Source organism: Nyctibius grandis, chromosome 2 (genome assembly GCF_013368605.1).
Source record: "Nyctibius grandis isolate bNycGra1 chromosome 2, bNycGra1.pri, whole genome shotgun sequence".
Taxonomy (NCBI): Eukaryota; Metazoa; Chordata; class Aves; order Nyctibiiformes; family Nyctibiidae; genus Nyctibius; species Nyctibius grandis.
The window spans coordinates 22,684,893-22,756,981 of NC_090659.1; the positions used below are offsets into that span (position 1 = coordinate 22,684,893).

Genomic DNA, 72,089 nt, shown 5'->3' on the forward strand with positions numbered 1-72,089 from the left:
TTTAAAATATGTTGAAATATTTCCAAAAAGCTGCTAAGTGAAATCTGTTCTTTTGTTACAGCGAATTGCTAGCCACAACTCTGTGTGGAAACAGAAGTTGCTTTCTTTAAAGCCTTGTTCATGTAAGATGGTCCCTACCTTACTCATGAGATGGAGAGAACAGACTGTACACTTTGGTGCCAGCATCTCTTCTTTCCTTCTCAGAGGCAGTGAAACCAGCACAAGACAGATCAGTCGGTTTTCAAGCGCATCCCTTGCATTGCATCACGTTTGACAAGAGTAACTCATGCAGCCTTGGGGTTGAATCCAGCTGTGTGGTTTCACTCCAGGCTGGACTACCCACCAGGTGCCACCTGGATGAAGCCATCGGGCTGGAGCCTCACACTGGCCACAGACATCTATGCTGGGATGTGCCTTGATCCACCAAAATCCATTACCAGGGCATGCTGCTGTGGCCGTGAGGAGCAAGACAATTAAAACCAGGAAAAAGGAGGTGGGGGGAAATGGGAAGATTATTCCCATTGCATTACAACTTTTCTTGTTTAGTGAAAAGGAAATACAATTAGGTGGAACATATTAAACACACCTACACAGATATCTAAACATCTCCCTGGTGCACTTGAATTCCTGCCTGTAGATGAAACAAGCAGGCACCGCTTCCTTAATCAAATTAGAAAACTAAACTTAAAATTAACCCCCTCCAGAGAGATATTTACACCTCCAAACATATTCAGCAAAATGGAATACGAAGCTGAAAGGAAATCACTGAATTATTTATTATGGTTTTCTAATGGTCTAGGCTTACAATTTCAGACAGTAAAACGTACAGTAGAAAATGACTGATTACAGTGTATACCGGAAATTTTGGGGAATTAAAAGAAAGATGTTTTGCATAATAATTGCACACTTCAATTTCTTGTGGAAAATTAAAAAGACATTGCTCCACACTAAAGACGACTATAATTGCAAATAAGGGAGTTTGGGGATGGGGGGAGGGAAAGAGGAAGGATAGGAGGAGAGAAAGAATGATGGCAAAAATTCATCATGAGTTTGTGGAGGTTAACATACCGAATTAGGTGATGCTCCAAAACACAGATGAGGACAAGAGGAACAAAAATCATGTCTCTCCAAAATGTGTCGGACAAAGGGCCAATTTCACTCAAGAAAGTGAAAGGGTGCTTTGGTAAGCACACATATGATCAAGTACCTCCCAGGCAATGGGTTGTTCTCCTTGCAGGTTCATGGGAGTGCTCAACACTGCACATCACAGACCCTGCAAGGCAGAACGTAGACTGGGGATGCTCAAGCAAGCGTGCATCATGCCTGGGAAGCAGGACAAGGCAGCAGCTCTGCTGACATCCCCATGAAGACAGCCTGACATGGGAATCTCATGAGGAGATGAGGACTAGGGGAACCGGGCAGTGTGCTGCCGCTGCAAGGTACTTGTAGTGTGATGAGGGTGGAAGTTGGGGAGCGAGGAACCATTAGTGCTATGTGCAGGGGCACAGGGAGTTTGCATAAGCAACCTGCACTCATGAAACAGAGAATCTGGGGACCAATTACATATTCTGCTGCACACACTGAGGACGGTTTCCCTCCCTTCTACAACAGCAGAGTTTAGATGCAATCTAAGGAGACTCATAAAATCTCTCCTCTGGTCCTCTCTGAGACTTTCACATCAGAAGCAGAAATCAATCTTTATTGTCCACAATACTACTATGTAGGGATTACTTAAATCTTGCAGATGAATTAAGCATTTTCTGAGTGTAATAATGTCTAATATTTCTATATACAAAATGTTTTTTACATATAAATAAACCTAATGCATTTAGACTTACATGTATATAAGCACATGCATATAAGCTCATATGTACTTTTATATATTCCTATTGCATTTATACTATTTCTTGCATTTACACTAATGCATATTTATACATGCTAAACCTTTTATTGCATTTGTTTGTTACATACACTCATTTATTTCATGTTTACATATAACTAAAGATTAAGGCATCATTAAAATAGCTTACTGGCTTCCAAATTCCAAGCAGTGAGGAAATTAGGTTTACACCTTTTTTTTTAAGTTAATAGACGAGACACAAAATCATGCCATTCGTGTGCTGAAATGTAGAACTTGCACCTGAAGGCTTTATTGAAGCCAATATTCCCAAACAGCAGGTAATCACCATGATTTATAGACTGGGAATAGTCCCACACAAGCCTCCTAAGTAATCGGAGGAATTACTCTCCCAGCTTTTTGTTACATGTCCTTTTTCTTGTCGTTGTGTGACATAAGTCTTCACTTACAGAAACCAAAAGCTTTAAGAGTGTCTGTACAAAAAAATGCATAGTGCTAGACTTTGATGGTCTTTTGCAGAAGGTCACTGAGGTGCTGTTAAGGACACCTCATGAGTAGGCAGGCGATTCCTGGATCCCATCGCTTCTGAGGAGACTCCAGGAGAAAAGTTGGGTAATCTTTCTAGGGATTTCTGCAGAATGCAGCTTATCCTGCCCACCCCCCGCCCCCCCCAGACCCACTCACTGACCCGCATATCACTTCCAGACATGGTCAAAAGCTCATGGAGATGATGGCAGACAGGCAACTGACTGACCAGTTCAAGACTACAGTTCACAATGTGTATTCTGGAAAGTTCCTCAAGACTGTCAGGCAAGAAGTAAAAATAAAAATTAAAAAAAAAAATAAGAAAAACTAGTTCATACTCAGCAAAGCAAACACAGTGCTCTGCCCACCTGGAAATCCCCCCAAACAGCCATTGCACACATGCAGAGCATGTCTGCATGTCAGACTTCCCCTTGTTTTTGAAGATGCCAACATCAGCAGGTCTGGACTAGAGGCAATTCACCATCCCTAGAACATCACTTCTTTCTGTTTTTCGTAGTGAGAGTAGACTTGTATCAAGGCAGGAGAAGGAACTGTATGTGGCTGGTACCTTCATGGGGTTTTCAGTCCTACTGCCAAGACAACAAAGCACCAGGTTCCTGTAGGGAGACCTGTCCGATCTGGGAGCTGCCTGCCACCCACGCAACCCTGTCCTACCGAGCTGCCTCTGGCACCCTCTCCCACCCAGGCCCAATGACTGAGGGATGGAAAGACACTCTCCCCAGAGCAAGGCGGATGCACTATTTGCTCCCCTAAAATACAGGAAGAGCAGAGAGCAGTGTTGTGGGGGGAAGCAGAACAGGTGTCTATGGAGAGCTGGGGAAAGGTGTGGGGGGTATATTTCCAGACACATGAGAGCTGTGACATTGATGCATTTTCTATGAGGAAACCCATATACAAATGAGTGACAGTTACATAAAGATAATCTCAATTTAAGGAGTCAGTACAAAACCAAATTACACAGTGGCTGTGCAGTAAGTGCCAACGTAATGGGTGGTTTTCATTTTGGGGTCAGCTGGGAAATTTCAATATTTTTTTCCCCTTTGTTCTAATTCCAGTCATCCAAAAGCATGCCAGCCCAGCCTTCTGACCATAGATTATGTAAGTGACTTTCCTTCTAACTCAACAAAAGCTGTTTCTTAACTATGGGAAAGCGACAGAAGATAGAAGAGACTTCTTCCCCTCTGGACAAAGCACTTTGCTTCCAGAGCTTTCTTGTCTTGGCTAGCAGAGGAGCTAATTCAGCACATAAAGGATAGACTCCCATCAAGCCTGCCTTGCATTTTTCAAAGCTGTTATTCTGAGACGGTGCTTAAAGGAGCAGAGACAATTTACATTCTCTGGGTAAAATACTGGCATTGACCGAACCAAAGTACAGCACTGCTGAGAAGTAAGCACAAGACAGCCATATCAGCTAAGGTAATAAAAAACAGGGTATGTTAACATAAATGCACCCACATCTTTGATTTTGTAACACCATTAAGGAGTACCAGAGAAGTTCAGCTTCTGTGAAAACTGCATAAAAATAGCTATCAGTAGACGAGGGGCCCTTGGCTTGCACAAGAGGTGACATGGCTAGTTCGAGTGAGAGAGCGTGACAGACGGAATGATTGGAAGGAGGCAAACACGGGACCTTCTTTCTTTGTTTCGCACACTGCAAGATGTGGAAAAAAGAGGAAATATGTTTAAAACACACATGCGTGCGCACACACACTTTTTTACAAAGCGCATAGCTACACTGTGGGATTCATTACCATTGGATGTTACGGAAGCCAAAAATATAACTGGAGAGATTAGTCCAATTCATGGAAGAAAAGTCTACCATGAGCTATTAAACACAAAAACACAAACACGGCCTCTGGGCCAGGAAGTCCCTGTGAGGCGACTGCCAGGAGCGGGGAGGATGCGCTGGAGGAAACGTGAGCGTGTGCTTGGCCCCTTCTTGCACCCTGCTCTGGAGTTCTCCTGTCCAAAGAGGGGACAGTCAACTGGCTGGCCTTTTGGCCTCTTGCAATATGGCTTTTCTTCTACAAGGGACCAAATGCTTAGGTCAAAGCCTTCATTCACATGGGAATTTGAGCCATGTTCAACACCCATTGGTCCCCTAAGTGAAAAATTTCTGTAAGCATTTAGGCAATTTCTTTCCATTTCTATAAGTTTTACCAAAAATCTTGTTTTTTTTCTGCATCTGAGGGTAAAGAAATAAGTGGTAAAATCTTCCTAAAGTGAGTACAGCTTTCTTGGGAAGATGGCCAGGGTGGAACACCGGCACCCCCACCTCCACCCACCCACCCTGTGGACATGTCTGATCATCTGACCAGCTCCAATGTTCTGAAATATCCACATACATCCAGAAATACAGGATCTGTGCATGTTCAGTAGCTGTTTGAAGGGATTTCCAGGTGGACTGCTCCCTAAAGTTACAGTACAGCCAGGTCTGTCTCAGCCTGGGAAAAAATAATACTATTTGCCCTTCCACTTTTCTTCCTAACTTAACACTTTCTGTATCTACCTCTTACCATCAAATATTTATAAATATAAATTTTGAAATCTCCAGGAATGTAAATATCTGTAATTACCCAGAAGATTAGGCAACTGAAGCCAAAGTTTTACCATCCTACATGTAATCAATTCCATTCCTGAAGAGACCACGGGAACTGATTTTGTTAGCAGTTTTTATGAAATGCTTCAAATATCATTTGTTAAGTGGAAACAGCCATTGCTTAAAAAGGAAAGAGATATGTGCTTGTTATGTAACTTACTGAATCTCTTTTTCTCTTGTTTTTGCCAAGATCATCTTGATAACGGTGTGAATTGTTTAGGCAAGCTCATGCAGCCTACAGACATATGTACATACAATCTTTAAAAGAACTTTCTGTTCCTTGTTCCCAGGTACACACCATACCATGCTGCATATTTTAAAAACCTGCTATAGCCTGTTAATGGAGTGTGGAAATAACCCTGGAGGATAAGGCACACAGAGTTTATTACATAACTTAAGAAATTTTGGCCAGGAAAAAAATGTTGATCCTATTAAATAGCTTTTAATGAAGTCAAGATTTAGGTGATTTTTATGATAATATCTTCATTTCAGTTGCTGTTTCAGCATGCCAAGTTCTGTATCCCATTAGCCCCTTACCAAAGATCAAACTGTTATTGGTGGGCTTTATTTTTAATTTTTATTTTTTAAAGGACAGGATGGGAGGTTGCTTATGTTGGCTTTTTCTTGGTACTATTATTCCCTCAAAATCTGATTATAAAGGGAATTCCAGTGAAGCCATTAATAAATGAAACAAAAATAAGTAGTTCAGAAAGAAATACTTGGGAATTGTCCTCACTGCAAAACATATAGCCTGAGTGTTGCCTTTCAGTTGAGGCCTACTCAGGTATAAAGGTCTTTACTTGCATTTAGTACCTTTTAAACCAATCTCAGCTCCCCTGCAGGAAGCACAGGCTAAAGCTTTGGCTAGCACACAGTTTCAATTGTTAACAGGACAATTTTCACAACTTTGTTCTTTCTGGGTACAACTAGTCATTAATGACTTCCCCCAGCTACCCCATGTGCTGAGATAATACCTCTGTAAGAATTCATAAAATGAGTCAAATCCCTGCAGAGACCCTCAAGATAAACCCCTCAGCAATCTTAGCGCAATATATGCTTGAGTGCAGGACCAGCATGTACCCAGCTGCCCATATTTTATTTCATGAAGGGGCTGCTTTTATCCGCACTAAAGTAACTTGGGAGGGAAAAACATCAAACCAAACCAAACTTTAGTTAATTACACAGAATTTAAATCAGCAATGAAGGTGTACCCTTTTCTTTGACAGCAAACTGGAAATGCCCTTAAGCCATGTCGTGGGTCGGAGCACAAAAAGGTTGCATTTTTGTCCTGGAGGGATTTTGTTGCTTCATAGCAGAAGTTCTTCACTATTTTGTGTCTCAGTTTGAAGAAGCACACTGTTTTCTGCTGCAATTGACTTTGAGGAAGTGATAAAATGGAAATGTTAAATGAATTGCATTGAAAGCCTTGATTTTCTATTGAAAATAGTTCTCTGTATACTGCAGCTGAAAACTCATTATATTTATGTGTCATCTAAATGTCTTCACCCTTTTTACAGTATTTGATGAGGTATTACTTCAGTTGTGATGTTTATGCTATTTACTGAGCATGCTTGTTTATTACAAAAATGAAACCATGTCTCAAATTCATGGAGACAAGTGGAGGAAATTCCCCTCTTCCTACAAATGCATCCACCCTAAATCGTGTACAATATGGATTGTATTTTTCTATAGGTAATCTGCTATATATTCCACCCACTTCATGTGAATTAAAGTTTTTCATTTTATGCTGGAGTCCCTGTCACTGGGATGGGATCCATAGTAGAGCTAATAAATGAGTACTGAGACAGATCTCCCAGTCCCTTTCCCCACAGTCTTTCATCTGAAGTGAATTTCCATGGGCCACATTAGCATGATCCATGAAGGCTTCTTGAAGTGAAAGGCTGAACTACTCTATGCTTTAAGTTTTTGACCTGTAAATTAACCAGCTGGTTAATCCTCACTTTGTGAGGAGCAAAAACCCATAACCCCTAGTGATGTTCCATACAACTAAAGAAAGTACATGGAGATATATATTCCATAGACCTCCTGACATGGACAAACACCAGTGTTCAAAAAGAGCTGTAATGAATGATGTAATAAACACAGTTGAGACTAGGTAAGATCAATTACATGCTCAACAGTAAAACTAAAGTCACAGAAGGTTGCAAGAGCTTTAGGTAAATGTCATGGGGCAGGGTGCCAAAATCTGTGAGTTTTTTAGCTGAAGAAACTCTAAGCTACATTAGCATCGAGGAAAAAATACATTAAAAGAGACAGACCTACACTCTACAGGAGCTGTTATATTACTATTCTGTATGAAGTACAGTGCAAAGACATATTTGCTTGTAGTTGCAAGTTTCACTTCTGATTTTACTTATAATGGCAAACAACTCCATCAAAGTCACTGGAATCACCTATGTGCAAATACTCATCTCTCTGAGTCTAAAGTTGGGTAAGATTTGACTTAAAGATAATCTTTTAAAGATGGCTTTTAAAACTCATCCTTTCCCATGACAGTTGAGATTTAACATGTGATAGTTACCTCCAGGCCTCAAAGTGTTAAGTTTCTAGTGTGAGACTAGCTATATTCAGAATGAAACTTCCTTCACCCATCATCACACCAAGTTTATCAGGATATTGCTGCAACAACAACAACAAAGCCTCATGTGTTTTAATGTATAAAAAGAAACACTTCCTGACTAACAAGCTCTGTCCATTGTGTTTCAGGTCTAATTTTTGAGTCAAACCAAGTACGGAGACATGCAATAGGCACAACTGCATTCAATGAAGGGAACAATGGATAATGACAGGCTCTGACAATGGGCTCTGCCAAACCTTGCTGCCACGGGTTCCTTATCACCCCCATCTGTCTGGCCCACCCTTCTGCTGGAGATGGCCACCCCACAACAGAGGTGCCAGAAGCCACATGTGTGTGTCTCAGTAGCTTGCCTGCTCCAGTTCACAGCCTGTAACTGCGAATGGGCTTGTTTCCCAGGAAAGCGAGGTTATACGAAGGCTGCGAAGCAGAGCATGATCTCACATTCCCTTCTTCTGGCACCATTTTGGGAGCAGTAACCTCCATCAGAGGGGTAGGAACAAAACACTAGAAGAGGCAAGAACCTCTTAAACCACCATAGCTGTTTTCTCAGGGAGCATGCGTCAGTCTTTAATATAGCCTTCGCGACGTGTCATTACACTTCGTTTTCACCCTAGTCCTGCTGAAAACCAGTAAAAACTTTGCAACTGACTCCAGAGGGAGCAGAAGTCGGGTCTTTGCTGTGGACCACAAAAGAAAGGATGCTAAAACTATTGAGTTCATGCTGTTTTCCTGCCTTCTTTCCCACAGCTAAACAGAAGCACCCTTCGTGCTTGCTTGTTATCCTAAACTGAGCAGCAGTGACCATAGGAGCTTAAGCAAGTGAGCTTAAAAAGCTTTTGAATGTCTGGTGAGTGCTCACTTCAGCGCAAACAGCAGCCAGCTGGTTCTGGGCTCTCCTAATCTGGTATTTGCAGTGCACCTCTCTGCCAGATGACATTTTAGGCCTTGGATGGTTTCACTCTGTTTGCTTGGTTTGGTTTCAAGTTTACATACAAACAGCCACTACATGAGACGCCAACAAACTTTGACTCAATTCCTCATCAGAAAACAATTTTGTACTCCCACACCAATCCCACAAATGCTTCTGACTCTCTAATAAATCAGCATTAAAAATGTACTCCCTGTCAAGAGTTAGGGCTAAGATACAGTCAGTGCTGGAGGACCCCTTCTGAAATGAGAGGGTACTGAAGGAACCTGAACCACCACTTCTTAAATTAAGTGCCCACTGTTGCTGCTGTCTTCTCTTGGGACATCACCTTTTAGTCGCCTTATGGGGCAGGTGAAACCTCAATGACATGCTACCATGAAACACCTGCCATTCTGCCTTTTCCAACCCCACAAATTAATTCTTACACTAAAGGACGAGTCAGAGACCTGTGAGCATTACCACACACTTGATTGGTACAAATGTAATTACAGCTGAGGTAGAGATGATCTAAAAATAAAGCTGTTATTTAAAACTACAGCAGATTTCGTACGAGGAAATAACTGGTCCTGAGCGCCAGGGACCAGTTCAGGCAGCTGATTGTTTTCAGACCCTGGTTAGCTATGATGGAGGGCTTGCTGTAGGGGCACAGGAAGGAGGTCCAGGTTCATGTCCCAGCAACATCAGGGAGACAGACATGTTCCTTAGCTTCTTTGCCTCAGTTTCCCATCTAGACACACCACAGTGCTGTCTTACACTCATGACTTGAGAGTGTTTACACAGCCGTGTAAAGGCAGATGTGAGCTTGCTCTGCTGGGTCTCAGCCCTGCCCGCAATCTGCGCAGTCGTATCACTGTGGCATCAGCTGGGGGGCTGGGACTTTCCTTTTGCTTCATTATTACAACTTTTCTGGGCAGGGTCTATTTCTCCTCATATCTTTATGCGGCATGTAGGACATGGGGACAAAAATTTCCATTGGGACTCTCCAGGTGACAATACCCCGCAAAAACAATGTGTGGCCAAACAGGCCCAACAGGATGACCCTGTAGGGAGGTATCACCAGGCTGAAGCACAGCGTGTAAATCCACCCGGCGCAGCCAGCGATGGGCTGGCTGCAGCAGAGCTCCCACACCACGGATGCTGCGCGACGCTGCCTGACGTAGGTAGAGGGTAGGAGGGATGGGCCCTCCTCCACACCGATGAGTTACTCCAGCTGAACAGAAAAAAACGCAATCTGCCTTTCAGAGCTTGTCTGCAAGACAACGCTAAGGGAAGTTAAGGCACTGAGCTCAAGATGAAGTGTGTTGAAGCTCCTGGAGAGCAAGGTATCTTAGAGGCTTCCTTGAGGACTACATGAATCCAGCTAGCAAAGACACTGTGTGTTGTGCAAGGCAACCTGCTCATTTTGACTAAAATAGGTTTTAGTCCTCCCACCCCCATCCCTGCCTGAGGAACAGGTCCACCAGGAGATGCGACTAGGGATAATTTCAGATGGGGAAAGCAGTGATGAGCTCCATTGGGCACAGCTGCAGACAGGAGAAGGTGTGCATCCATAGCCCAGGCTTCAGCTAGGGATTTAGGATTCTCATTTCCCCCACAGAAATTTCAACTTCTCACATCAGCTTGAGCCAATCTGATTCTGATAAGTGTATTTAGCTCTGGTTTTGTCTGGCTTTGTCCAAGCAGCTCTAGCTCCAGCTTGAGAAAGCCAGTCTCTCCTCCTATCCCTTTGAATTTTCTTGCTGCAAAGAAGCAACCCAGGCAAAACCAGCAGCCGGACTGGGAAGGGAGGAGTGGGGGACTGGAACTGGCCTCTCCCGTGATGCACAGAAATCATCTGAATCATTTTCATAACCTGACTGGTTTATCTGGGGGGAGGGGGAACACTGATTTTTCCAAAACCTAGTGCTTACTTCAGCAGCACATATTCCTGATTGGGAACTGAGTCTGTGATTCTCAGAAATACTGGGAATATCAAGTCTTTGCCCCCTCAGACCCCCAATTCCCTGTTAGCCCAGAGTAATGGCTGGGAGGCTCGCTCTGTCCCTGGAGGGGCAGCACTGAGGCAGAAGTGGAGAGATGGGGCAGGAGATTAGCTGCTAAATACCCTGTATTTCTCCATGAGGAGTAGGGAGATGGAGGGATTCAGAGAATGCCACCGACAACAAACACCAGGAGGTTTCCAGGCTGTCTTTACACATATAACAGACAAACAAACAAGAAAGGTGTTCAGACGTTCCCTCTATGTTTTACAGAGCACTTTAACGCCAACACTAATAATTCCCAAAGGCTGTCAGAGGGGGCGAAAAAAAGCACTAGTTTTGTCTATGATCTAAACATCAAGCTGAAGATCAGACTACATCTGTGCACCTCAATAGCTAAAGTCTTTCCGGCCCAGGAAGCTGAAGAGCTCACCCTGTCCAGATGTTTCCACATGATGCTATCAGCCGCTCACAGAGATAGCCCTTTGAGAAGATGTCAGAATACTCGGTAAAGTTTAGAGGCAGCAGAATCGCACCCCCCTCCACCAGGCAGCGTTCCCAGCCCTGGCCTGGGAAGCACTCATACCAGCAGTTTAACACCTTGGGTTAGAAAACAAAGAAGAATAACAGTTTAAATTGAAACCAAAGGAAGCTAGGCAGAAAACAATTATCGAAACTGGAATTTGGCCAGGACTGCCTGGGTGAATAGTCCTACTCTCGCGCTCACACATAAAAAATGCCATGAGATAGTTATGAATGATGAGTGGTGAAGACCTCAATTTTCCAATCCATCCAAAAGGCTGCAGAGTCCTACTAGGGCTTCGATGGGACAGTTTCATTAATGGTTGAGTGAAAGAGTGTCAACTACTTAATCACCAAACTGCTTCCTGCAGCACTCACAGTCTCTGTGATGAAATCTCGCCAATTATTGATTAGTCCCAGCCCTGTTGAGCATACAAGATCAGATAAGGTCACAGCCTGAAATGATTCACTGGTAACCTGGAAAAAAAGCTTCATACAAGTAGCAGCATTCATCAGCTACACTACTTAATGGAAAATATGCATTTTAGAGGGAAAGAGAAAACACTGCCAGAATTACTGTTCTAAATCCAGTTACACATCTAAGCATGAATGAACACTTACACACAGTTTTAAAATTGTTTCCATTTCCATGAAAAAGAAAAAAAACATACTAAAATCTCTATCTCGGCTCGTATGGAACAGATGAAAGATGTGTTCCATTAATGCCGTAGCACTAAAAGAAGGTCTCCAAAGATTGCTCAGATTCTTACATAGTCTTTAACAAATTAATTTATCATGAGTACGTGTAGTAAATTTCATCAGATCTCCCAGGTGTTTATATAAGAAATCTTTCTTTCAAAAGCATCAGATACTACTCACACTGACTCATCCATCTACCCATCTTTTTTTCATTTGTGCGTTGCCTTCTTCCATATTACAAACAAAAAAGAACGGTGACTTTGATTAGAAAATTACTACTTAAACTTTTATTTTCCCCAGCACAATATTCACCAGCTATCATAATAAAAAACAATTGTCTCATTGAAAGTTATTTGATGACTGTCAAAACAAGTGAAACACAACAGAAAGTATGATGAACTGCATCAGCCAGCAGTAATGTAACAGCACTTTAGTACAGTACAGCTTGTATGTATCCCAAAGAAGAGATATGCTAAGAATGTTTACAAATATAGAGACGTGAATGCTCAGGCTGGAGTTTATTGGCACATGGAGGAATTCCCCAGGGGTTACAGTTTTCCCATGGCAGATGTCTTTCACTGCATCATTGGGAAAATGGAAAGCTGCAAGAAATGTGAAAGTCTCTCTCGAAACAAGTAATATTCTCCATTACGTATCACTCCCAGTCTACATTGGCCTGTCATCCCCAGAGCTGCACTGTTAATAATGAAGGGGCATTGAAGCAGCTGCGTTGCTCTGCTGGAGTGGTGGGCCCTTCCTAGGTTAAGGATGATTCCTTTAGATCAAGACAAAGAGTCCGTCTTTTGCTGCTGATGCATCCCCTTTGTACTTCTTGAAGAACACAAAGAGTCTATAAAGCTGACTGCTTTGCTACCTGGAAATTCTTCTGCCATACAGGGAACCTTTGCACAGTGCTAAAGACACATGGCATATCTGTGCCATTGTTTTTACAATCCCAAAATAGCCCTGTTTTCTCAGGAGAAGATGTATGGACAAGGGAACCTGTATCTAGGCAACTTCTCAGAGCCTCCTTGAAGGCCACTATTACCCAGCTTTCTTCCAGGAGTTGAATTCCCTCTCTGGGAAAGCTACAGACACATGAATATCATCCTTTCAGTATTGTCCTTTCTGCTGAGGCTCTGTGGAGCTCTGGGGATGAATGTGAATCTCCTTGACTGAGCAGCCCACATCACCTCCCACCACATGGAGCCAGAACCCCAGAGCACACTTTTTAGGTTCAGTGGCAAGGGAAACTGAACTGCTTGTTTTATCTAAGCTTCTTTCCACATTTTGACAGAGAAATCCACATCCTAAGGACCATCTCCATGGCATGCTGGGAGTCTAATGAGTATCAAGGTCTCTCCCTGTGCTGACCTACAAGCTGTCATACGGAACAGCACGCTGTGGACAGCATCATTCTTTGCTTGTCTTCTCAGCAAGTTTAACCCTTGAAAAGGCAAGAGTTTTAACTGAAAGAATATTAACTCTTTCATGCCTTTGTGGGTGTAAGTGATGTCAAAAAATCTCTGAGATAATAGTCTGACCTAAGATATCTTTACCTGAAGGGATGAGCACGTCCTGCCCTAGACCATGCCACATCAGGACTTTTAAAATGGGGCAAAAAAAACTAAGCAATACATTTAGGCTTTGTCCACAGGGCCAGACTTTCAACTGGCATGGACTGGCCAAATTCAGTGAGAATAGGCTGACTCAGCTGTCTTGAGCATAAAACGTAGAAGATGATGAAATCTTGCTTTAATTTTAGACCTGTGCATTTCTGCACATTTTAGAATCCCTGCACCCCCTGAGACCCTATTCCCATTTGCGCTGAAATGATTTATTTCCACAAACTTGGACTTGCTTCCTCCTTGTCTTTCATTTTGAGAAAGGCGGTCCTCTCCCAGCTTAGCTACCAAGCTCCGGGGTGTACCTGCAAACCCCTGCCCCATCCCAAAGAGAACGTCCTGCTTGCTTGGGAGCCAGCAGAGGAGCAGAGGGCTTGGCCTCCCTCGCCGGCTCAGAAGACAGCTATTCATGTGCCAATACCTTATATAGGCACATTTCAGCCCCAGCAAGCTGAAATTTCAGTGGACTCCATGAGGTGAAGTTCCTGTGGAAAACACTATGTCTTACAGCCCAGAGGGAGATGCAGCCCAGCAGTATTGTTCTTGTCCCCAGGTCCTACCACTATCGATGGAGAAAGTTGAACCCAGCTTCACGAAGTGAGTCTTTGCTATGGTAATAATTACTAATGGGTGCCAACTTCTCCTTAAAAACAACAGGAGAGCAGCAGAGAGGCACAAGTGAGCAGGGCTTTACAAGAAACGCTGCGCAACAGTGTGAGGAGACAGGTTTCGGAAACACATGACCCCGTAAAAACGGAGGCGAGAGACTCTCCCCTCTCCCTGCCTTCCTGCAGCCCCTGCTTCTGCGGGGAGCTGGGCAAAGCCTTGCTGGGGCTGGGGCAGAGGGGAAACCTGCTGTCACCCTCCCGCACACATTCAGGAGGGGAATTGGGTGGCCACTTTGTGGGGAGCAGGGCCAGGAGAAGGAGGAGATGGAGGGGAGCTGCCCATGGCAGGCGGTGGGCAGGGATGCATCCCGCTGCCCGCTCCAGGAAGGATGCTTCTGCCTGCTGCCGGGCAGCTGTGCGGCCCGAAACTCCCTCCCCCTGGGCCGGCCCTGTGCATGTCACAGCCGCAGCCATAAATGGTGAGCATTACCAGCAAAAGACGTTTCTGTAAGCCATAAAATGAACACATTAACTAGGAAGGAAGTTAAACAATTACTCCCATTGCTTAAGGTATGGGCTGACAACATCAAAAGGACAGATAATTAAAAATACAGTAATGTTTTCCCAAAGTCTCTTCCACTCTTATTTCCTCCTTTGAGCTGCCCAGTTGGTGTTTTATGAAGCATCATTTTATCAACCTCTAAAAACATCTCCAAGCTGGTTAGGAGCTGTTCTCCACATACAGGACACCAAATGACCTTGCAGTCCTGTTTGCTTTAAAAGCACAAAGCCTACTTTGGCAAAGCCCCGGGGCAGGGGGATGGGTTAGGTGTCCTGCTAAGGTCCCACCAATGCTGCTTTGTGCATATGCCCAATGTTAAGCATGCAAAACTTCCACACAAGTAACAGTCTTAGAGTGCTTCATTCAAATGGGACTTGAAAAAAAAACCAGGACATATGAAAAACATAGAAAGTAGTTATCCAAGTTCTGGAAAATGCATCTGCGTTCCCGAGAGCAAAATTTGGCAATACCCTCCTAACTTCTGCAGGGTATATGCACCAAAGTTAAGCTCTTGCAATAAATGATTTAACTAGGCTTTCAATTAAATAATTTAACCAACCTATCTTGTATAATGGTCTCCATTTCCACAAACACACACAGTTTTCAAAAAGGAAAGGAAAATCTGTGTAAAATCAAGACTGTTATACAGCGAGCTCATCTTCCACACTGCGAGGCCGTTGCACATCCCACCCTCTATGTCTGACAATACAGTCAAAAATTCTCCAGCCCAAGTCACAGCCTATCAGCTCAGCTACAGAGAGAAACAAAAAGCTGGAAGCACAAAAGGCGTTAGGCAGCATGTGCTGGGGCAAGCATACTACAGCTACCCGTACTCAATGAGGACCTCCAGGTCACCCCCGAAGCCCCAGCCCATGGAAACCCCCTCCGTCCCTGGGCTGGGACCACAAGAGGAGGGGCTGGGGCCACCACAGCCCTCAGAAGACCCCAGCCCTTTCTCTGAAGGGTGCCCAATTGATACTTGTTGGTATCATGACGCATTTTTTTCAGCAACCGAATTGGGAAAGATGCAGATAGTATCACCCATCATCACCACCTGATGACAGCATTGAGTAAGACACCCAGCTGCTGCCCTGGGAGGCTGGGGGCAGGCTCTCCTCTGCGGGGGGTGGCTTGCTTGGAGACCTTCCCATTTACATCCATCTCTGAGTCACTTGCGTTTCTCCAGGTAGAGGCAGGGTGCTCACATCAGGCTGGAGGGCTGCCCTATCTAGGCCATCTACCTGGAGGCAAAGTGCCGGCAGGCTGGGCTGGGGCTGAGCAAGCCCCTTCGTCAACCCCGGCCAAAGTTGGGGAGGAGGCAGGGGAGGCTGGGTCTGGTTACTCCACGCCAGCTGATCTCCTCCTCTTGATTTCTCCCACACGTGGCGTGCTCGCTCCAGCTGCAGCCTGCGAACGAGCGCGCGGTGACGGGAAGGTGAGTTTGCCGAGTGTGGGCGTTAGATTCCCTCGCGCCTTCCTGAAATAAACAATCAACAGGGAGCTTGCTAAGGGAGGTACGGCAACCGTGGACAGCCTGCCATGCTGCAGCTTGTATGCAGCCGTATGGACAAGCACTGGCGGCAGCGTGCGGAAGAGCAGGGTGTGGAATAAGAACTATTAGTCTCTAAGTGGCACGGTCCCAACCACACAAATTAAGGATTATAAATCAAAATTATGCAAGCCAAGAGAGGGAAATGTTTTAACAGCTTGAAGATTCCTGTGGATGTCCCGAATTTACCGTGCCCTGAAGTAATCCATTGGATTGCCAATCACTTACCAGTTTGTATCACCTCTGAAAATTTGAAAAAAAATGGATTTCATACTTGCACCACCTCACCTAATTCATATTTACAAAATTAAATACCAGGCTGATGTTCTGTCCATCTCTGCCTAGAAGATTAGCAATTATTCCATATTTTCAAGAAGCCATATTACAAATAGTTCTAACTAATTGCTTTAATTATTCAACCCCTGATTTAAATGCGAGTTTTTCTGCATACTGCTGGTGACTTAATTAATTGTAATTATGTATAGGTCACGTTCCAGATATATAATCTTTATAAATGATAGACAGATGAGTAAGGATAGGAATCCAGATCACCAAATACAAATTCAGCCCCCAATTAAAGAACCGTGCACATCCCAAATTTAAATGCTGCATAATAATTATTTCTATAAATAATAGTATCTAGAGAAGGAGCTGATGACAGAGCTGTATCCCAATAATTAGGAATGACTCCAACTTTGTTTACTATTCCCTAGAGATACGTGCCTATGGATTTTGTTTTTAAACGACCAGTTCATCCAAACACCTCAGAGTATGCTATCAAATATTCAAACTGGCTATTCAAATACCTGCTCTTCAGGAGTACCACTGTCTCTCAGAGAAGTCATTACTGGGGCTGAAGCAGTGTGTTGCCCCAGGAGGGGAACCAAAACATTAGCCCACAGCACAATACATTAACAACATTTCTCAGAGCTCTTCTCTTAATTGTTGGGTCACCAAAAGCCATTTCTGGCATGTTTTTAGCTCAGAATAATAAAGTTATATATGCTATATTTTTGAGTGAAACATAGTACATAATTCATTAAGGTGAGTTGAACTGATATTAAAAAAATATTGAGCTAATTCAGATATTTTGCTATTTTTATCATGTTTTTATAAGGAAATAAGTGATCAGGTATGTTTGAGGTGACTGACTGTTTTCCTTTAATAAATTTTGACCCCCTGGCCAACTGCAATCACATTGAGGCAGAAAGTCTCAAATGTATTATGTTCCTATGCCTACTGAAAATGAGCGACTGGGTAGAGGAGAAGGACCTTGTCAGTGTCGCCAGTGAAAGAGAAACCTTGTGAAGCCTGAATTAATCAGGCATCTACCATGGAGAGACATGGGAAAACAGGCTTCATTTAACTATTGCTAGGCTTTAAACCAGTACCCCGCAGAGAAGCAACAGCATGAGACATAATTCTTTAAATGGACATTTCTCTTCCCTTTGAACTGTTGCAATCTTTTCTCTGCCTTTTCCATCTTCAACCCTTCCCCACCCAAGTTGTACTGAAAATGCTGCCGCTAAAGTCATCCTCGTGGTTTGTCACTTCAACACCTTTTTGCCCAAGGCTTTATATCACGTTAGCCACAAGCTTCCAGCCCTTACCAGAGACACAATTCGTGAGACTTCCTACATGCCTGCTTTTGTACCTTCTCACCTGGTCCCACAGCCCCCACTGCACTCCAGATCGGAATGATTTTGCTGCTGCTTCTACCTGAAAAATGAAAAGGAGCTGGTTATCCACCGGGTTTCTTCTGGAGGGCACAAAAAAAAATGTTTTAAATAATGGAATTAGAGAACAAGTTGGTATCCTGTACAAATTAATTCACTTCTCTTTACGAAGTTCTAGCCATTCTTGCACTCCACTGCCACCTTTAAACTAGATGGCAGGTCTTTGGAAAGGGAATGGATTGCTTTGCTTATATAAAACCTGACCCATCTAAGAGCCTTGCAGGGTCCCTGGGAGCAAAAGCAAGCATGAAAATTGAGACCCAGAGGATGAAAACAAACACAGAGCATAATTGGTAATTTGACCTTTGCAGCTTATAAGGAAGATTAGGGTTAGGAGCTTTACAAAGTTTGTTCTTGAATTTACTGTTTACAAAAGTTGTCAAAAAGATAACTGGGAAAGATTTATTTTTGGAAACCCAAAGACAAAAGATGCGCAGGTCCCAAGTTCCACACTGCTAAGAACACATACTTAAATCACTTAAGATCATCACCTGCATGATTACTATCCCAAATAGCAGAAAACTGAACCTATCTCCTATCCCACCACCACTGGGTCTGGAGAGCACTCTCCGTAATGCACATATATGATATACTTATACTGTTCATACTGAAATACTAGAAACATGGGAAACTGGTAAGATTTTGGCAGGGAGCACTGAAATGCAGAAGACTGCCACAGCAAGGAGAAGAGTGTAGAAGGTACTCTGCCACTCTTCCCTCTGGGACTTCTAGTGTGAGGTCCCCATATTACTTACAGACCTGGCACATCAGAAAAAAAAAAATCAAAGGGAGGCATTAATGAATTAATGATCTTTCTGAAACAAAATAAGATATCTGATTCACTCTCTAGGGATGGACAGTTGCCCATTTTCCATGCCTGCTCGCTCATTCCTGGTAAGATGGCAGTGGTCATTTGCCAAATAGGTTCCCAAATGAAACTGCCAACTGAACAGCTACTAGCATTTGAAGTGTCTTCTGGCAATTATGACTTTCAGTCACTGTTGAGCTCATTTGGACAAGAACGAGTCCATTTGGCATCTCCCTGTGAAGCCTGGGAGTCACACAACCCCACCACTGTAGGCTTGGCAACCAATTTAAGGCTGATCTAGGAAGTCTGCTCTTTAGGCAACACTGAAACAGCAACACGAGCCCAAGTCTCCTCTCACATCTCACCAAATATCCCCACAAGAGAGCTGGCTCAGGCAGAGCTTAAGTAGTGACGAGAAATCACCAAGAAGTAAATATTACACTTTACCAAAGCAACAAGTCGTTCTGCGAGCAGGAAAACAAATGATGCCTGGCTCCTGTGACTTGCGTCTTAGGGTGCCTTATCTCATCTCTAATAAGATACAAACTCTTATCTCAAGTCTAGTAAGATGTGAGCTCTGATCAAAGTTTCGTGTTAATAGCATTGATTTCTTGTACAATTCTCTGGAAACAAATACAGTTGAGCCCTCATTTCTGCCTTTTTCTCCATGGGGGCACTAGCTCTGGTGTCTTTTATCTACTGTGCTGCTTCTTATTTCTAAGATGTGCAAGAACTTTATTTCCTTCAGATCATGAGATCCTTCCCAGCTTTGGTTAAAGTTGACCAAAGGGTTCAAAAGTTGTTTGGGTGAAACAGGAAGCCAGAAGAAAAAATGGCTGAGTGACTCCGTGACTCTCATTTCCTTAAGCTAAATCCAAGATAAAACACATCCTTGAAGAGAAAGCATGAACCCGTGTAACAAGTACTTGATAAACAAACATTTTTCTTTAGGGATATCTTCCTTTCAAGGGAAGAGGAGGGTATACATGCAGAGGTGGGAGAAGAAAATATCCTAGAAAAACTAAATTCCTTTAGGTGTTTTCAATATCCTTGAAAACAGCAAAAGGAGTGAAGTGTACTTGTTTAGGAGCTCTTCACCGCTTTCTCAGTAACTACACTCTCCACCGGAGCGTGTAACAAGACAGGATACAGAGACGTAAAGAAAGTGAGGGAAGCTTTTATTGTCAAAATGTCTGATGTAGGAAGCAGATGTATTACTTATGATTTATGGGACATTTTATACACAATCCGCAATGGTTTTTTTCACAATAGGAGACACTGCTACTACATAAATGCTGGCCCTTGCAGGTGAGAGTCCAGCAAGTCCCTTTTGAGAAGCATCTCCAGAGCACTGCCCCAAATGCATTTGGTGTTTGGAAGCTGACAGCAGCAAAAGCTCAACCAGCCTGAGGCAGGGCTGCAAGCTGCAAAACCCCTTGAGAAGGCATAGAGGGTCCAAGTGCAGGGAAAGCGTATTTAAAGATGATTGCTGACCTTAAACCCCAGCATACACTGGGTGTGGGTTCCCAGAAACACCATGTTTCTGTGAGAGCACAGAAGGAATTTTAAGAAGGTGAGATCAAAATCTCTATCTTTTAAAATCTGTTCAGTTTGTTTCCCGCATGGCCAAAGCGCATTCCCCTAAGATAAGAGCTCCGCACAACAGTTAGTTTCTCCTGGGTTTACTTAGGAACATTAACAGCAACACAGGTTCTGCTTAAAGACACACAATTGAAATCAGCAGAGCTTGCCCGAGCGGGACCTGAGAGCATATTGCTTCCAAAGTTCACTTTCCACACGTGGGCAGAGTTAAAGCTGTGATGTGGGTAGCAATCTCTTGGGTGACACCAATAAAAAAGCAAATGAGTGATTGCCATAAAGGTCATAGTAGAATACATATGCTCATTTAAAGACTTTTGGGCAAGCATCAGCTTTCTTTATAAATCAGCCACGTCAAGAAAACTGTTTTTTACTGAGACAAAGGAAAGAGATTGCACTACAGAAAAAAAAGAAATTCTGTGGACAATTTATTTCTCCCTTAATCAAAAGAATTCCAATGCTGGGAAAAGGCACCAGAGCAACAAATGCCTATGGCTGCTTATCCACCCAAGGCCAGAGAGCAATCCACTTCACACCTGTGAGCGAGCAGTGACTCCAGAAATCTCAGTGTTGTCAGCAGGACCGACTCCTCAGCTGTGGAAACACTCATCTGTATGAGGAGAAAAGCACATCTGGCCCACAGAGGGGAAAAAGCTACATGGAGATTTGTGTGGGGAGGAACTGCCTACAGTGTTCTCCCACAAGATGAAGCCTTTGCTTGATGTGTCCAGAGCTCCACCAAAACCCACTGTTTGTAAAAAAGACAATTTAAAATAAAAACATGTTTAAAAAAAAAAAAGCCAGGAGCAAAAAGAATAGAAGGGTTTGATCAATCTCAGCTAGTTTTGGCTTTGTTTTTGTATGTTTTTTATCCAAAATGCAATTCACAAAGTATTTTTGAGACTGATTTTGCTGTTCCTGTGGGAGAAAAAACAATGCCTAAGCTCCAGCAGATTCTCATGAGCTAAGAAAACGATTCCCCCCTTGTTTCATACCAGCCTGGCACAGGCTGGCCCCCTTAGAGGGTTCATCGGCCAGTGTCGACAGAGAGGTGGTGGTTTCAGTACTGTGTGTCATTAAGCGCCTGCAGAGTGCTTGCAGCGTCTGGGCTTCATGCAGGGCCAGACGGCCACAGTCGCACAGGACAGGGACATATGCCCACACGAGTGGCCATGTCACATACTGCAGGAATGTCTGTTTTGCTGGGGACGTGGCTAGCAGGGCAAGGGGACCGCAGTGCCCTGAGTTCCTGCCACTAACAAAGCCGCACAGTGGATGAAGCAAGACTTATGGTTTGGCCCCAGTTTGACACTGGTTCGGGATATCAGTTTCCCTGATACCCTATAATCCAGTTCCCCCAAAAAGATAATTATTTCAAATTCCAAATACAGAATTTGCTTACTAGGGTCAATCAACACAACTAAGCTCACTTTTTGCTCTGTTAATAATATTCTTACAAACAGTATTGTTTTCAAGATTCCTGGTATACGGCATGTGTTCTCCACAAATATTAGCCGTACTCCTGCCCATCCCTTCCATATTTCTACCTCATTTGCTGTTATGACAAAGATATTCTTTAATGAATCTTAATGACTCATCTCAAATGTTGTTTTTTTGCATTCTGATAAGCACTAGACAGGATGACTAACAGACTACATGCAACACCTAGACAACATGAGCAATTCAGTGTTTGTTTAAACCATATTAGATACTGATAACAGACATAGGCATTGCACCTGCTCCATTGTAAAAAAAAAAAAAAAAGGAAAACAAAAGAAAGGAAAAAAAAAAAAAAACCATGACAGATACAGCAACTGCTGCTTATATTTGTATAAAGTGAATTTATCTTGTCAGTGTTCCAGAAAACTTATGTTGTGGCTGTTATAAAGCTTCCCTCTCTTGTAAAAATGACTAATTTGACATTATGCCCTTGGGAAAGTAAAAGCAAAAAGACAGCCAGCTTGGCTAAGTGCTTCACAGAGAAGATGTTTATGAATCAAAGACAGGCAATTTTCCAAGTGTACCAATGTATGCACCAGTGGACACAACGATGTATACATCCACTTATGGCTACAACTGGTATTGCCTTTCTTTTTCCTACTTCTGTGAGATTAGGGTTAAATTCCTTGAGATAGGAAGGCCTGAACAGTCTTCCAACAGAAGAGCAGATCAATAAAATGGGATATAGGTCTTGCATAGATGTTATTTTAGTCAAGGCCACCCATTAGATGATTTTTTGCTCTGGACGCTTCAGGCTGAGATCCTCAACACAGAGTGGGATGAACGATCTTGACTACAGTGGTCTACGCCTGAATTTTTGCTTAGGTCAAGAAAGAGGCCAGCAACTTCTCCCTCATTCTTAGTACTGAAAAATGTGTGTCCTGTAGGTCCCAACTTGTAGCACCTGCCAGGCTCTGAATTAATTTCAAAACATTGTGTAAACAGAGATACTCTTCTTATTCACTGACCACAATGAGACTCACTGCTGCTCTTTATGTAAGGATGTGTATATGCACTAAACATGCAGTAAGAGGGACACACGGATGAAATCATTGTATTTTCTTGCCAGAAAGAAACAAGCGATTAGATATGACTCTGTGCTCGCCTTCTGTGCCACAAGTTCTGCCACCACCCAGCTCTTGACTTGTACTGCTCGCTACACAAACATAAGTCAATAAGAGAAAAAAGCCAACTGGGAATTTGCTCTGGAAGGTAAGGGTTGAGAATGAAGTAGGTTGAGAAAAATAAAGAAGGTAATAGAAAACATAAAAATGAACAAATTCTATTATGCTAGGACTTGGGCACTCACACTCAGGAGTATATGTCAGTACGAAAAAAAATAACCTTAAGTTGTTGTTCAAAAAATGTACCCAGTGCCCACATAGACAGTCCCCACTTACAGAAGCACAAGAGCAGCAGCAACAAGCAAGGCTTCCTAGCAATGGGCTCTCCATTTCTGTGCTGTAAACATTGCTGTCAATATACCTAGGGCTAACGTAAGCTTTTAAATAGTTGTGACAGCTTACCAAGTGCCAGCAATCAACTTTTACAGCCACAGAAGAACGATGCACAACTCCTATGTTTTTTTGGTGATGGGGAAGGAGAAGAGGGGAACTGTACCCATTGCAGGATGAAGTACTGCCCTCACTGGTAAGAGAAGCATGCCACTGCCCACGTAGGCAGGACAGCAAATGTGGTGAAGGGCACATCACAGTGATTAGTGAGCTGAACAGAAGAACTGTAAGCCTGTACACAAGCAAGGTGATTCTTAAATGAAACCAGCAGTACATGAAATGCAGAGAATAAAAGAAAAAGCTCTGTTGCTAAAGGAAGCTCAAGTGTACTTTTTTGAACACAGTCATCCAAAAGCAATTATTAAACTCTGCTGTTTCGGAATATATTTGGCCTTAAAATATTAACATGTGCTTTTTATTTTATGCCTCAGACTGCATGAAATGAATTAAATACACCCAAAATGGTATGAGCAATCTCTTAAGCACTAGCTAGTTTAACGACTAATCTTCGGCTTTACTATGAAAAGTAAAGGCTTAGGCTTTCCAATCATATGAGACATCATCCTACAGTTCATGTGTTAGGCATCTCTCCTGTCCGCTGGCAACATTATCTGAGGCATGCTTGTAACATTTTCACTTAATTAAAAAATCAGAAGCATAAGGACTTCCAATTTTTATACTTTACGGAGCTGGCAGTTTACTTAATTTCCTTCAGTTTCATGAAGGTGAAATGCAGCACTTTATGGGCAAAACGTAACAATTTCTGTTACTGCTCAAACATGCTGACAGAACTTTGACATAGTATTTTTTTCCCCATAGTAATTATTAATGGTGGTTTGCATGTGCTCAGAATAATGACACGCACATGAATAATTTGCTAAACTTTGTGACTCACTGAGATGCCTTCGCAGAAATTATCTTGGTCACACTTAGTGCACCGTGGGCAAGAACTGTGGGGAGGGTTGGTGGTGTTTTATTTTAACAGCCTCTTCCTCACCAAGTGAAGAACACACAGCTGAGTGAAAGGTTGTTTGATACCACCCTTTCCCCAACCCTGTATAAATATTTTGGTTTAGTTGTGTTTGAATGGCAGAGTCAATGAGTTTCATCCTTTGTTTCAATCATAATAGCATCTTTTTTGAAGTTGCTATTTCAAACTGAGATAGCTGGGCCTTTATTTTTCAAAGATGTTATTTCCTGAAACCCTTTACACTGTGATCTTGTAGATGGTTACTACTGGAGCTTCATTGTTAATTGTCTTTTAGGGGCACAACTATACAGCCTTTTCTTTCAAATCCAGGATGACTCTGTTTATTTACATTACTGAATGCAAACAAACAAGGAGGCATCCCCAGTACTGCAGGGATGTGAGGAGGAGGTGCAGGCCTATCAGCCATATCATGCTCCTGAGCACCAACCAGACACCCATGGGGCTCCCCCAGCAAGGGCTGCTCCAGCCCAGCACAGCCACACCGCTCCCCACAGCCGCAGGAGGAGGAGGAGGGACACGTGCGCCCCAAACATACTCCAGCAGAGGAGCTGAGCTAACATGCAGATGAGTGCGCAATGCATACTTTGACAGCACGACAGGGTTTTCACTCCTCTATGCCCTCTCCCGTGGCGCAAGAGAAATTCTGGAGGAGTAAGTCATAGCTGCTCCGGAGCCCTGGCTGCAATGCGGCTCTTCCACATACCTGCCGCCTCGCATTCCCTCTCTATGCTTTAAACCTCTACATTTTTTGGATCTTATTCCCCCTCTGTGTTGGCCCCAATGAGAATATGGTGTGCAGACACTGAGTGAAGCCCTTCCCTGGGATGCCCTGACCATCAGCTGCTGCTCTTCTCCTCCTCCCCATCTTTGCCAATGAAGTCACAAATCAGCATTGCAGCTGCTCAGATCAGAAATTTGGGGTCAAATTATCCCCTCAGACACCCGTCCATTTCTTTCAGGGCAAAATGTCATGTACTTACATACTTAAAAAACATAACCTAACAAGTTCCTTCACCTTAATTGATTACAAGAAGGTCATTCTCCAGAATAATTCTGAGATACCACTGCAGAGAAATGCAATTTAAAAAAACAGAAACAACCCCTGAACACTCACTTGCAGCGTGGGTCCTCTTTAAAACATGAAATTTATGAGCAAGAAGGACTGAAAAAAAGTCTTATCAGTCTGGACTACCACAGAATCCCAGGACAATGTTCTTTAGTCTTTATCCCTTTTCTTTTCTTTTACCTTTCTAGCCACTTTACTCTTGAGTACCACAGCTAGTTCTCCCTCACTCCTGGAGTGGGGCGGGGGGGAAGCAAAGCACCAGTGGGTCCATGCCAAAAAATCTCAGAAGTTTGTAGCACAGTGTTGATACCATGATTATTCTTAAGTTTATACAGAACTGTTCCATTTGTCTGTGACTGACAGTATGTCAATACACACATGCACAAAAGCACAGGTAAGAGCTAAAGCAACTGTGAGGAGGACGAACAATTCCTAAACCAGAACAAAACACACAGGTACGCTACAGAAGCACTTCCAACCAAAACAAAACCTATTTTTTCTTTGACTCTCCAGCGTAAAGATTTTACATTTTGAAAAGGAGCAGTGCAGAGGGATCACACAGTTATAGAGTAACTCGGGCTGGAGAGGAGCGCTGTAGGTCTCTGTGCCAAGATTCTGCTGGGGTTGCTCGGCGCTTTGTCAAGACTGGAGACTCCACAGATTAAGTTTTCACTTGCACTGGAAACATTTCCTTCCAAATATCCAATTGGCATTTCCCCTGCTGCAACTGTGCACCTCTGGAAGAGTCTGGCTCTTTCTTTGCTATAACCTCCCATTAAGTAGTTGAAAACAGCAACGAGATTCCCCATTAGCCTGCTCTTCTGCAAACTAATGAAACCCAGCTCCCTCAGCCCCTGCTCATATATCATGTGCTCCAGCCTACTAGGCATGTACCACTTCTAATGGAACAATAGCATATTTGTATACTAACAATAAGTATTATTTAAGGAAATGAAATAATCTTATGGAAGAAGAATTACTTTAAAAATAAGAAATTTTAATAGAGCAAAATATGGCCAGGTTAACCATTTTGCTCTGGATCCCAGAATATTAGTTTAGCAAGAAATAAATAACTCACAGCCTTTCATCTTACCTTTTTGACAGATGTTTCCCCTATATAAAGGGTGGCATAATTGTTTTTGTCAGCGTTGTAATTAAAATTGCTATGCAGCTGACATACAGATTTTAATGGTTTCCCTTAGGATTATAACAGATGTTGCCTTATTAGATGAGGACACTCCTGAAGTAAGAAATGTCATTGGCATAATCAAGACACTTCTTTCAGTCTCTCAAAGTAGCCTGTCACAATTTGCTTGGTAACATTTGACCCTAAGGAGTGAAATGTATCCCACTTTCCTAAGGAGAAGGTTTTCTGAAGAATTTGGAAGAAATACTAGCGAATGTTACTCCAGGGCAAAAAGTTGCATGGCTCGGCTTTTGCTGTGGCCAGAAATGGCTAGAAAATATAGAAGGAGGGAGCACTGACAACTGCACCACCAACAGCCACAGAAATGATGACTTTTTAATGGCAAAATAATCACAGCTTAGGCACATGGTAAAGGGTCAGTTGAAATCTGGTGAGGAACTGCGAAGCAGCGGTTATTGGGCTCCCATTACAATAAAAGTTACAACCATATGACACAAGTGTTAATTTGAAATTGGAGTTAGTTTAAATAAACCAATGTGTAATAGCAGGCTTAAAAGAACAGCTTTTTAAGTGCAATTTAGGTCCCTGGTGTTCACTGAAAATCTAGAGAAGTTGAGGGTGGAAGCAACAAGAAACGGTGGCTCCAGGTTTTCTCCTTACAGCTCAGTGATTTACCGCTATCAAGGACTGCACCCGTAACCCGTGAGGTGGGTGCTGCAGGACGCAGGCTGCCGTGCAGGTTCCCTGGGCACCCACAGCAGGACGGCTGTCGGACCGACACACCGTGGCTTCTTCTGAAACGGAGCATTCAGCGTGATAGCCGGCACACAGATGGGTCTCAAACCAAGACACTGTCAGGACACCGCTCCAAGGCACAGCCAGGCCAAAGAGCTGGGCAGCACGGATGGATCCCCTCAGCTGGATGCACCCAAAGTGTTTAACACCATATAAAAGAAGTCAGTCGTAGGTAAGGGGGTAAGAGAGTCAGGAAAGTTAGGTGGCTCCAATGGGCGCGGAGCAGAGTAAGAGTAAGAAAAGCAACCCATGCCTCCTCTCTGCCTGTCCACTAAGGCTCTCCAACCCCTCTGGGGTAACACACTTTGACAACATAAATTTAATAGCAAGTTACTTTATATTTTGGTGGCATAGAGCTCCTTGCAACTTTCCAAGGGCTACCAAATTTTTTCAAGGTCTGAGGAGCGCCAGCTCTGGTTTACTGACTGTGGCGCTTGGATCTGCAATTCACAAGACGGAACTGTCGGTACAGCTTTCACATTGCATCTGGTTTATATTAAGAACTCCCCAAAATAATTGTAGAAGATGCAACATGACATAATCGCTGAATTTCCACAGTAGCAAGTGCCACAGTTTATTTATGAAAATAGACTATTTATAAAGATGCTTGGATTTTGTGGGTTAATTCTCCTAATGTTATCTATCTCGAGGGGAGGTATTAATTAAAAATAAGCATGGAAAACGTCCAGCATTAATTATCTCCTGTATAGCAAGATAAAAAAAAAAATCTGTCTCTCCGAATGAGCTAAAATTGCCTTTTTCCCTCCCCACGCCCAGCAGCACCAGGCAGGGAGGAGGTGTCGGGGCCGAGGGAACGGCCGGCCCGTGGGGCAGCCCCCGCGGCCCGAGAGAGACCCGGCCGGTACCGGCGCAGCCAGCACCGCGGCCACCGTCGCTACAGCGGCGGCGACGACAACAACAACAACAACAACAACAACAACAACAACCACCAACAACAACCGGGTCCGCGGCGGCGGGAGGGGCCGGGCTTGCGGGGAGGCGGGCCCCGCCGCCGCCGCCTCCCCCCGCCCGCTGAAGAGCGCCTGCGAGGGCGGGCGGCGCGGCATAGCACGGCACAGCGCGGCTCGGCACAGCGCACCCGGGCCGGCGGTAGGAGCGGCTCGGCCGGCAGCGCCCACGCACCCGCCGCCGAGCACCCGCCTTCCCTCCCTTCGCCCGCCCCCCTTTCTTCTCCTCCTCCGGGACTCTCCGCTGCGATCACTCCGCTGCTGCCGCCGGTGCTGCTGCTGCTGCTGTTGTTGTTGGCTGGCTCGGCCAGATCGAGGATATTTTGGCTCCCGGAGAGGCAGCGGCGCCTTTTTTTTTTCTGGACTCTGTGTGTGTGGTGCCGGTGCCGCCGCCGCCGGGGAGGGACGCGGAGGAGCAGGCGAGCGCTGGGCTCGGGGGCCAGGTGAGGCGGGGGCAGCGGGGAGGGGGGCGGCTCGCCGGCACGCACCGACCCGCTCGGCGCCGCTCCGCCGCCGGGGATGGCGGGAGCCGGGGCCGGGGAGCGGGCAGATCCCGCAGGCCGAGGGGGCGGCGGTGCTTGTCCGGGTGGCGGGGGCGACCCCGCGGGGCTGAGCCCGGCGGCGGCGGGAGGGACGCGTGAAAGCGGCGGTGGATGGGGATGCCTTGGGGAGGCGGCTGCGCGCCCGGGAGGAGAGGGTTAATGGGCAGCGCGCACTCTGGATTTGGTTAGTACTTTAAAGGGACTTAAAAAATGTTGGGCTGTATGATCTCCCCATCTAACTTTTATGTGGGCGAGTGTGTCAGATGTGTGAAAAGTCGTGCCCGCTCTCGGCTATCTCTCCCATCAGTACTTGGGGAGCCCCATGGTTGCACGGGGGATCCGCTCTGCTAAGGCAGGCAGCTGGCTCTTAACCTATTGGCACGAATTTTTTTGTGTCTGAAGAATTTTCAATTTAAAAGCAAAACAACAACCAAACGCCTCCTCCCCCCCCGAAAAAAAAAATCTTAAACCCAAAAAACCCACAACAAAACACTGGTGGAGACACTTTGTGGACTCTGGCATGGTTTAGTTCTCCATGTGGATGATTCCCAGCTGAATCCAGCTGTGGGCAAGCACCTGGCTATTGCTGAAAAGAAGTTGATCAGAATTCAGGTGTATTAGTTAATAAGTGCCTGATCCTGTTGACCCTGTTCTGGTTCACCCACTCAGCTATGCGGGGGTGTTGAAGAAGGTGTCCTGCCAGTTAAACCAATTATAGCTGGCAAGTAGCAGTCATCAGCGTTAGTGGAGGAGTTGGAAGTGAGGCCCAGTCACACACCGTGCCATCTTTTCTGAACTTAAACAGCAGCTTTCTAAGTCTGGCAGAGAGCCAACTTTAACCCTTTGTGTCTTGGAAAACCATATTGCCTATTCGGTTCTGCTTGTCTTGTGATACCTCTGTAAGGGTTTCGCATCTCAGGGCTGGACACTAGTACTGCTGATGGGGAGAAAGCTGATGTATGATGAGCAAAGGCTATAGAAATTCCTAATAGTGTGAGACATTTGGTTGAAAGAAGAAAACTGGAGTGTTACAAAACGTGCTAAAGATTTTCGTGTGTTATGAGACTGGAGCTCTGATGTCTGATTTTTCATAAGCTGTGTAGCACACAGGCAAGGCCACAGAACAAACGAGCAGCCTAGCATAGAGAAACAGTGACTTGGGTTAATGAGCAACGCCATGTAATGAAGACTTCGTATAAACCTTTTGCCTTAGGACCTTAAACGTTTATAAAGAAACAAAACAAAAAAACCCAGGAAGGAGAGAATCCCAGTCTTTTTAGTCAATGGGGAAGTTCCTAACAGGATTCATGTAGAGGCCAGGATTGCACCTGAAAGTGTCAGAAATCTTATTTGTAGTCCTAACTGGGGATCAGATCTAAGTGTACTGAAAATGTGTATAATATTTTCACAAATAGTTTCTGATTGATAAGGCTTACAGCTAGTTATCCTTAGATCCCCGAGCAGATTTCAAAGGCAGAATAAAGGGTGTTAGTAATTGACGTATTCTTTTTAAAAGCCCAACTGAACGCAAGGATAAACAGTTGTTTAAACTGTGGCAAATGTAATGAAAAGACTAGGATGCTTGCTGAGTGAGACTCATGCTGTGTAAAATTCTTTGCTGCTCAATGAGATGTGTAATTTAGATCAAATATTTGTACATGCTATTTGAGGTAAAAACCGTCATTCGGGAGATTGTGCTTTTGGGTAGCATTAATGAAGTGTAAGTTTTCATATTCAGTTGATTTATTTTATTTCAATGGTAAACCCCGTACATCTAATAACAATGAAGTTGAAATGGACCTTTCAGGTTAAGAACTCTTGATTTTTAAGTGATCGACTGTGCAAGAGGATGAAAGGGTTCCTTGTCTTTGGCTGTTGGATGTTTTTATTTTCCTCTTTGCTTATGTGGACGGCTTTTGAATGTGTTGTCATTTTAACAGGCTGGGCTTATTTTGTTAAGCTCCTAATTTGCCAACTTTTTCTGAGTTTAAGATTGTATTTTGGTTTCTCCTTGTGTTAACATGGCTAACGAGAGAACTTGCTTGTAATAAGTGATCACAGTTTTGTGGAAATATTAATAGTGTCCTGTGTGACTATTTGAATACAAATGCACGCTTTCAGACAGTTTCTGTGGAGCAAGAGAATTTAGCCCAATGAGAAGGAAAAGGAAAGGAAAGGAGAAGGAGAAGAAAAAGGAGAAGGAAAATTGTGGAGAGACAACTTGCCGCAGTGTAGCCTGATAAGGTATCTTTCACCGACACCTGAATTACAGCATCATGATAAACCTGAACAATGGCCATAAAACTGGCTTTATTCCTTATGTTTGATCTCTCCCATAGGTCAGTAAAAGGATATGAATCTTATCACTCTTTTCCTTAAGTGATATATAGGAGAACAAGTTACACAGGCCTCACAAAACCCTGTTCCTGGTAATACAGGCAATGTGATATAGCTTTGACTTCAGTAGCATGAAGGTATTGATGGTGGTCCCATTATCAGCTCTTTAAAAAGAGTATTTTACTGCATAAACCCTTCTCAGGGTTAGACCCTCTAAAGCTTTATAAATATGCTAATCCCATGTTTATGAAATACGCACGATAACATGATTTGGAGATGCTTTGCCTAGTAAAGGAAGCAGGTTGCTAATACTGGGTATTGGCTTCAATGATTATTCATCGAAGGGTGAAAGGGGTGAATATTAGTACATGAAGATGTATTACAGTCAGCACTCTGTCCCTTCTCTTCCTTCCTTTGAAAGCCAAAGTCCAAAGTGAATCATGGCATGTAACCAGGAATATAGTAAGCAAAAATAACACCAAATTGAATGTTTCAGATAATGGGTGAAAGTTGGAAAATATCTTAAAGCGATAGATATTTGGTGGACAAAGGACTTCTGCAGGCTTTTCACGAGGCAGTAAAACACTCATGTTGGCTATCAGAAGCTAATCATCCGCATTTGCTCATATCTTAAAACTCTAACTCCGGTGATGCATGTGACAAGTCTTTCAGTTAAAAAGCTGCTTAAGCAAGACAGGAATTGTGCCCTGTGTGGTCGTGATGTGAGCAACGAGAAGGAAAGCTTTCCCTGTATCTCATTCAGAGACCTGTTCTGTAGTCTGTACTGAAGCAGTGAGGTGCGTCTGTTAACATGCTTGCTTCCTTGGTAGCAACGTTTTTCATGTGACCCCTCTCGTTTTTCAGATGAGTGATTTTGGGATCAGAAACATGGATCAAGTAGCTCCTGTATCTAACATGTACAGAGGAATGCTCAAGGTGAGTACTCTTGAGCTGTCACCTTCTAAACCCAAATGCTAGTGCATTCATTGTGTTCTTATTAATGCTAGCACAGGGATTGTATAACCATGCCAAGGTGAACACGGATATTCACGTTTTAATTGCTTGCTTGTAACCTGTAATCTTCTAGAGTATTCCCACTGAGTTCAGTAGAGATGTGAAAAACAGAAGTGAAATAGGAAGATGTAAATCTTGCACTCCCAACCCTCTCGCCCAAGGAGGCTCCCTCCCTCCATCCCCCAAATCCTAAGAATTTGAAAATAAGAGGTAGGCAAGAACTGAGCTCAAATTCGATGGAGTTGGTGGAACGTTTGCCTAAATAAAGGTTACAGGATTGGCAGTAGGGGTGGTCTTTACATCTTTAACTTGATGAGGCTGGCAGAGGGATGTTCTGATATGACTGGTTAGGTCTGATTCATTCAAGAGCATTGCGTGAAAAAAAAAAGCAGGTTATTCACTTACTACAAGCAACTACATGAAATGGAAGTCCAATACATTGTAAGAAAACAAAGGTAGTTATTAAATGTATTTTATCTTTAGATAGACTGTGTCTGTTATCTAGTTTTGAAAGGAACTTGCAAACTGAGGACAAATGAGAAGCAGACTGTAAAGACTCAGTCTTTAAGGGCTTCCGTCCTCCCCGTTCATGCAAGTTGCTTTTTAATTCCAGTATCAATTTTTTACACAGCATTGATTAATGTAAACCAAATAAAGGTTAGGAAAACACTTTCTGCTCTCATTATCTTTGAGGAATGTCTGTGTTTTGAAGAATCAGTAATACAGTGGTATGCTAACTTCTCTGATGTTTTTATGTCCCCTCTTAGCTTTCTCTCCTGCCCACAACAACAACAAAATCCACAAGAGATCCCTCAACTTAACAGCTGTGTGGTCTTTAACACAGTGGTTGTTCTAGGCAGTTATTCAGTGTTCAGTTGTCATACAATTAAGTCAAAATTGAGACCTGTATTCTACTATTTTGTAGCTGTTCACATTTATTTTTATTTTGTTCTATAATAATTACCCTTACATATGTTGAAAAGCCGAATAAAATGTTGCATAACAGATGGGGCAAGCAGAATTTATTCTACATTGAGTTTTTCCCCTTTTACTGCTATTAAATCAAGAACCTGCTTAAACATTAATTTTCTCCTTTTTGAAATACGAAACTAGCACAGTATGGATTTTACTCATTCACATGCCACAGCATTTTTTCCAGTGACTCAGGATAAGGGTCAGCTATTTACACAAAACTCAGGAGTTTCCAGATTGTGTTGAAAGAACTTGCCCTTTCTTTTAGGTACTAGCGATGAGTCAGTGCTTTTATCTAGTAATGTATAAAGAATCTTTTACTACCAGATTTGGCAATTGTTATTAACTTGTTTCACTTGGATGTGAGCCCTTCCATGGGTTCACTTTGGCTCTTTCCTCTAGTTGTGGTGGGTACCTGAACCAACCCTATGCTGTTTGTCCCTGCTGGTCAGTGCTCAGTGGAGATTTGTGAATCCAGTTAACCCCTAGAGGCATGATATTGTTTATTTGAACAGCTTGTTCTTCTGTGGAATGTATGCTTTCATGATGTATGTACTAGGATGCATTGCAGTTTGTTGAAAAATACAACAAAAAAATTATGATTCGTAGTTTCTTTCTAGGGTTAATGTAATTTGGGGAGATTGGGGAGGGGGATGATGCACAGCACATAAAAGGCACCTGGTACAAAAAGACTCCAAGCCACTTGAAACTTTGTGGCAACATAAAAAGGAAACTTAGATAATGTGAGAAAACATTAATACTTACTTGCTATTCCAGAAACATAGTTCAGGTTGCTTTTGCATTACACATGAATACTGCCCTGAAAAATCCTTGCCTTGTCCTCAGCTAAATCCTCTACCTTGCCATAAGCTGGCAGCCCAGTGGATGCGTAAAACAAATAAGCATTGGCAAGTTGCCTTTGTCTCCAGCTCCCTGAACTGCAGGAGCTGCCATGAACATGCTGCAGCTCTCCAGAGCAATGTTCTATCCTCATGTGCTTTTAAAAATCTCAGTGGCAACTTTTATCCATCCATGCCTCTAGATATTACAGATACTGTTTCCTTGTGACTAACAGACAAGTTGCAGAAGTTGTTTTTAAAGTTATTTCCTCCTCTGTTAATGTTCCCTATACCCTCCGAAGACTAATGTGGCTGGGGGGAGCCTAGTAGTAGTACTTTGTATTTCTAGCATACACATGGACACAAGTCAAGTTTGAAAGAAGTTAGGTATTCAAAATATAACAATATTTATTGAATGTTGCCAATATATCAGTAGAATCCACTTTTATCTGGAACATTTTTATTAGTCCTGTTTATCCTTTTCTGTATAATGAAACTAGCAGTGTTTCACTGAGCATTTGAGCACTTGAGAGACTGCAAAATGTAGTGGCTGGCAAATCCAGTGACTCGGAAGTATAAAAGTCACAGCAAAGGAGTAACATCTTCCCTCAAGTCCTGTAAACTGGCTGTATAGTTTCAAGTGATGTGGTTCAGATGCAATTTTTCCTTTAAAAAAAAAAAAAGCTGCATAAATCTAGTGTAGGTCTTGCACTGGCAGTTGTTTTTCCATAATTTACTGGTCCTGCCTCTGCCATCAAGTACTCATGAAACAGATAGTCAATTTAAAGGGCTAAGGAAATAAGAATTTCTTTAAAATATACCTGGAAATACATATGTATATATCTATACACACACATGCATTCTCAATTGTTAAAAGCCTCAATTACAGGAAAACTAAGAATATCCTTACTTGGCCTTACTGTAACCTGCAGAACATGCCACCCACCTATCACTGTGGTCTGAATGTTGGTTGTCTTGTATTCATGTACAAGAAGCTGTGCTGTCATGGTGTTTATATTTCAAAGGCACAAGTTAGCTGATTCAAGATAGTGGTTGTGCATGATCTCCAAATCTAGGAAACCTAACCCAGCCACTTCCTAGCAATGAAGTTGACGGTGCTTTAGCAAAACGCTCACATTGTTTTTTATTTATTCTGTTGCTTTACAGCGTCAACCAGCATTTGACACCTTTGATAGCTCAAACTCTCTCTTTGCTGGATATTTTTTCTCACTAAATGAAGATCAAACCCTTCAAGAAGTGCCAACAGGATTTGATTCTACTTCTTATGGTAACTCTTCACTTTGTTCCTTAGTCCAATCAGAAAGGAATATACTCTTAAAAGTACAATGTGGATTTCCCTAAAAAGAAGTGTTTTAGTACACAAACTATTAGTCCATACATAATTTTATCCATGTGAGTTTCTCTGCTGATAGTTGTTGTTCGCTATACTGAAAAGGAATGGGAACTGGGATTCAGTAGCCTAATAAACTAACAGTCCGTGGAAGAAGACTTAGTATGTATTAAAGCAGAGCTAAGAGAGATTATTTTTTTTTAATTAAAAAAATGTTCATTTAAACTTACATTTTAATTATGGTTGAGATGTTGCAGGTATTCTGCAAGCTCTTTCCTTGACCCTCTGTTGTTAAATCCCAGAACACAAAATCTTTGTTCTCTTTCACTTTTTTCCCCCCCCTTCTAGGGTTTGTTTTACTCCTTACCTTAAAAAACGAGGGTGAGGATGTTTACAGCTTTTTTTTTTTTTTATATGTATAAAGGACAGTACCTACTAAAAGTTCTCTACAAATCCTTGCCTGAAATCCGTGACAAAACAGGGAGTTTTGTCCAAAATGTAGATATTTTACCTGATGCTGCCTTTATCTCCCCTTAGGGAAGGTAAAAAAAAGCCTCACTTGAACCTCTGAAAACCACCAGTCCTTTGTTCCAATGTGATTCTAATCAGTCACCCACTCTGGTCAGCAAAGCAAGTCCTAGCAGATACTGAGGATGGGTGTGGTAAAAACGGAAATTAAGCACGGGCTGGTAATAAGCTCCAGTTGCTGGGCCAAGTGGAGCCTGTAGATAGTCTAGGAAAACGAGAAGCCACACAGCTTCGTGAACTGACTTGAAGTCTGCCAAGGTCATCACCTTTATATACCCTGGCACTGTTATATGCCTCTAACATAATGAAGTTCCTTCAAGTGCAACCTGGGTGTGAATTCTCAGAGGCTCTCAAATATTCAGGGATGCAGTAGTGAGTTGGTTAAGTTGTCCTCAAATTAACCATAGCTTAATGACACCAATCACAAACAAAATATCAGTAAAAGATTTCCTAAGCTGAAACATCTAGGCAGTGTGGTTGGCTTTCTTCAACTTAGAAGTTCTTCTTTCAGAGTAAAATGAGGCATCTTCTAGTGAAAATTGTCCAGTAAGAAAGCCTGAGTGGCAGCCAAATTTGTCCTTAAAATGGCATCTACTTGCAAATTTAAAAATCAGTTAAGGAGATTAGTAATTTATACCAGCATAGGATGATGCTGACTTTGGATTTGGTTGCATTATTTAGGCACTGGGTACTAGCTTGTTACCAGTCACACTTGTTTGGTTCAGACAATAGAATAATCTATTGCACTGTGTACTTGGGTGATTGAGAGATGCATGGGAAGGTCTGAAATACAGCCCATTGGAAAGCAGTGTTGAATAGTGCAAGCTGGTTCTTCACAACCCTACTGTCAGTTACTTGGCTCTCAAACTAAATGAAAACTGTCTGGAGTTACAAGGAAGTCTGAGGTCAAACTATAGGTGACAAAATAGGAATAAGCGGTCTCATGTTTCCTTTAAAAAAAAAAAAAAAAAAAAAAGAGTAATAGTAAAATTTCCCTGCAACAAAGACGCTTTATGTAACTACTAAGAATAAATGAGGATCTATATCCTGGAAAGCTGCAAAGCTTTAATTTAGCATGATGCAATTTTATCAAACCAGTAGCACAGAGATTTTAGTGTTGCTATATTAAGTCTTTGACTTAATATATCAGAAAATGGATCTACACTGTTTGTTTCTTTTTTTAAAATACTTAGTTTCTAGCATCCCATTCTTATTTTTCAAAAGCACAGCAAAAACCTGTCACTCCTTTCACTGGCCTAAAAGTTAGTGTATCTTCTTTTTCCCCTCCACCCCTTTTCTTTCTTGTAGAATCGAACAACTGTGAATTGCCTCTGTTAACCCCGTGCAGTAAGGCTGTGATGAGTCAGGCCTTGAAAGATACTTTCAGTGGTTTCACAAAGGAACAGTGTCGGCTGGGTATCCCAAATAGTAAGTGTTTTCTATTTATAAGCTCTTTTTTTTTAATGCTAAGGAGGACGCTGAATAGCGGCTCTTTCAAAAGAGAAAGAATGATGTCAGTAGGAAATACAAGAATGGATCCTATGGGAGTCTGGCACAGCTTGACTTGGAAATGACTTGGAAAGAGCAGACTTGCTGGTGTTAAAAATGGGTGCATGGAGAGCTCACGCTTTGGTGGCATAAGAGAGAATCAAGTAAGCTGAGAACATCACTGATTACAAGTGAATGCAGAAGGAAAAGAGAGGACTGGTTTTTGTTTTTTCTTTCTTTAAATTCAAGAATAAATTCATTCTGAATTCATTCGGAACCAAGTAACTTGGGTTAACACATTTTTCCATTTGTTGCCTTCTAATGAAGATTATTTGACAAAGGTCAGGAGTTACCTCTGAATGCTGGATGCTTTCTGTATTGCAGATCCCTGGCTGTGGACTGAACAGCAAGTTTGCCAGTGGCTTTCATGGGCTACCAATGAGTTTAGCTTGGCAAACGTGAACTTCCATCAGTTTCTTATGAGTGGCCAAGACTTGTGCAACCTGGGCAAGGAGCGTTTCCTGGAATTGGCACCTGACTATGTGGGTGATATTCTGTGGGAACACCTGGAACAGATGATAAAAGGTAGTTACAGGGCCAGAAAGAGCTTTTGTTTTAGGGCTCTTCTAACAGAAACAGAAATGGGACTCTTTCAACACTTGTTTCACTATGAAGGGCTTTTATTACATATGAAAACTGAAAATGAACTTGAAAACTTGCCTAATAAAAGTATTATCAGAACTATGAATACATCCTTTGAACACAAAGCACAGATGCAGATATCTGTAGAAATCATTCCATGTTCAGGCTGGATATCTATTGCGGTCAGGTTTTATTTGGAATAATGACTGAAATCAATGAGCTTAGGATAAGGCTACTGTAATACCTCACTTAAAAATAAAATTAACCAAGAGTTGGGCAAAATTTGTTCACTTCTTATCACAAGTTTTCAGTTTTGTTCCTTTAATGTAGTGTTTTGAGGTAATTCAGTGAATGAATGTAAAGAAGTTAAAGACACCTAGAGGTGTCTTAGGTGAACAGTGATGGTATTGTTGAAACCCGGCATGCAGTGCCTGTGAGTTCCATTGGGTTTGGAGTGTAACATTCAGTAGTTGCATACGTTAAGGACTTGGACCTTAAAACACACTGCAATTATTGTTGTTTCTAAGTTTTATGTTAAAATTCAATTGTTATGCTGGTTCTCAAGCCTATTGGAAGTTGGTTGGGTTTTTTGGTGTGATTTTTTTTCAAGTGAGAGAGTGCAATGTGGTGTGTTAGTAAAATTTATCTCGATGGCTCCAAAATACTCGAGAGTCAGAAGCATTTCGTGGCATACAGATCAGATCTTTAAAACTATGAAACCAATTTTTCTTTTTTTTGTCTCCTCTCCCCAGACAGCCAAGAGAAAACACAGGATCAGTACGTGGAGAACTCTCATCTCACCTCAGTTCCTCACTGGGTCAATAATAATTCCTTAAGTAAGTATTTTAAGAAATTTGACATTTTAAATCTCTTACATTTGAGCGTGCCACAGATCTCAGCTTTTTAAAAGAAAAAAAAAAAAGGCACCAGAAGGGTTACTGTGCTTAAAGAGAACACTTCAATTGCTACAGCCTTCTTTCCTAGTATTGTTTAACTGTCATCTAATTCATATAGGAAATCTTTTGAAGAGCAAAGGCTTTGAGAAAATCAAATTTCCTTTTGGTTTGCCAAAGCCTACATCTGTGGAGCAGAATGACCATTCCTTCCTCTAGTAAACCAAGTCAAAAACTAGCATCACTGGGGAGCAGCAGGAGTCATGTTCAGGCCTTTTAGAAGACTGTAGAAGTGTAATAGACCTTTGAAAGTGTATGGGATGCAGTGCTAGCTTTCTCAGATTGTTTGATTGGTGTTGTATTTCATTCTACCACAGTCAACCTCCAGCTCAACCTTATTACATCACTTAATGACAAGGGCTTTACTCAAAACCACTTAAGCTTTTCCAGCTTTTTCTGTAGCCTGTAGTTTCCCTGAAAAACAAACAATAAACATATTTGTGGTCAGCAAGTTATAGAAGGAGATCTACAGCATCTGATTCAGAGCCCATTAGATGGGGATCTTCTCACTGACTTCAGTTGCCTTTCCAGTCTGTAGCATCTATCACTCTTAGTTTTTCATAGGAAAATTACTTCTTGGTGGCACAACTGTAGTGAGGTGCTGGAGGTGTATTAGTCTAAGGGACTGAAGAGAAAAACATCTAATTCACTCTTTTATTTCCTTTTTCAGCTGTTAATGTAGATCAGAACTCCTATGGTATGCAAATGCCTGGATACCCTAAAGCCCTCGGTTATCCCAAACCCAGTCTCCTGACTGACATCTGTCAGACTTCCACAGGACCGAATCTCCTCAGTCCAGAACAAGACTTTTCATTGTTCCCTAAAACCCAAGCAGATGCTGTTGGTGTGAACTACTGTGCAGTAAATCAAGATTTCCCAAGAAGCAATCTGAACTTGCTGATAGATAATACTGGTGAGTCATTGTCTGCATGATAACCATGAGTTCAAGGCCATATTCTTTTCCTCCTTTGCATAATTTATCAATTATCTCTTTTTCAATCTATCTAGCTTGATTGAGGAAAAAAAAAACGCCAACACTTCTCTCTCTTTTTATTTTTTTGTATTATAAAGGTAAGCTTAGAGAACACGAATCTAGTGACAGTGGTGCAGAAAGTTACGAAAGCTCAGATTCGATGCTACAGTCCTGGAACAGCCAGTCGTCATTAGTGGATTTACAGCGTGTGCCATCCTATGAGAGTTTTGAAGATGACTGTAGTCAGTCCTTGTGTCTGAGCAAACCTACAATGTCTTTCAAAGACTATATTCAAGAACGAAGTGATCCTGTAGAGCAAGGGAAACCAGTTATACCGGCCGCAATTCTAGCTGGCTTTACTGGTAAGTAGTGAAGCAGAATGGTCACTCCTCTTCTTGTGTAACATCAATGTTCTCTACAAATGTGTACCGTGGTGATAAAGTTGTATAGTTATAAGATATGCCTTACAACTTAGTCAGAGACCACTACTCATGAAGAGTTTAAATTTTAAATGTTACTATAGGAATTCTCATAGGACTATCCATCTCAAGCAAGAATGGGCAGGTACATCAGAATATGTAAAAACCAAATGTACTTTTTGATCTCTTTGAAAAAGAGGGAAACTGGAACAAAATCTCCCACACTTGGGAGTTTCTGCAGGTGTGGGCTTGCCTGTTAAGACCTTCCTGTAGTCCTTGCTGAAATCTGTTATTCCTCTAGAACATTTGTCAAGCCAGGGACTGCAGGATAGGTGCAGGAGCCTGAAATGCAGCTGATGGGAGGTGGGAGTGAGGGGTAAGGAGTCCATATAAAAGGGAAAGACATAGCTCATGTCAAATCTTGTGTTTCGCTGAAAAAGCTGACTTGTTTTAATTTTAACATGTTTATCAGCAGATTTATGTTATAGAGAAAAATCTTTAAGTTTCTTTCTGATATTAAAAAAAAAAATTGTAGTAATTGCAAGACCTACCCTGTGATATGAGCATGATCACATGCATTGGTTGTAGTAAGAGCTTGCAGAAGTATTAATTGTGGTTTCCACCCACTCCCTTTTTCTTAACAGGCAGTGGACCTATACAGCTATGGCAATTCCTTCTGGAGTTACTGACTGACAAGTCCTGTCAGTCATTCATTAGTTGGACTGGAGATGGATGGGAATTTAAACTTGCTGACCCAGATGAGGTATGTGCCTAATTGTGATGAACAAAAAAATTTAGGGTCTGATCCACCATCTGTGGGCCTAGTCTTGAATTTATGAGATCTGACACTTACTGAATTCTTCATCTGCAAATGCTTTACTCAGGATTGCTGTGGGATGGTCACCCTTCTCCTCCCACCCAAGGATATCAGCACTTGTTTGTAGTTAGGAGAACACATTGTATAGCTTGAAACTTAAAGGTAGTGTACAAAATAGTTCTCTTGACAGTGTAATGCTGTGTCCTGGTTTGGCCTAATTAGCTTACTGAATGTAGTTAAATCAACAATGCCTGGGATTGCACGAAGGCATGGGGAAAATGCATTCCATGTATCACTGTTGGTTTTTTTTTTTCTGTTTTTTTTTCTTAGATACACAGCAAATATAGTAGTGCTGCTTTTAAAATGTTTTGGGAACTTATAACTTTAGTCATTAAAAACAAATAGAATGCATTTTCATTTTCTGATACTGTTATCAATAGGGAAGTTATTGCATTAAGAGACATGATACAAAGTCCACTGAAGCCTGTATTAAAAAAAAAGTGTGGAGAAAATCATTAACTCCAAGGAACTTCATATAATTCAACTTCCATTTAAAGAGCTGTCCCATACTGCTTAATAGCAAATTAATGCTTAAATGGTGTCTTCTTGAGAGAGGAGACTATATTTCCCATAAACTTGATCTCCTTAAACATGTTTTGGCCCATCCATGACAAATAGGCATCCTTTTCACTGATATTTGCTATCAGCCACTTTCTCCTGAAGCTTCTGATGATAATTGTCTCGGAGCATGTTCAGCTACGGGGTCAGTCACCAACTCTTCTCTTACCTGAGTTTGGCACATCCAAAGCAAATAAAATGCTCTGACTGAGAAAGGGTTTTAATAACTGTGTTTATCAGCCACCAACTAGAAGAACATGATTTGAATAAACCCTTTGCATTTTGCTTTCTTTTTGGATTGACAGGTGGCACGGAGGTGGGGAAGGAGGAAAAACAAGCCAAAAATGAACTATGAGAAGCTCAGCCGAGGCCTACGCTACTATTACGACAAGAACATCATCCACAAGACTTCAGGGAAACGCTACGTGTATCGCTTCGTGTGCGACCTGCAGAACCTGCTGGGGTACACGGCGGAGGAGCTGCACGTGATGCTGGGGGTGCAGCCCGACACGGAGGACTGAGCCCGAGGATGTGATGCTGCAGGGGCGAAGATCACGTGTTGGGACTGTGTCTGGGAACCGTCTGCAGTCAGTTCTTCTGGCTGTTCAGATGGGTGCAACTGTTGGGAAATAAGGACCTTAACTGATTTTGTAACCAGGGAGAGCTGGAAGGAAGTGGCCTTATTTCATCAGTGGCTTGGCTTCGGGTGTTGCCATGTCAGGCACTTGAGCAGCATGGAAGTCAGCACAGACCCTAGCTCTGTCATGAAGACATGGAAATGCTCTTGGGTTAAGCGTTTCGACTACCTGTACTGCCGTATAAAGCGTTTTGGCTACTTACACTGCCATATAATAATGGGTTGGCTTTGAAACCAAAGGTTGGATGGGAAACCAGTGATGCAGCAGAACTATTGCTCAGATATTTTAAAATACCATCGTCCTTGCTTACATCTTGTATCATGCAATTTATTTAAAAAAAAATAATTTATTTTAAATGAGCAGTAAGGAGAATCGATATTAGTTTGGTTCTAAAGTGTGTTTTGTTATCATTATTACTACTCCAGAAATGTGCTGCATAGGTACATAAACACTCTGTGTCCAAAACCAGATGTAGCAACCGTTAACAAAAAAAAAAGACCCTTTAAAGAAGGGAAGGAAAATCATACCATTTCAATATTCAGTTTGTATATATTCTGTGATTCTTTTTGAAACTCTGTAGTGTTCCTATTTAACAGATATTGTATAGTGTAAATTAAACTAATTGTATGTGTGTTTTTAAATAGGACGAATGTAAATTTGTCAAATGGGTTTTTTCATGTTTGTCTAGGGTATGCAACCTTCTGCAAATATATAATTGGCCTGAGAGACAACACAAGTACTCAGTATGCATGCATATGGTATGCCTATGATATGAAATGGGGGGGTGGGGAGGGAGGGGTGCCTCAGTATTTTGCCAAGACTGAAGTTGGCAGTTCTTTGTGCATTTTGGCATTTTTACAAGAAACTAATGTTATATTCTGGGACGTAAAGGGCCTGTTTGTTGTTTCTTCTGTAACTGAAAATGAAAAATATTAATATGGATAAAATTACCTTTTTTCCTTTATAAATGGCATATGTTTTTCAACTTCTATGCATGTCCTTTTAAAAAAAAATTTATATACAAGCCTTATTTTTTCAGTTGACTTGTCTCTTCTTTCTGCAGTTTATCCTGTATGATTAAAATATGAATTCTATTTTTGGAAATAACTGTGACTCCTTTTCAAAGATCAGGAGGGATTTATGTAGCAGCTATTTTTACTGCAAAAAAAAAAAAAAGAAAAAAGAAAAAAATCACTGGAAAAATGTACTTTGTAAGAAAGCTTTATTTTTTATCTGAGCTTGATGTACATTTAAATGTCTTGTACAGTGTGAGAGGTTTAAAAATATGAGTCTCTATTAAAACCTCTTGAACAAGAAAGTAGCACGTGTGCTTTTTAATTTGGAATGTTTCAGAGGAATTCCTTTTTTGTTTATTTGTTGGTTCAACCCTTCTCCATTCCCTACCCACCCTAAAGCTGGTTAAAAAAAAACCCCAAACCTGACAGACTTATAGGGGTAGGGAACTTGCTGGAGAAAATTCTGCAAGAGTGCATAGGCCAATGGTCTTGAACCAAGCTAAATCTATGCAACCACTCTGTGTTTAGATATAAATTAAAGTTAATGCCTTTGTGCTGTGCCTCTGACAGAAAACTAACAGTTCTGCTCTGTGTTGCGAATTGGTGTGTAAACTGGTGGGTAAATACATAGAAGAACAGAGGCATGTTAAGAATACTGGTGCTTAAACTGTTCCTGATCCTATCCCGTACAAAGGAAGCCTGCTGTCCTCTCTTTAGCTTACTTTTATCCATCCCTCCACCTTAAGCACTTATTTAAAAAGTAGAAAATGTAGTTATTAAAACAGAATGGTGCTTCCCCCTAGGCTTCTTGATCTTTCTTTGTACCAAACTGTGGCCATGTCTTGATCTTGCTTTCATTGTAGTCACCCAGGTTTAGCAGCATGTTAAGAATTTGGGGAAAAAGGGTGAGGTTTTTTGAGAATGTGACTTTTGAAATGGATGGAGCTGTAAGGGTAGGCCCTGGTCTTCACTGAACATTTGCAGACATTGTCCTTCAGTCCTACTTTTCATAGTCCCCATGGAGGAAAAGAAGCCTCCCACATCCTTCCTCCCTCCACGTTGGCCACTGCTGTGGGCCCAGATGCATCTCAGTGGGTGCTGGCCCACAGACTGGTCTCACGCTAATGAAGAAGAGGCTGTAAGGACATAAAGAAAGCCACAGTCCCCTGAGCTCAGCCAGAACTTGGCAGAAAGGGAAAAAACACAAAACCAACAAGCTTTCCTGGGCTTTGGGCAACACTTAAAAATGTAGTGCTATGTTTTACCAACTTAAATGACCTGCCTTTGAGCTGTGATCCTAACCAGGGGAGATACCTTATTTTGCAGGAAATAATGTATGGTCTGTCACAATGAATGTGTTTTTTTAACCAGTGTGTCTTTCTCACACTGTGGCTGCAGAGCCCTAATCATCCGCTCAATCTGTACAAGTTTCATTTTCAATCTGTTTTCCCTGAACACAGAACTGTTTCTTCATTTAGACCAAAAGCTTAGTTGCCTCTTCTGCACGTGATCAGTGTTGGCGTCAACCTAGAGATTAAAGGGAAGTTGTTTGTTTTCCTCCCTCAGCAGAAAAAGGAATTTCATGATAGCAGAAGCAGCAAAGCATCTAGATACACGCAACCCACGCTAGTGCATCTTCCAGAAGCAAAACCTGGTATCCTGCACTGGATCAGGTCAACGCAGCAGTACAAGCCATAACCCAATGTGACCCAGAAGACAATTATTAAAGCACATTTTCTTGCAGGGCACACAAAAAACACCACTCTGTTTTCTCAGCCACCCAGCGTCAAAGAGGCTGTTGAAACTAGTCTGGCTAAATTCTTCACCTTCTTCAGGACATGCCTCCTTGCCCTTCCAGCTGCCAGCTTTCCTCATGAGACAGCAGTCAAAATAAAGTCTTGCAGCTGGCACCTACCCATGGTTGGCATGTCACCTCTAATAACGAAGTTCGACTTCAAAGCCGCCTTTGCTCTTTTTTTTTTTAAATTTAAAAAAAAAAAGTAGAATCCCATCCTAAATAAAACAACACTTCCTGGTTGGGAAATCTGTAAGCCACAAATGCTCGATGTCCAGGAGGCTATTCTGGGAAACATCTGTCTACTGGACTCCATTCTTACACTTGCTTTAGGTCTTAGTTGTTGGCCACCATCAGGTAGAGGGTAGGAGCATGAGAAATGGGGCAGATGATGGATCACTTATCCCAGTACTATATCTCCACCAGCGGGAAGAGGATCGAGTAAACCTGAACACTCTCTGCTGGTCCATTCCCACTGTGATCCCCCAGCACCCCCCACAGAGTTGCTGTCTGTTGGAGAGGACACCCTGCCCATTTCTTTTACTACTGACTTAAGGAATTCTTGTCTTGCCTCACCTGTAAGGAAACCCCCAGGCCACTCTCCACTGACTTGTCCTCAAGTATTGGAGATCAACAACACCTCACCCAGGGGCTGAGGTAAGGGTACACCAAGGTTTTGCGCAGCAGCAAAACAAAGCTGTCTTCTCGGGATCCTTCCTCATGGTACCTTACACTTTTTTGGCTTTTTTGGCAGTCACTGCACATTGAGATGATGATTTTGGAGAGCTGTCAGTGATGACTCTGAGATCCATTTCCTGGTAACTACCACTTCTGAGTTTAGTATCACATACATCCTGTTTGGGTTGTTTTTCCTTGGGTGTATTACCTTACAATAATCTACACTGATGCTCATCCGTCACCCTTTTGTCCAGTCGAACTTTGTTGTGAGGTCCTCCTGGAGTTCCTTGCCAGCACTGTGGCATTTGACTTCCCAAACTACTTAGTATCATCTGCAAACCTGTAAGTTTCACTGTTTGCTCATTAGCCTGGGATTTCTGGCCCTGATCAGAGCCTGTCTGTTCTTACGCTAAGGACCAAGAGGGCTGCTGCAGGATTCAGCCCTTCTGTCTTCAGTGCCCAGCTCTTCCACAGGTTTCTGGGTGGCTCCAGGTAAAACACTTCAAGACTGAGCCTCTCTGACAGGGCTGCTGCTATTCTAGTAGCAAACACATTCACTCACCCTTGTGCATGCGACTAGCAGCACCAAGGTGGTGTTCTGCCGAATCTCTTTTGGGCTTTCCCTTTCCACGAGTACTGGCTGTGGGCCAGCACTCTGGTGATGCAGGACCACATCTGGCAATGAACAAGAGCAGCAGCTGCTTGTACATAATGGAAACAGAGCATCTGTCCCTCAACAGAGTTCAGTAAAGTGCTCTGAAACTACAATACTCTATAAATGTCAACCAGACACTGGAAGCTTTTGTATTCTTGCTAAAAAAAAGCCTCTGGGAATTGAAAAGGAAGCAAAAACTAAAAACCAATTTGCATGTTCACAGCACTAGTGGAAAGACTTTTTGATGCCCTCTTCAAGGATGGTCCAAATTTGGACAGAGTAAAGAATTGCCAGATCTCAGCCATTGCAGTTCATCCTGTGTTTCATGTTTCTCTTTTTCTCAGTGTGAAGTGGAGCACTAGTTGCACCGTGTGTGTTCACACAGCCATGTGACTGCAGCAGTTCTTCATATGCTAGACACGTGAATGCTCAAAACGCTGAAGAGGGAATAAAAGGCATCCCTGTAAGCAAGAAGAATAAAAAAATTCAGCCCAGAGTGCACGATATTTGAGAAAGATATCTAGTATCTTATTTGTAATGCGTGGCATGTGATTTGCAGTCTGGAACCACACAACATAGAAAGTTATTAAAAATAAATAAAATAGGTTGGCCAATGACAGCATAATTTGGTCTGTGCAAATAGACATTTTTGAGTGATAAGTCTCGTTTATGAATAGAAGAGTTTTAAGATAATTCTCTGGTTCGTGGAAGGCGCATCAGATCCCGCCATTTTTCTTCCTTCTGCCTCTGCTTCTCTTGGCATTTACAACATAAATGATGAGCTTAACAAAATATAATGAGCAACAAGTACAATGAAATCTCTGCACATGCAAAAGGGTATGTTCTTTGGAAGATATTTTTCCCAGATGCTCTCTAGATAGCCAGCAAAATGGCCCTAACTCTCATGTAAAAGGTTTGCCGTGATTTTCTCTTGACACAATTCCTCTGAAGCCTACGTATACAAAAGCTATTTGTTCATTATTTTCTTTCACTGTGAGCAGAACCACAAAAGAAGACAGGTTTGTCTATGCATTACTTAACCTTCAGTGCTTGGGCTGCAGAGTGAAATCCACAGCCCAGAGGGAGGTGGGTCAAGCTGAGCTGGAAGTGAATCTTTTGGAAATGGAGGGAGCCATCACACTGAGTGGTGAATCCCTCCCAGGCCACCACTGCTGTGTATTGGGGGTGGCTAACCCTGCTCTCCTAGCCCTGTCCCAGGTACAAGCATGTGGGGCCGAAGGCAACACACATAGGGGCTAAAACCCACAGTCCCTCCTGAAAGCTGGTGGTCAGACCCTTCCTTTCCCAAAAAAATGGGGCTGGCCTCGCCCTCCTGAAACATGGCCAAGGGGGATGGTGGTGCCTTGTTTCACGCGGAACTCGCTTGCCTGCACAACAAGGTCTGGGGTGAGATCGCTCTGTTGCAGGAGGGCTTCCAGTACCCATCTCCCACCTTGGCCCTCTGAGTGAAATGAAGAAAAGGAAGAAAGGGTTTTTCATGAAATGGTTGCAGGTAAAACTTAGTCTCGGGTGCAGAGACCAGAATTCCCCCTCTCCTTCAGCTGGATGCCTGATTATTAGGCTGAAGAGACCTCTTCCCACTTGCGCTGCCTCTTTTTGGCCTGATGAATCTTGAACAGATTTTTTTTTTAACTTTCTTTTTTTTTCTCCCCCTGACAGAAGGCAAAGAGCAATCTAGCAGATGCAGTTCTTCCATTTAGCTTCCTCCCATTCGCAGGGAGCTTTCGTTCTCTTACAGGGTGCTTTTTGCCCTGCAGAGGAAGAAGAAATTATATTTCCAGAAGAAATATAATTCCTCCTATATGCCTTTGAACAGACTTGTTTGTTCATTTTTTCCCTATCTCGAGTGCCAGCCCCTGGGAGATGCCAAGAACCCACGTCTCTTGCTGAAGTCAGGACCGGATCTCAAACCCCCCGCCTCGCATGCTGCCCACCCCGCAGCCAGCCCTAGCTGGAGCGACCGCTGACGCTGGTGAGCCAGCGGGGACAGTTTCTGCATAAGGATGAACTAGTTTTGAACAGTTTCCCCAATGTCCCAGACACAACGCTCCTTTTCTTCCTCATCAGGACTCTATGTATGCTGGCTTCCCAATTTTTTTTTAATTTTAAACAAATATAGGCATTGTTGCTTATGCAGGGAAAATTCCACTTGCTCCTCAAGGGGCTTTGCCAGGATCCAAAGGCACAAGATGTATCTTTTCCACAGGCAGTGCATTCCAGAATTCACAGATCCCTCCTTCTCTCTTTCTTACACATGAACACTTTTCATTACACATTTTTAAGCAATCTCTAAAATCCCCATCTAGACCCCAGCACCGTGGTTGAGTCCCCATCCCATGACTCGTGCTTTGTGACGGAAGGAGATTCCTGCTAGTGAGGAGCACTGGGAGCCACCAGCGAGGCCGGTCCCTGCTCGGTGCTCCCCGTTCCTCTGCCCGCTCCAGTCTTAAGCAAGTCAGAAACGGGAGATTTGCCATTTCCCTTGGAGGAGCCTTGTGCAAACCTTACCCGTACTCAGTCAAATGCTGTTTGGTTTCGTGGTGCCTGCTGCTAAGTCACAACCACCACACTTCTCCAGTGGGTCAGTATGGCTAGTTCTCAGTGGTGGTGTTGCTCTTGCCTGTATGTTTACCAAGCCTTGAAGACCACAGTCCAAAATGACACGTGTTAGTGGCAACCCCAGTGCTTGGGCAATTTTGGCCATCGTCCCATGACTTTAGCCAGGTCAGCCGTGTGCAATGACTCATTCAAAAAAAATCATCAGTGGAGACCACAGACGTCCATATATGCTCCATCTTCCCTTCCTAAATGAGTGAACCTTTCCACTAGTTGAAGCAAGAAGATGTTTACCAGAAGCTGGAGCACCGGCAGTGCTGCCAGCTCTCTGCAGAGCGCAGCAACGAGAAGAGCCAGCGCAAAACAGCCTCGCAGGGCAGAGCTTTCCACTGCAGCGTGATTGGGCCCAAGATATTCATATTTTATTACATCCATTTTTCTCCAAGAAATATTAAAATGATCTTACTATTTGAAGGGAGGGGGAAAAAACACACATGAGCTGCCTAGCTATCCCTAAGCAACCTATCAAATAAAGTAATAAACTATTAGCAGGCAGAGTGGCTTTAAAAGGACCCACAGCAGTTTCAGACCGTCAGGGGAAGAATAGGAATGGAAATGATTCTGGAAATTATTAGTACTACCTTAACAACAGCCCCTTAATATCTCCCACAGTATTCTCAGTCATTAGCACAGCAGAGCTGCTGCTCCATGCCAATTACTGTCCCTGCATTTCCCTCCGCTTGAGAGGGATTTGCAGATGATCCAGCCGAAATGAGATTTTAGTGAGATTCTGCAGCTCTTGCAAGTCTCTGCTGCAGCAGCAGAGGTGGTGTTGGGTGGAAGGTCTCCCAGCGCTTCTTGTAAGGTGCTCTTCAGAAACAGAGTTTAAATGTGGCTCAGACAAGGAACTGGCCATTGCTGCCACATTTCTACAGTTTCTTCACTTCAGGGACTGGTTTCTCACTAACGGAGCTGCAGGGGATTGGCGGGAGCCATTTACGACACCCACACAACCCAAACCCTCTAGGGTTTGTCCAATTTTGGTTTTACCTCCTCTTTCACCCTGTGGTATCACCAAGTGCCTACAGTGTGTAACTCTATAGCAATGCTTCATTACCATCAGCAGGTTTGCCTCCTTGTCGATCTAATGTAACCCCTAAGCTGGCCCTACTTTGAGCAGGGGGCTGCACCAGAGGTCCCAGCCAGCCTCAGTTATTGTATATCTTAGTGTTTTGTTCATAAAGGCCCAACTCATCCTTCACTACAACAACCCAGGGTCATGGCACACAACAAGAACAGGTGCTGACAGTGGCTGCCCATCTTCTGACATGGCCTTCACCCAACCCTGTAAGGAAAATTTGCCGTGCTGAGATAGGGAGTCTGTGAAATTTGTGCCTTGGCACATCCTCAGTGGGTTGGAAATGCTGAGCCAGACCTCTTATAGAGGGTCCTGCCCCACTCTGAGGCCTGAGACCCAGCATGGTGGCAGAAGGCTGTGCCAGGTACCAGGGTGATGCTTCAGTTGTGGGGCTCCTGGTCTGGAGCTGTGTCTACAAGGCAGGAGAGGTTTAGCAATAAAGTCAGCATAAGAGGTCTGTGCAGGCAGGCAGTTCTCAGATTGCTCATAGAGGCCTTTCTTTTCTTTGGTTTTAAGTCACCAGACTATCCTGGACTCTTCCACCCAACCAGCCAGCCGGAGATCTGCAAACACTAAAACAAGGCAGAGAAAAGGGGGAACATGGCTTCTGCCTTGTCACTATAGCCCAGCAAAGATCTTCCCTGTCCCAGCCGCCACCATTTGATTTCTCTTTTCCCACAACGTTTTTTTCCCCACTTCCAGACAACATGGAAGGGGCTGGGAATGTGAGTGGAAAGCAGGTCAAGATCCTTATTGTTCCCTGTTCCTGTGTGTGGGCGGTAAGAGAAATACGAGAGCTGCTTTGGCCTGGCTGTAAATCAGAGCAGCTCCAGCGGCACGATCCAGGAAATACCCCAAGCACATTATCTTTTCCTGACGGCCATCTCCTCCCTGCCTAGCTCCGACCTCTCCACCCACCCGCCCCAGCTCACTCCTGCCCATCCTTGCAAGCTGGCACAGGAGGCACGAAAAGGGAGGAGCGGGGAGAGGCATTGCCTTCAGCTGCTCCGTGCTCCCAGAGCCCTCCGAGGACTGTGCAGAGCAGTGTGTGGGGGCCTGTCTGCAGGGGAAAACCATACTCTTGGTTTTCCAAAACATAAAGCAGAGCTTTAATGTCAAGTGGGGTTTGCATTCTGGAGTAACTCTGCTCCCAGACTATTGCACTGTTTCTCTTCTGATTAATTTTTCCCATGTAGACAAGCCCAAAGTTAAAATATCTCCAGCTTTCCCTTTGGCCCTGGAACAGGAGCGCAGAGGCAGCATGAAGATGTACGTAAGGTGTCCTTGTGCATACTTTGCCCTGTTCTGTTCCTGTGGGAGACATGAGGTTTTGGCCATGGATGGGACAGTCCTCGTGGCCCTGGGGAAGCGGTGGCTCCCTTTGCTTTCAGAATTGGCCATGAAGCCTCCATCCATTGCAGAAGAAGAAGAGCATTGCTGGTCAGCTCTGTTCACAAAAATGAATAGAGGAACAGCAAGTTGTACCCAGTTTAAGTCATGGGTGATAACTATGTGAACACAGATTTCTCCACCAAGTTACGAAATACCAGCTGAGCTGCTAGGAAAGAGTTTTAATGTTGCGGCATAGACTCTGTGTGCTAACATTGCTGCTTTACTATTAAAAACCAAGGAAGCTTGCAACATATGACCACATTTACAAAATGCAGGAGAAGGTTACATCATTGTATTGTGAATGTCCCTGCTATTTTGGCTCTGGCAGGCCTGCATGTCAGGAACAAGTGCTGAGCTCTTGAGTAACCATGTGTGTCATCGTACGGAAAACATTGCTAGAGATTCAATAGCATTGCAAGTAGAAGTTGCTTATAGCTTTTTAAGTTTTTTGAATTGTTTTAAGGTTACTTTGTCTTGCTTCTTACCCGTAGTATCAAGTGCTGAAGTTTAGGTGGTTTTAAATGCATGCACTCCTGCCTAGCACTCTCAGGAAAGATGTTTTGTGAGCTGGAGACTTTTCTCAGTTAAACATTTTCATCTACCAAAAAATACATGAACAAGCCAGTTGAGATGATTCGCTTTTGTGCCAGACTTACCACTGTTTCAGCTGGGAAAAAACAATATTTAGGGGACAAAAACAAAGCCTTGTGTTTCAAAATGTTCTATCAAAATATCTGCTTTTTCATTTCAATGTTTCTGTCCCTCCCCGATTTTGCCTAAAACGAGAACTGAAAACAGAACATCACATACTTTATGAATGAAATGTTTTATTTGATCAAAAGTAAATCATGTATTTGGGGATGGGGAAAAAACATCAAACAAAAACATATTTTCAGTTCTAGGGTTTTAAACAGAGAATGTTGGATCTTTATCATCCTCTCATTTGAATTAATTAGGAGTGCATGAAAAACAGGATAAGGTGTTTTAGATCTTTCCCTTTCTGGAGATGGGGTGTTTGTGCATGCAATGTACAAAGCTGTTTAAGTCTTACATTTTAATATGACATATTTATGGAAAAAACTTACTTGCATCATGTCTTCAGTTCTAACGCAGATTGTCTTTCGTATTGATGGAAAAGACAAACAAAACCAAGGCAGTGTAGCTCAACTCATGAAAGTCCTATCAGAAAATCCATTCCTCAGCTGTGTTCATCTTTCTCATCTCTCATGATATAGTATCAGTCATTGTTACAGGCTCCAAGTCTGGACAAGGCCTGAATTTCTATGGAGAAAGACAAACAAACACTGATAAACCTAATTTAGAGAAGCAGTTTGTTCTTTGGTTGTTTGCTTTAAAGGAAAACAAGCAACTATGTAGCAAATCACAAGAAAATCTCAACAGATAACTAGCAGGAGGATTTTAATTGGTTTTTCTTTTTAGATCTGGAGAGCACTAGATGTGCTTTTTAGCTTTGTGAGTCAAGTTTGTGATTATTTTATTATTGTTGTTATCCTATTTGAAACTTCACGTGGAATCATAAAGAACTCCATGACTTCAATCACAATACACAAAGCATTTCCAACAAGAAAATTATCTGGATTTGTGTGTGAAGACAATGGTAGATTCACAACTGCAAACATTTTAAGTGTTTTCCAGGTTTTGAAAGTTTATCAGCTTGGAAAATATATCCCATTCCTGAAATGAAACACACTGTAACCAAATACAACTAGTACTCGGAAATACTTGTGAAACTAACTCGCCCCTGTTCTGGAAGATGTTGGAACCCAAGACTGAAGACGCATCATCACAGGCATAGCGATCATCTCAACTGGGGCTACACTGAGACCTTCAGAGGTGACAGCATGTGTCTGTACAGAAGGAGCAAACAGGACACCTGCTAGAGCTGTGGTTCAGCAGCCTCCAGCATCCAGAGCCTGGGAACATGCTGACCTACAGCTCATGCTTATCCCCAGGTCCCTATCTGACCAAGCAGCCCTACCCCCATTACAAGATGAAGGTGCAGTGGCAGCCCCACAAGTGCTCTGTGGGCTATGTCATCCCAGGATCCAAAACCCCTTATATCCTCAACTGCAAGCTCCATGTGCCCTGAGTGCAGGTTCCCTTTAAACCGCCTTTGCAACAGGTAGCGCTGCCTTGGGGCAGCCTTCCTGGGCATCCTGCCTGCCAGTGTCACAGGTGCTGATAGGGCAGCTGGGGGCCACACAGCCTGACAGGCTTCTGGATATGGCAGGAGAGGCCACCTCAGGGAGCGCTCAGAGCTCAGAGAGACCTCAGCTTTCCCCCAGGGAATAGCCACGTGGCTGTCCCATGTTTGTCCCTAAGGAAGGTCCTGTGGATGGTCAGCTAATTTGGCCCCCAGTTCACCCTACAACAACTGCTGCACAGCAGTATGGACATAACCTGTGAAATCGGCTCCTGCTAATGTATGAGGTGTCCCTCTCCAGGTTCTGCCTTTCTCTTTTCTCAGCCAAAAACTTGTTTTCAAGATGAATGCTAAAAGCAACAGGTCTTTTTCTTTGACCTTCATACCCTGCTGGGAGCCCACTAATAAAGAGGGTAGCCTCCTTAGCATCTTTAATTTGGGTTTCATGCCTGCTCAATCTAGTCATTCTGATGAACTATCCCAAACAACATCCTCAGGAGCAAGTCCCACAGGCCCCGTAAGGCTTAGAGAGGACCCCAGAATGCAACAGAACCGCTGAAGTTGTGCCACACAGGTATCTGGTAAGTGGCAGCAGGTGTGGCCCAATACCACCACTTCTGCCACCAGGCCCTTGTAGCTAGTGTTAGGCAACAGACTGCTCACAGTGCTTGTGGCTGCCACCTTGTAGTACTTTCTGTGTTTCCTTCTGGTGCAGAAATGTCAGCCTTGGTGGGATACTTCTGAGAGCTGATAATCACCAAAGAGGATAACAGAGAGGACAGGTTACAGATATGGAGCCAGATGGTAAGATGGACATCATAAACTCTGTGTATTTTGAGACCACTATGTGTAAAACCATGAAACTTGGGGAAAATATATAGGCTAGGGAAGCAGAAACTTTGATAATGATGATGCTTCTTTCTAGCAGACATAGCTGTGTATAATTTCATGGTATGACATTTGACCGGAGAGCTAATATCATCTTTGGATGTGTAGCTAGGAGAACACTAAAAATAAAAAATGGAAAGGTGACATGACCTCTGTACTTAAGGTTTCAAAAGCACCAGCCTTCTCACCCCTCAGGACCATTGGTATTTTCAAGTCAGATGTCTTACTGTCAAAGAGTCAAGTCATATCTCTTAGTGCTCTGCAGGCTGTCTCCAGCCCAGCCTTTTTCTCACTCTGAGAGCACAACCCCTGTCTGTGGCTGCCTATCCATACCAACCTCCATTACCACATAAAACTAAAGTTTGAAGAAGCACTTTCTTCCACACCTCACTTCTTGTGTGCACAGATGAACTCCCCATAAACATTAACGCATTTTCTTTTCTAACTCACTTTATGTCCCACCATAAGGCTTTCTTCCACTGTGCTGTCTGCCAAACAGCTGGGGAAAGGTCCAGTTCCCATCATGTCCCAGCTGCTGCTGTGACACCACCACCTGCCATGCTAGCAATGCTGCCATCTCTTGTCTTCTTGGTTTATCCCTGGCCACAGTTAGCATTTCTACAGCATGAAGCACAACAGGAACCTAGGTTCGCCTAGGTTCCCTAAGTGTGGTGGCTACGTCTAAAGCGGAGGTGGTTTGGAGAATACTTCTGAGGTTGTGGGTCCTGGCATGAACATTACCCATGACCAACTGCAGTGAAGAGATGATGGTGGGTGCTAGCCACCCTTTTGTACTGTATGGACCACCATAGGTACGGATCATGGCTAAGCCCTCAGCTGGGGCCAGTGGAATACTCTTACAATGGCATGCACAGTCAGCCTTGGCAGGACCGTGTAGGTCCATCTTCTGGTACAGCAAATAAACACAGTAATGGTGGAAAAGTGTACCAGTTCTGTCCAGCTTTCTAGGAAAGACTTTACAGAAGAACTGTAATTATATATAGGAAAAAAATATCCAAAACTTTTAGACTGAAATGTGTTTCCTTTGAAGAAGTTCAAGGACTCAGTCTAGCTTTCTTATCAACAAAAAAGCGGAGCCATGGGCTAAAAAATGTATCCCTGGAAAATACAAATACAGTGTAGCTGATGAAGATAAAACAAAACTCAGTGTCTCAAAATTAAAGCCAGATATGAGTGGGGTATAGAAAACAAACACATGTTTCATAGCGAAGGGAATTAACCAATGGAAACAATATTTCATGTTCTGTGCTGGATTCTTCATCTCTAGAAATGCCATCATCAAGACAGGAAGAGGTTTCTTCAGCTGATGTGCTCAGGTTCAGATGAGAATCAGTTCAAGGAAAATTCAATTCAAGGAAATCCAAGAGATGATGTGGTATGTCTGAGATCAGACTCTGTGATCAGATCAGCTCCATGATCTCTTTCAGCAGGAAATCTCCCGATCCCCAGCCAGCACTGTGGCTGTCTCTAACCTTTAGCCTTTTACAGGGTGACAGTGACACAACCTGCAACAGGAACTTGCACTTAGGGAGCAATGCAATAGAAAGTGAGGAAGAAATACCTCCTCATCCTTCCTTTTGCTGTCCTCTCCTCCCACCCATCACAGCTTCTCTGATCCCTCTAAATTCTTCTTGTTTTGCTCACCAAATTGAGGCTTCCGTTTGGTATGTGATTTAATGGAGCTTTGTTTGTGCAAATGACTGGAAAGCCCTTCTATAAACTGTTCTTACCAAACAATCAAAGTAATGCCTGAACATGCAGGCAGCCTCTCGTTCTTGCTCAAGATCATTTGACGTGTCTTTAAAGAGACATCACTGTTTAATCCTCACTCTTTCCATGCGTTGAAAATACTGACATTTCAAGAAAAGGGGCAGGTTTTGTTTCTGGAAGTGGTTGTGCTCTTCAGTTTCCTGTTAGTTTCATGACAGTCTTACCCTTAATAGGTGCAATTTTGAGACTGCATAACCATGCCTGCAGCACTATATTTCTGTGTTTCGGGTGTGTATCGCACAATTATAACTACAGCAGAACCACTGGACATGGGAGTGCTCCTCACACTGTGCCAGTGTGAGACCATGGGTGCATTAGCTCATCTTCCACACCCTGGCCGCAGTGGAGAGGAACAGCTAGAGACCAGGAGCCCACTGCATGATCCACTTAGAAACAAACTCTACGGTTTACACTTGTTACAGCTAGTAATTTAATGTGGACAAAATTTTAAGTGGGATAATGAAAGCCACTGGTTTTAAAATGAAATCAGGCCTCCCATACCTGTGGAAGGCAAAGTCAGCAGTTGGCACTGATGTGAATAAGCAACTGGCATTCATGCAGCGGGCTGCAGCCTAGCAAGCAGGTATCCCTGTGACCTCAAGTCTGGGTGCAGTTGCTGTGTGAGCAGTGGAGCCGAAGCTGAACCAGAGGATGCTGACGTGCAGAAACCCCCTTCTCCAATTCCTCATCTCCATATCACCCCTGTGAGTTACTCACTTGCTAGATTCTTAGGGGATTTGGGCCTCAGGTGCTATAAGGAAGAGGCAGCTTGCCTGGTCTAGACACTTGGGTATCTACACCATTGCCCAATTCAAGATCAGCCTCACCTGGACAGGCAATATGAAGACAATTAAGATATCTAATCACAGATCAAGCCCTCTTTTTTCTGATTGTCAGGAGGAGAAATACCAGCAAAGGTGGCACTCCCAGGTGAGCACAGTTGCACATACCTTCTGCTTGGGTCCATCTGGACAAGGCTGAGCAGCCAGCAGAAGCCACAACACACATGCAGAAGTGCTCTTTGGTTTTATTCTTGCATCAGTTTTCCAAGCCTGGGGCAGCAAAACGCGCAGTGGGAGTATCTGTGCTGCACTTTGAAACCGAACCGTATGCCAAAAGGGTGCTGGATCATTTCTGTCACAAGAATGAAGGACACAGCAAGGTAATAGGATTCCATGTCCCGTAAAAATCTACTTTTCTCATAAAATGAGCATGTGTGTCAACATCTCTGTCTTTGAATCGGGCATGGACAGCCACTGTGATTCATCATTCACAGAACCCTGTTGGCCAGGGATTCAAAAGGCTGACAAATCCCTCATGATAAGGGAATAAATTGTAATCAGCTGTTGTTACGAAGATTAGACATACATTTATTACAGATGTATCTGTCAGGGCAGCACACGACACATGTCACAAGCTCTTCTAGTGGCAAAGTCATGTTCCCTTAATGCAAAACTGAGAGGACAAGGAAATAAAAAAAGCAGCTTGTGGATTGCATGGTCTGTTTCATTTGAGTTAAGGATCACAAATCAAACGGATTACCAAGTCACAAACACTTCCTACAAAGCAAAGCAAAGACAGATTTGCCCATGCACTGGATCTTGTTTCAGAGCTTCATCACTGAAACTTGCTGCCGCTGTTTGAGGGGAGCATTTTGGTGCTTTTCTCTTGGCTTTTCTCTTGGATCTGAATTGTTCAGAGCGAGGAACTTGACTGAAAAACTGCCAAAGACAAATAACAGGTCATTTCAAGCCCTATGAGTTAAAACATTGTGAAACAGGAGTATTTCACTATGAAATAACAGGCAACCCAGCTGCCTAGGAGCTGGGCCATAAATGTGATGTCTCAAGGAAGGTTACCTCTCACAAATGGTTTGAACTAAATTCAAGTGTGTCAAGAGGGAAAAACCCAAAACATACAAAAAATCTTTAGGAAATAAGCCTCTTGCCTGTCTCCATGTCCTTCATAGCAAGTACTAATCTTTGACACCCACAAGGCACACTGTTCAGCTTGTGGAAGATTATGGTGGCTTTCTTTGGCATAACCCAGTGAGAACTCCTTTCTCACTGTGATATCTGAGAATGAAAAAAAAAAATCCCACACAAGGGATTTTTTTTTGAAACCTGCCCTCAGGTGAAACTAGGCTGTGACTCACCACTCAGGTAGCCAGCTTAGGTGGAAGCCAAGAACATCTGAGGTGTCAACCAGTGATCAGAAACAAGATCATAAAAATACCACAAACACTTTTGTCATTGAAATGAAACTAAAAGTCTCCCAAACCTTTCAGAAACAACTACCTGTGTGACTGCTTCCCAAAAGGGTCCCTGGAACAAACAAACCCTGCTTTAGCTAGTGTCAGGCTACAGAGTCCAGCCCAGCTGGATCAGCTCCTCTGCCCCTGGAAGAGCTCCTTCCACTTTCTTCCAAGCACCTCCAAGAGGCATTGTGTGGGTACAGTGGAGGACAAAGCTGAAACCCTTCCAAAACTGCCTAAGAGAGGAACTACTCAGTCAAGAAAAATCACTAATAAATGTCCAGCTGTGGGGAGTGCAGGCAAGGGGGAGGGCAACAATAAGAGCTAATGCTTTTTTATTTTTTCTGCATGCAATTTGCATGAATTGATGTTACTAGGAGTTGCTTCCATATAGTGTGATGTGGCCTTACAGTTAGAAATGTAAGATTTTAGAGAGCAAATGGTGGGGTTTTTTACCAAATGGTTACTGTAGAAGTAAAAGTATCTTACGCAGCTCAAAAAAAAAAGTAAAAATACAGAAGTCTAAAGAACAAGAGGCAGACTTCTTTCTTTTGCAAACTGCAGTTCATTGTACTTTCACAGACCCATGCAGAAGTCAGGAGAAATGTTCCTACATTTAGTGCTTAGTGAATTGGGTCGACCTGTGAGTTAGAAGTAAAATGTGGCATGCAGCTTAGCTGCAGAAGTTAGCTGTAGGTGTGATACCAAAATATTATGGGGCAGAGTTCAAATCCTGGTCAGGGTGTCCTGTTTTGCTTTTGGTTAACTTCTGGTTTGCTTTTCAAGCAATGCCCATTAAACCATAGGGTTTGCTGACTGAAGTGGAGTTTTTGTCCAGTGAGTCCTTCCAGCAGGTTGCCGTGAAGTTACTTAGTAAAACCCTTCTTGACTTTTCCCAGTTGAATTCTCTTGGTGCCAAGCAATCCAGAACGGAGTTCAGGGGCAGGTTTCCAAGCCTTTCATCTCTGGGCTGCCAGTAGGAACATATGACTGGAGATCTGTGGACTGCTTAGTATATGCTCTCTTGCTACCATTTCATATAATATCATTTAGAAATAATAATAAACTCTACTTTGAAACTATTCAGGGTTGGAAAGAAGTTGTCCCAGTACTCCTGCTGAAAACTGTCTTTGGACCTCACTGTTTTGATGGAGCAGAAGTACATTGTTTCCTGCCTAAATTCAATAAAGGCAAGTTTATATGCATTTGTTCCTGTGCCCACACTAACTTCCCTTCAGTCACTTATTCCCTACGGGGCTGAAGGGAGTACGTGCTGCTGTCTGCACTAGATTCTTCTATATTAGACATATGTAGAGCCAAATGGGTGCTTTTTTTTTAACCTCTGGGTTTATGAGTATGCAGCAATATGATGGAGGAGTGAATCAGAAGCACGTTCCTCTATTTTTTAGTCTTTTTTGTACTCATTCAACAAATATATCATGGAGATAAGCTTCTGGGGATATACTGGCTATAACACAGAATACTAACTTTTTGCAGAGACCGGGGGAAATGTGTTGTTTAGTTAGGGGACTCCAGTAATGCCAAGTGTCGTGCTGCAGCAAGAGCACTGCAAGCGACATCACCCTCAACACAGCTCATGAAGATACACATTAGTAACAACTTGTCTTTCACTCAAACTTTGTGAACTCTGGGTGTTTCAGCTTTTCAGATGGAAGAGCAAAATGCATCATCTAACCATGAACAGATTTTGTGATTTGATGGTATTCCTGTGTTGGCAGCAGTCTAAGCAGCACTGATTCCCTGCAAACAATTATGCAATGCACTGTGAGAAGTCTGGGTAAACGGCTTCGGAAAATTGATTTAAATTCTCCACACACTGCCCATCAGCTGAAGATTTAAGCCATATACTGGTCAGAAGGTGCAACATTACGACAAAGTTAATGCCTTTAAGCATTATCAGGCTCTGCAACGCATTTATGTTGGTAAACTATCGGGATACTTCCTGACCTAAATTTGGTGTTGCTGCTAGCACTATCCCTAAATAACTTTGGGGAATGATTTGATCGGTAGTGCATTTCAGGGACCATTCCGAACAGGTGGCTTGCACAGAGCCACCTTGTTTCGGACGGTGAGCCAGTTTACCAGTACAGACATGGGCTGGTCTGTGCCTTCTGGCGTTAGTGGTTGGCAATATTCCTGGACATGTTTAATTTACCAGTATAAATTCAGTCTATATTGCTCCTTTGTTAAAATAGGTTTAGAAGCAAATTCAATTCTTCCATCACTTGGTGCTAGTGTCAAACACAGAGTACCCTGCTGTATTGTAGGGTGAAGAGAAGCTGACCTGAATGTTTATGGCAACTGAGTTTGCACAGTTAATTCCCCAAGCAAAGCCAAAGTCTCAGTCAACCCACTGCCAAAAAAAAAAGTTTCCATTTCAGCCAAAAAATGTAATTTGGCACTGAAATTCAACCAGCCTACAAGGTCCTACAGTAAATGGGATAACTTTTTTCCCTCTTTTTTTTTTTAATTGAAATCAGACTTTTTTCATTTAGCCATTGCAGAAGGGTGTAGGAGTGACTAAACACAAGGACTGAATCTTTAACAAAAATAATAAACATGCCTAATAGCCTTGATAACAAAAAAAGATATATAGTATGTATGTATGTACATATATCTGCAAATCTTTTATATTTATATATGACTATATTTTATATAAGAACATTTTTATTTAAAATATTGTATGGCTGTTTTAAATTAAATTGGGATGCCAAATCAAGACTGTTAAGACATTGCCTCCTCTTCCATAAACTGAAGAAGTCAGTAGGGATAGCACGTGATGTAAATTACACAAGGATTTCTAGAAACAATTTTATCTATGAACTTCAGTGAGTTCTATGGGTTAACAGCTGGGAGGACTTTGAACAGAGAACTGCCACATTTCTGAAGTGATGGTACAAAGCCTCCAAGGGATGCCAGTCTCATACACACTATGTCTTGACAAAGTCAACATTCACACCACGAAATTCAGGATGTACCCTAAGAATATCATGTATCAGGACTAAAAGCACACATAAAAATGTATATGAAAGAGATCAGCCTGCTTGAGAAGAAATCTGTTGAGGTGTTGGTGGAAGAGACGTAAACCCACCTGTGAATGTCTTTTCTTCAAAGCTGCACCAGGGGATGTTCAGACTGGATATGAGGAAGCATTTCTTTACCGAGAGGGTGGTCAAACGCTGGAACAGGCTTCCTAGAGAGGTGGTCGATGTCCCAAGCCTGTCAGTGTTTAAGAGGCATTTGGACAATGCCCTTAATAACATGCTTTAACTTTTGGTCAGCCCTGAATCGGTCAGGCAGTTGGACTAGATGATCATCGTAGGTCCCTTCCACTGAACTAGCCTAGTCTAGTCTAGTCTAGTTTAGTCTAGTCTATTAGGACCTAAAAAGTCAGTGCAGGAAATAAAATGTGAACACCTCTACAACAGTATGTAGGCTTACAGCTAAGAAAAGATGATCCCATACTGTGCGGGATTTCAGTCTTGGGAATCTTGGTCTCATCCTAATTATGAACAAAGCCTTGAGATCTTCAAAATTGTTCCTAAAAATTGTCCATTCTGCAATAATTTGATAATTTTTTTTCTGTCCTTCAAAAAAAAGGATGTGGAGGAAACAATGGAGCCGGGCAGGCTCATTGGAAAGCGGTGGCAAAGGAGGGCACCCTGCTGTCTGGCAGCTGCCATGCCACAAGGGAGCACAGGGCAGCCTGGCGCAGGGCTGGAGCTGGCCCTGCTTTGAGCGGAGTTTGGGCCAAGCGAGGGTCCCCCCCAGTCGAAGGTGCCGTGTGAGCCTGGGGGAGGCGTGGGAGGTGCAGCCCACGCCCCTGCTATGGAATTTGAACCCTTGCTGCTGCTGTGTTCCTGCACTGCAGCAGATAAACAATGTTTAGGACTTAATAGCTGCCAATAACTTTTTATTGTCTGTGAAGTGTTTTCAGAAAAAGCTGATTTTGAGTGAATATAATCTTTCCGGGAAAAGCAAGCCCAATACAGTAATTACCTTTGACAGTTAAATCAACCCTTAACTCACTTGAAAGCAGTGATGGAGGAACAAGCCTTTGCAAGCTCAACCTTTTCTGGAGCGCATGGAGCCTGTTTCTTGCTCTCTAAAAATAGCATATCTCCTAGTCAGCGTTCCCTGGATACTCCAAATGTAACCAGAAGAGACCTGCAGAAGCAGTGTGTGTGTGTGTATGTGTAAGGAGAGGCGCTGCACCTTTGCCAGCCTATCTGCTCAGCTAAGCTCTGGAAGATCGTTAAAACCTGACAAAACTTGTTACAAGCTATTTATAATGTCCAGAAGTATTTTTTAATTTGTAGTAGGGGAGGGGAGACAGGAGCCCTGCAAGGAAGTTGTCCAGCGCTAACCTCCTGCAGCTACCCACTGCCGAGAGCCAGTGTGGCCAAAGACTGAACCCCCAGGCACTGGAGGTGGTTTCCCCTCACCTGCTGCAGCCATACCCCGGGTGTCACGCTCAAGTGTCAGCGCGGGCTCCAGCTGCTCCACTCTGCAGTTACTCTCCTCCCACCCTGCCAGTGCCAGCAAAGGTACAAAGCTGGAGAAGACTTCAGTTGCCTGTTGGAAGCCCTCTTTGCTAGTCCAGTCCCCAGACTGGGATTTCTGCCCTCTGAGCATCTCCTTTGATAACACTCACAGATCATGCACCAAAAAGATGTCAGCAAGAATGAAGGCACTCGGGCACACTAATAAACCTGGTCTTCACCTCCAGTTTTGGAGGCTGACCTCACACTGGCAGCAGCTGAGCCCTCCATGGTGATGGCTGGGACCAGCCGGGGCTTGCAAGGAGGATTCACACCACGAGGTCACTCCAGCTGAGCTGCCCCCCTCACAGCTCATTTTCCAAAGCAACCGAGAGAAGGTGACGAAGTCTGGTTTTGTTTGAGGAGTACAGTTAGACACTACCTGTCCATCGTGGAGCTGTTTGCCTTTTGTTGACCTTGCTTCAGGACTCTGCAACCCTCTCAAACCCAGACTCATATTAAAACCCAGTTGAGCCTATTTGTGCTCCCCTCAGCCCAGACTAGCTCTCTCCTACCAGTGTGATGCAGGCACAGGTGATGAAGGGGGGCATCTTCTATTGCTGGCAGTGCACCAAGGAGATGCTCAGGGCGTGAGTGACCAAGGAGCCCCTGCCAGTAGCACCCCTGCCATGGGTAGCAGGGGACATGTGGAGGATGGCAGCTGGAGCCAGATCCCTTTACGAGGCAGCAGTTACTGAAGCAGCACCTACTTGCAGATGCATACAGTATAAGCAAATGTGTATTAACTTTTACCATACTCCCTGGCTTTCATAAATCCACTTTATGAGTTGGCTCAGAAGTGAGGCTTAGCACCTGAGGTCCTGACCCATGAGTAAATTCAGGACAGGGAGCAGCCTTGTCCTCAGAGCAGCCAAGGGCGGTCGGGAGCACAAAGTGTGCTGGCTTTCCATTTCTCTGTTTGAAGGAGCAAAGGTTTCAGCCGTCTGATAGGGAGCAGCCCTCATTCATCACCTGAATCATAACACTGTCACCATCTGGGCTCTTATCTCCAGCCAGTTGCATACACCCTGCCCGCTGCCTCTTTGAACTCCCTTCTTCACCAGCCGTCTGGACACACCATGGAGGTCCAAGCCAGCCTCCCCACAGCCCTGCCCCATCCCCTCTGAGGCAGGAGCTGGGCAAAGAGCGGGGCTGGGGCCAGGGGTCCCTGAGCTGCACATCCTGAGACTTCAAGGTCGGGCAGTGGCGTAGCAACAGGTTAATACTGCTAAGGCCAGTGGGGTGTTGAGAGCACCGCGGAAAGCACACCAAAGGCTGCCCAAGCCAGCATTTAGCTGCTGTCAGCACCTGGGTGATGCCTGGTGGATGCTTTATAATCAAGCATTAATAGCTATCGTTAGAGCTTTGGCTTTTCTCGATATTTATTTACATCCTCCCCCAGGTTGGAGAAGGTTTTAAATGCAGTCGGGAAGGATGTGGACAGGCTTCTGGCAGAGAGAAAAGGAGTAAGAATGAGATCTGCTGGCAAAAATTGAACTGCTTTCAAGAGAAAGAGAAAGAGGGGGGGGGAAGAAGAAGAAAACTCCACAGCCCAGAGAATCCCCATACCAGCAGAAAGCTGATTTCTTTCATCCTGATGGGGCAGGCTCCTTGTGGGCGTAGCTCCTGGCCGGCCACCCGGCAGCGTAGGTGGTGTGCACTGTACAAGAGTTCAGGGCTGCCAGATGAGCCATATCACCTACAGAAGGAACTTTGTCCTTTCAGCTGCAAAGTACTTGCCTCTCTCGAGTGAGCAGGGGTGTCCTGGCTGAGCAAAAAAAAACGGGAAGCTGCCAGTGCCACCCGCCCTGACAGGGAGTGATGTTAATCTCAATTTGGGGTGGAGGACAGAGGTGCCCCAGGGTGCACAAGAGGGATGGGGCAAGCTCAGGGGTGGCCAGAGGCAACAGAAAGTGACTGTAGATGCGGGCAGATGGGGAACAGTCATTTTGGGAGCAAGACCCAGAGGGGTTTGCATCCAGCATAGCAACACAACACTGGTACTGTATATACAAAGGCCACACACAAGCAATTGTAGCTGTGCCCTGAGCTGGTGGGACATAAGCCAGCACAACTCCAAGCCCTGTTTGGCTGTCCAGCTGCTCAGATTCACATACCTGCCCTCCGCCCAGCTCTCAGTTGAGGCTTATTTGGCTTGAAGCAATACTGCAGCCTAAGTGGGGGTGGCTGCTCTGCGCTTGGTCTGCTGCAGTAAGGGAGGACAAGCCAAGAGCTTGTTAGCAAGGCCTCAAAGTTTCTGTTTGGTGCATTTCGTACTGTGTGTATTGATGGTGCAACACCAACAGATCACAAAGCATTACGTTGCACCATCCCAGTGCTGCACGTAGCAGGGTTTGTCTGAGGAAGAAACACCCTGTCACATCTGTTGCAAAGAAAACTGAACTATGATCCTGCTGGCGATGCCAAGGTACGCAGGAGAAGTACCGTCTACGCCTTTTCTGGATCTGAAGGAGGTGAAACTGTGACCTAACGTGCTCTGCACATGTCATGGGACTGCACTAAGTCATACGGGTTGTGTCATTTCATTCACTTATCTCCTGTGATTCATTCACTCCTAAGGAGGCCTATGTACATACTCACTGCTCTTCACACATTGCCAAAGGAAAGCGTTCTCCACAAGATGCAACACAGTATTTTCAGCTGACCAAGCAATCTACATGTCCCCTTGTCTATGGGTAGGAAGGCACTGGAATGGGAATGAGTTAAATCTCCCTGCAGCTGGATGAGGTCGCTCACCACAGAGCATGGCCTGGCTCCATGCCACACACCATTACTCCTCAGTTACCTGGGCAGCTCTTTCTGGTGCAGCTCCTGCTAGGTGCATATCTCAGACACAGCCACATCCCTGGGACTAGTTAGCACCAATGATTTGGCCATGTGTGGGGCCTCCCTGTCCATGCCATGGACATGGGGACAGTTTGGTTCTCTCCCCCCACTACTCTGAACAACAACATCCCATGTTTCCTTCTCCATGTCTTTGGCAGAGGGGAGCTCCAGCCCCCATGTAAAAAATATGTAGTTTCTTCTCTTTGTTTCATCCTGAAAATGAGAGATGCTTTAAAGTCCCCAGAATTTTCATTTGCTGAGCACACATTTGCAATGGCCAAGGTCAGTGAAAACAAATATATCTGCAGTGAAAAAAAGCTAGAATGAAAAATCCTGAATAGTTGTGCTACACGCTTATGCCACAGCCCGAGTGCAGCACCAAGCACCATCCTGCTTCTGTGCAGTGCTGTTGCCCAGATGAACATGAAGAGAGGTCCTGGGGAAAGCGGTGGTGGTGACAGAGCAGTGGCTGCATGGGCGCAAGCGGGGCCGTGCTGGCTGTGTCCCTGAGTCCCCGTGGCACAAGGGCTGTGGCTGAAGCCGGCGTGAGCCCACCAGCTCCGGCACAGGCTGGTTCGTGAAGCTGTTGGGAAGCCTGCTGCAGTTCAGGGGTGCCTTCAAGTAACCTGCAGCTAAATTGTCATGCTTGTTATTTTGCTCTTTGAAAATATTTTTTGGATCTTTTAAAAATAGGCCCTGGAAAGAAAAATAGCTGCTGCCTGAGGCTCATGCATTGCTCCTGAAGACTGTGCAGACAGGAAGAGTTATCCCTGCAGCCAGGTGTGTAGCACATAAGGGACACTGTGCTATACAGATACTGTTTCTTTAAAGGCAGTTGTCTCTCTGCAATCACATCAGAGAGGTCTTCACACGGGGTATATTGCCACTAGGTCAAAATAGCTCTTTCTTCAAGTTCTTTTCCTACATACAAAGGCGTGGGGTATATGCGGGATTTTAATATTTGCAGTTCTAAACAGGACTGGTGCCTCTCAGTTAGGGTAAGTACTGGTAAGTATCTAGATTTTCAGAAATGTCAACCAGAGCAAAAACCCAGCCATCTCCTGCTTCTATCCAATGCTGAGTTCCTAAGTCCTTAAGCTCCAGATCATCAGCCCAGGCCCTGATTTTCAAACCTGTTTGTAGCAAGCCTGACATCTTCTTTTAGCTGCTGTAAGGAGCTTAAAAAAAAGCACCCATTTAAAAAAGAAAAAAGAAATGCTGGCCTCCAAATCTCCACTGCCTAAAAGAGTTTGCCAGCACTCTTTAGCTGCCTTCCTGGGAACATTTAATGACAGTTTGCTTTGCTCTACATGCATGGGTAATATATAATCCTTGTGCCACCACTTGCTTTGAGCGTTCTTCATGACTGGAGGCACTTTTGTCCCTTCTTGCTTTTGATCTCACCGAGACTGTTATTCCTGTAGTAGCAAAGCTATTTGTCCTTTTAAGTAAGCATGTGGTAATCCACAAAATCCATGATTCATAATGAAATTGGCTTCAGTCTGCAGGAGTTTAATGATTCTCTCAACCCAGTACAACTGGATTGTTTTGGCACAGAGCAGCTGCCACCCCTCCTTGAAGTAATAACATCTAAAGTGTTGGACAAACTGGGTAGCTGATGATAACCAGTGTAAAACATGATATATAGCATAGCTCTGGGTAAATTAGAGTGCTCTTTAAGTTGAGCTTGTGCAACCATGTTTAGCAGCAGTTGGTGTTTTGACTGTGGTAGTTGTAAAATTAATATTATAATTAGACTTGCCTCTTAAAGATCAGCTTTGAATCTTTTAAGACCACCAGCCATGCTGTGCACTGAATTAGACCAAGACATATGGAAAAAAGCAATGTATTTGTGGTGTTTCTCTTTAATTACAGAACAAAAGTCATTCCAACTTATGCTGCACAGGGAGCTGTAACATTTTTAAAGTATCATTTTTTTCTTAGGTGATACATATGTTTCTCTTGTATTATATACTTGCTGTACTATTACAATATATTTATGTCTTTGTGTTTAAATTAAAACTCTGGGAAGACATGCCAGCGCTACAGTCCACAAAACTTAGCCTGATGCCCTTTTAGGCAAACACAGTCCCTTCATCATGTACAACCTTAAATGCACTTGTTGTGCTCCTATCACTCTGTTAAAACATATGTTTGAAGTGGCATTAGTTTCAGTCTGCTGTCCCACAGTATTTTACTAAACCTGCCGCAATGAAACCACCTGCCAACCCTAATCTGCAGCAAAGAACCAGCCCCCGATTCAGAAACTGTTACATACCATGGTTTATATATGATAGTTGGTTGAGACATTCTTTTTACTTGTAGGAGGCAAAAAATAGCCTATTTCTAGCTGTTACTGAGTATATACAGCTTGTTGTGTATGGTGAGTGAAGCCAAGCCAGACCTTTGTTTCCTTTGATCCATTAAAGTCTGAGCCCGTTTCCTTCTGTCGGAGCAACATCAGAAGCAGCAGCGTTCAAAGCAATGTTTGTTTTCTCACCCCCTGTTTATGCTTCAGCTTTCTCAAGGATGTTCCTGTTTGTTTGAAATTTCCCAGGATTAATTTTAGCTTGTAAGTGATTTTTTTTTTTCTTGGAAAGCCATAACCACCAAGTGCCTTAACGAGTACTCTTGGCACTCTAAGAACAGACACTGTGTCCCTTTAAAAGAAAAAAATGCCAAGTGGCCTTTGTGCTTCGGCTACTCCAGAGGAAAAAATAGCCAGTCCTTAAACAAGCTTGGATGAAATCAGAAAAGACTCACCAGAATGGTTAAAGGGAGACATGGGAGGAAAAGGGGAAAGAGTGTGAGTGTTGAAAATATCTGTGCACAAAGCGTTTCATGTTTTGGGTGCTTGTTGACATTTTTCACAGACTCAACTAAAGACAGGGAGCAAAATATGTGTCCAGCACAACAGAAAAACAGGTCTTCTTGTGGTGGTTCTTATCCTGACCAGCGTAAGCTTAGCTCTAAGGTAAAAATGACCATATGCATCTCCTTGAGGCTTTAAAAGCACCGATGAAATCTGTAAGCAAATGCAAAGATTTACCCTAACACTGCTATTTTTGGCATTTTCAGCTTCCTGCAAAACAGCTTTCACCTGAGTGGTGCTGACTGTCATTTTTGTTTCCAGTTTCAAATTCACCACCTAAGCTGGGGTGAAACATCAGCATTTCCAGGAGGCACTGGGGGATCTCCCTTTACTGGGAGCAGCACACGCAGGTGCTCAGTGCCCACTCACAGGCACCCCAAATCCGGCTGCTCCTGCCCATTCAGGCAGCCAGGGTGAGTTATAACCCACAGCATTTGCACAGGTGATGCTTTCCTTTCAGCCTTGCTTCGCAGTGTGAGAGCTTTTCCCCCTCCGCTGATTTTTCTAGACGGAAATCCTTTTCTTCTCCTCGGGCGTGTGCGCCTGGAGCACTGAACTCAAAGCAAACCCCCACCTTTAAGTCGCTGGCAGTGGTGCTTTTTAGATGGTAAAAAGCTGGATTAGAAGGCTGCTGGGATGCTGGGGAGCTGGTCTGGGATCGGGGAAGTGGGTGGGCTGGAGCCAGTCAGCTGGAGGATGGCTGTTGAGGAATAGCCGCTCGATGGATAAGCATGCCAGTGTGTCCGCGGTCCTGGCCACAGCCCCAGAGATGTGATTGTGCTATACCCTGTGTGGGCTGGGTTTTTTCTTTTTTTTTTATTTTTTTTTTTTTTGCATAAGAGCCACGCTAGGATCGATACTGTGTGGGCGTTGCTGCAGTTTGTTGGGACTTGGTCTGTTTGTTCTGTGTATCCATTCTCAGCCTGCACAGGTCTACTTTCCCAAAGTGTAGGGTTGCACTTCAGGTTCAGTAGAGGTCCAAAGGCTGCCAGGGCTCTCATGAGTCTCACCACAATTTGCCTGCCCTGGGCAGCTTACAAGCGCTGTTTGCCTTTGGTAACATATCCTACATTATGACAAATGAGAGTTTCTATTAAAAATAAGCCAACAACAACCTCCATTGCCTCCCAAATACATGCACCTAAGAGGGGACCTGGGAAGAAAAGCCTCCACAAGACAATATTGGTGGCACAGGGCCCACTACCACCTTGCCCCATAGGGTATTAAGGAAACTGCAGAGATGGGGGCGGGGGGTGGGGATTGTGGGGGTGTCAGCTCTGCAGCTGGCTTGCCAGGATGGAGATCAGTATTTACTGCTGAAAGTTTTGGATGCCACCTTTTTATTCACAGTTCAGGTGAGCAAATGGAGAAAACCAGAAGACCAGAACATTTCATATTGGCTTGGATGGTACAGCATTAACACTGCAACCATCACATCCCTATGGCCTTCTAGCAAGGGGATGTGGTGAAAAAAATTAAAAAGGGAAACTGCGTTGCCTTTTCCAGGAGATTTCCAATGTTTTCCTATGAAACCCTATGGTTCTCTCCTTTTCGCTAAGTCTTAGCCCTTGTGCAGGTACCCAGACCACAGCCCAGGGAGGAGATGTCCCTGCTGAAACACCGCTGGCTCTCCTTCACCCCTGCGCCGCAGCAAGGAGTGCTCCTGCGTACGCAGCTCCCCGCAAGGTAATTAGAGCCTTTAATTTTCAAGGATTATATATTTCAGCCATCTACGGAGGGGAAGAAGCTCACTCTTCCTACCAGCGCTCCACCCAGGAGCAGTTCATCTCCATCCAGATAGGGCTGAAAAAGCACTTGAGCCATTTGCAAGTGTGGGCAGATGAGATAAAGGTGATTTAACACAGAAGAGGACAGAAGAATTGCCTCAGTCCTCTGCCATGGCACCAGGGAAGAAAGGCCTCCTGTGCCGCTGGATGGCACCGCCACATCTTTTGGAGATCTTTCAAAATAAACTCCCAGCAAATGCTATTCAAAAATCCGGGCTGAGCAGATGATGCTGATATACAACAAATATGTTACGACATAGCTTTTTAAAATTTATTTAGGATCATAAATAGCTTTGTTAATTGCCATTCCTTTTGAAACATTGGAAGACGTAAACAATGTTTACCAGATGAGAGGGGAAATATATCTGAATTTCTGTGGTGACAAGGGAGACCATATTTTAACAAACACCACTTAGAAAGGGCTCTGCAGTGCTCAGAGTGGAAAATTATCTGGAATTGCCGTTATTTTTTACAGCTTGATCTTATCGTGAGTTCCCAGACCCACGACACCTACCGTAGAGCCCCAGGTCCTAAAATTACAAGGAAGCAGAAGAACACAAGATTTTGTTTAAAACAAAAAGAGACCACAGGGAAAAGACAAAGAAATTTGTTTCTTCAGTGGCTGCAGAGATTACATGGCCTGGGCTCTCCCAAAGGCTTGGGGAACAAAAATGCACCAACAAAACTGCAGCTGTCCTGAATTTTAAGCTGTCACAGCTTTCTGGGGCTGGTTGATGGTAATTCTGCATGTCTGTGCTAACTGTCTTACATCAACAGACAAGGACGACGTGCACCAGCCCCTGTGGCTGGTATCACCGCTGTGGCAGTGGTTGCTGAGGACCTCAGATGGAGAAACCATGCAACCAGACAGTATATGGAGACTGTGTCCCTCCCAGCCTGCTCCTTAGGTGGGGCTGAGATGGTGGGTAGGAGGACCCCAGCCCCTTCCCACAGGCCAACAGCTGTGAAGGGGACAAATGGAGGAGGGCAGGCAACACAGCAATCACCAGGGACAGTCCCGGGTGAACCAGACAGAGGTGAGTGCTGGTACCAAATCTGCTAGAGGCGGTGGCAGGAGGTGGGCAACCGTCACTGTTGGCTGAGGATGGGGTGGAGCATTTTGGGAGGGGATATCCCATGCCTCACAGGTGCTGCTGAGGAGGTCCCTACCTGGGTTTCAAGTTTCCTGAACGGCAGTGCAAAGGGGTCAGCCGAATACAGTCGGCATCACAGGGTTTATCCCTAATTCTGCTACAAGGAATATCTGCATATTATTTGACCCTGATGTTACACCACAGGGCCCTGCTCCGAGTGGGGCGGGTGGAGGTTGACCAGCGGACCCCA

The 72,089-nt window shown here is 43.7% G+C and overlaps 1 protein-coding gene across 1 annotated transcript; it reads left to right on the forward strand.

Moving 5' to 3' along the window:
- Positions 1-28,338: 28,338 nt before the first annotated feature.
- Positions 28,339-43,104, forward strand: ETS2 (ETS proto-oncogene 2, transcription factor). Its single transcript, XM_068425032.1, has 10 exons — positions 28,339-28,641; positions 31,942-32,013; positions 35,070-35,190; positions 37,090-37,209; positions 37,654-37,854; positions 38,664-38,747; positions 39,535-39,777; positions 39,936-40,199; positions 40,901-41,019; positions 41,997-43,104. The coding sequence occupies exons 2-10, from the start codon at positions 31,942-31,944 to the stop codon at positions 42,210-42,212; spliced, it is 1,440 nt and encodes a 479-aa protein (XP_068281133.1). The 5' UTR covers positions 28,339-28,641; the 3' UTR covers positions 42,213-43,104.
- The last annotated feature ends 28,985 nt before the right edge of the window (positions 43,105-72,089 follow it).

What these genes read in the sequence shown, in the direction of transcription:
- ETS2 (XM_068425032.1), top strand. Translation starts at nt 31,942, where the DNA reads ATGAGTGATTTTGGGATCAGAAACATGGATCAAGTAGCTCCTGTATCT. An exon ending in TCGGCTGGGTATCCCAAATA is followed by an intron (nt 37,210 to 37,653) that starts GTAAGTGTTTTC and finishes TCTGTATTGCAG; the next exon opens with ATCCCTGGCTGTGGACTGAA. An exon ending in GGTCAATAATAATTCCTTAA is followed by an intron (nt 38,748 to 39,534) that starts GTAAGTATTTTA and finishes TTCCTTTTTCAG; the next exon opens with CTGTTAATGTAGATCAGAAC.